Here is a 72,089-nt window from a genome sequence, read left to right on the forward strand (position 1 = left end):
CAAAATGCATCAAATGGAATTAAATTTGACATTAAACTTGCTTACTTGTCTTTAAGATCGTCAGTAAACATGCAGAGGAAAGCAGAAAGGGAGTGGGAGCACCCTGGAGGAGTTGCAAGTTAATTAAAGAGTGAATTAGACAAACACATGTAGGGTTTTTTTTGGAGTTGGCATGGTCAGCCATGTTGAAACAAGGTAAAATAAGTTGTTAACCTGTTAGGTGTGCAGATTTGCAGGAGATGCACCAAGAGCCTGTTGTCTGCCGTTCTTCATCTAATATCTCACTGTGGCTGTTCCTGCTTGTGCTGTTCTTCCCTGCAGTGTTTATAACTACTCTGCTAACCAAATAGCTCCAGATATCTCCATATCGAAGAATAGCACCACTAACAAAGCTCTGCTAATTCAGTGATAAACACATTTCATTTCCTATAACTTCTTCACAATAAAAGCGCCCTGTTAATTTCTCAGTGGAAAGCTTTTAATATTTAGGAAATGTTGGGTTTTAATGAGCGGGTTCTGATATAAACTCTCATTATTCATTTAGAAACAGCAAAAGCACTGAGAGCTTGTTTGGTAAGCAGGACTGCAGCCGAGGTGAAACACAACCCAAGAAAACGTTAAATGCACAGGATATACAATGCAAACACTGAACCCACTATTCTTTAGAATGATAGCCGATATTAGAGAAAAAGTTCAATTCCCACCCCAGATGAATACTGCTGCAATAAAGGTCTCATTAAAACCAGACAAAGATCCTACTCTTCCCTCTAGTTACCGCCCCATATAATTAATCAACACAGATATTAAAATCATCTCTAAGGCACTGGCATCCCGATTAGAAACAATACTTCCATCCATAATCGATAATGATCAAACTGGCTTCATCAAGGGACGACATTTATTTTTTTATTATTATTATTTTATTTTTTGTATGTATTTATTTATTTCTAATTTATTTTCTTCTTCCATGCTTTATTCTTGTCTTATTTCTATGCTTTCTCTCTCCACAAAGGACTTACTGTTTGTTTCCCCTCTTGTTTCGGTCCTGTTCAAGTTCTCCCCGCTGTCCTGTGCTGTGTCTTATGGTCTGTTTGTATGTTTTTTTGGTGAACACTTGTATTGCACTATAAAATTTAATTTAAAAAAATAAAAATAAAATACATTAAAAAAAAATACATAAAGCCCTATAAAGGTAAAAGACAGCATCTTTGATGAAGTTAGTTAAGTTACTGTGTTGTGGTTTTGCTGCTCAGGCTTCAGTAAATACACTTTGTCTCTGTAACCTGTGGACACCTTTACTGACCTCTGTCACACAACTCCATTAGCTAGACAGCTAAATCAACAGATTTATTAAGTGGAAGCTAGCTGCTGAGATAGCGTCAGCTAAAGCTACAACTGTATTGATTTTTTCCCTCACTGTTGACATCTTGGTAACTCAGTTTGTTATCCCACTAAATTAAAGAAACTAAAAGAAAACTATCAGTCATTGTAAAGAATAAAAACACAGCTAAACTCCTGCTTCAGCTAACTAGCCTAGCAGGCTAGCATTAACTGCCATGTCAGCTTTTGACTAGTTGAATTCATGTCATTTGGTAACAGGTAAAATCACACATATAAATGTATTAAATGTTGATTTTAATATAAGCAGATGTGGCACACCCAAACTAGGGTGACCACATTTACAGATGAAGCCACTAGAAATTTCCCCTGTTTCCGTGATGGCTCCTTGACCGCCCCTTGATAGGTCCTTGACTGGCCGATAATGGAAGCAGGGGGGAAATGCGATGACGTGTCAATGAGGCCCCGACTGGAAACGCCCCTAAACTGCCTGAGTGAAAACCAGTTGCAATGCTTCATTTTTCCACGGGGAGGCGCAGGTATTAGTGCAGGAGACCCGAGTTAGTTTTACACACTAATATAACTTGTATTTACTTCTATTCTTCTTCATAAAGTAGCCTTATACTATATGTTGTTGTTATTGTCACTGTATCGTCACTATGTGTCTGTGTAATGCTGCTGCTACACTATAATTTCCCAGCTTGGGATCAATAACGTATATCTATCTATCTATCTATCTATCTATCTATCTATCTATCTATCTATCTATCTATCTATCTATCTATCTATCTATCTAATGAAGGGTGCAATATAGTTCAATCCATTAGAAGGATGCAATTGAAGCTGCTGTGCGCCGGTAAAACACAACACAGCCGATCAATTAACAAAACGCACTATGATTAAAAAGTGCAAGCTTGTTATTCTGAGTCATGCCTGTGTAGTATGCAGTACTAGATACTAGTGTAAAAAAGACTCTAGTAAAAGCAGACGTCCTGATTCAACTCTTTACTCCAGTAAAAGTAAGACTTAGTTTAATGACTTAGAAGTCGCCAAATGACTTACTTTAACGAATTTCGTTAGTTTATATAATGCAGATTTGTAAAATATTACTTTTATGAAGGTCACAGTCACAGACAATAAACTTAGCATTTCATAATTGTGGTAGCAGCGGTGCAGCAGATGTAATGAAGTCCACGCAGCACGCTGGATGCAAACTAATATTAAGCCTTTAGCCTTTTCATTATAATGTCCATGGACATAAACTGAGTTAATTCATTAGAAGGATGCAATTGAAGATACCGTACATTTTACAGGACCTCTGACAAATCATTGTCACTGTCAAACCAAGAAATAGCCCATGTGACATACCCCGTCTAGTGATTCAAAACAGGACGCGCTATTTACTGTAATACATAGTATTTCAATGGACGGTGTAAATAATGTAAATAATGTCACGACTATTTTACTACATATTTCTTACTATTATTGTTCTTATAGTTTTTTGTTTGTTCGTTTGTTTTTTTGTATTTATTATTTATTGTTCTTTATTCTTTTTTTATTGCTGCTATTATATTCTGACACTGATACTGGGTTTCCGTTATCCGGTAATTACAAAGTCAAAAGTCAAAATGAAATGAAATGAAATGAATGACGTTGGCGCACAACGGGTTATGAATGGAGGGGGATCTCCCACTCGAGGCACCCCCCGACACGTCACTTTCTCGTAGCCAATTGTAAGCCCTGTTGAGACCGACTGGTTTACACAATCCTTCTCCTGTCGGATTACCTCCGAAATCATCATCCAGCGTGTCATTGTCAAAAGAAAGTAAAATAGATAAAACTTTGAACTCGCTTGAGAAAACACGTCTCTGTCCGTGCAGCTAACATTAACCTCAGCTCCAGTGAGTCTGTTCAATACTTTTATTTTATTGGCAATATGTTATAAAACATAATTGTTAAAATAATTTGATCATAATGAGAGCAGGCGTAATAGAGCCGTGGGAGGAAAAATTCAAAGGAGGATCACAGTTTGCCAGGAGACATGCACAGGTGTGGGGGGAGGGGGGCATTCGCTTTGAAAGACAATGGAACAGGCTCCCAACCATCCCCCCAAACCCATCATCACCCCGCCAAATCCGCACCCCTTCTCAGAAAGTACTGTAGTTGCAACGGCCATGAACACTCTTGCGTGATTTGTGTGGCAATGGAACCAAATAGTCCATTAAGCCCAAACAAAAAGTTAAGCAATGATAATGCTAATAAAGTGGATGGGCTTACCTGACTTACAGCATGCACTGAATAGACCGGGGTTGGCTTGCACATTTTTCAACAATTCTACAATTCACAAATTAGCAGACGCTGAACTACTCATTCTCAGTTTTAGCACTCTGGCATAATTTGTGTGAGAATATTCAAACCAGCATCAAATGAAAGGTTAATCATCCTGTAAATTCCTTGTTTTTACGTTTGTTTCTAATTTCTCACTGTCAAATGTTTATTTTCATATAAATAAAGCTGCGTTGCCTCGTCTTGCCTTGCCTAAAATCAAATACAGTCGTTTACGTTTTTCCATTTCGTATAATTGATCTGAGCCTAAAATTGAAATATGAAAAGCAATTTGTCTTTCTTTTTTGTGTTAGATTCAAAACAAATAACAAAATAATCAGTCAGTAGGCTATTTAATTTTTTGATTTGAAAATGTGTTCCGATTTTTTGCAGTATGAACTCTTGCCAAATCCTGTCACGCACACTTTGTTTCTCTTTCTAGCACAAACATCCCATTCATTTTCCTTTCTTCACTGCTAAACAATAAAAACACTCTTAAAATACTCTACAGGCAAACACACTTCCTGTTAACCAAGAGAACATCATTAAACACATATTAAACTAATGGCACATAGCAGAGAACCATAGAATTATCGGTCAAGATTTGATTTCCATCATTTAACAACCTGAAGGTTGTAAAGTCAGTTATTTTCGGGTTGTATGCATTTACTTAACAAAGTTATGAAAATGCAGCAGAGTTTTTCCGCTGAAAACATTGTCAATAAGTAACTGCTACTGCAAAGACTCGAACCCAGGTCTCCCGCACTAATGACAGACACGCTGCCCGTTACGCCACCGCTCCGGTCCTACGTAATAACGTGTCTAACTGAGAAACTTACGCTTGTATGCATTCACTGAGGAAAGATTATGAAAATATAATACAACTTTCCCGCCAGAAATGTCTTTAGAACAAACATAAGATATGAAACCTTTCTAAATTCGCCCTTTTCTGTTGGCGTGGAAGATGAATACCCGCCATGTTTTCACGTTGTTATAGGCTACGTCTAGGGTGCAAATAGACACTCCGCATTTTTTATTCAAGATAGTCATGTATCTGTGTCTGCAAATTGTTTGCTCAGTCATGGTCTTCCTTGAAATTTAAAATATTTTTTCTAAGTTGTGGTGCGTGCATATAACAAGTCAGTGGGTTATGTTAGGTAGTAAGTAAGTATACTGGTTCAGATGACCAGTAAAAATTCATAGAATATGTGGGCTATTCTGTGACAGAAGCGCCATCACCTGGTCATACCCTGTATTACAATGAATAGGTGGGTTTACAGGAAAAGATAGACACGCCCAGGAGAAGGAGGGGGTTGCTGAGTCGGCTGGCAGCCGGCTGGGAGTCAGCTGCCATTCAGCTGGCTTTCAGCTTGAACGGGAACTTTCAAGGGGCTTCATCTGTAGATGGTAAGATTCATTTAATGAGTATCATTAGTATTTTTGTTAGTGTATATATTGATGTTTTCAATTAGAAGTCATACATATATTGTCTTGAGGTGCTCCGTTTATGTCTACAGTTTGTCTATCCAGTATTTTCATTAAGAGGCCAACTTTGCAGCAGGAAGTATTGTCCTGCATTCGTGATAAGCTTGACTCTGGGGTGGGCATGATGTGATTGTGTTACCACGGTAATGCTGTAACCGTAGCAGCTCTAATCATGTGACTTTGTCCACGGAAAAAATGAATTTTGAATGAATTTCTATTATTTCTGGCCTTGACAGTTAGAATCTGTCATAACTAATATGAAACCAGTGCTTCTTTACCACAGAGAAATCCTGCTCGGCATTCCAGCATTTTGTGTGTGTCTGTGTGTGTGTGTGTGTGTGTGTGTGTGTGTGTGTGTGTGTGTGTGTTTGTCTGCGCGTGCATGTGTGATATTTACTCTGTTACCTCTCATTACACACTGAGGCAAACATGGATTGCTGTCAAATACTAAAGTAGGAAATGAAAATACTGCACATTTTTTCATGGTTGATGAAATCAAAACCTCAGAAGAAAAAAGCAGACGGAAGCAAGGAGAGCGAGAGAGAGAGAGAGAGATAGAAAGGAAAAGAAAGCACACACACTAAAATGATCTAAAATTCTAAAAAGCCAAATTACACATTTCAGTTGAGCATTTCTTCATTTTGTGTCTGTCCTCTTGATTCATGTGTCTCTTCTAATTTAGTGAATTGAGTAACCTCCATTGTAAACATGATGATTGTAACTAATGAAGGGTGGATAGATGGAATATGGTTTATAACAGACGCCCCTTCAAATGTCAGCTGCTTTGTGCTTCTCCATTAATGAATAGATGAACGGCTGTCCTTTCCACTGTTCATGTGAGCAGATGGCATAATGATGAGTCCAAGGCTTAGTTTTGAATTTAAATGCCTGTCACTGAAAACTCATTTGGTAAATGTTCTGCTTTCACAGTGCGGCAGTCAACTACACATAAAATGTTTGCTAAAATGAGGAGAATAGTAATTACTGTTACTTAAAACTGTTTTTTTCCCTGTTTACCCTGCTATCATTGGGATTAAAGACTTAAAAATAGTTTCTCTGGCTATTATAAAGAGTTCAAGTGCATAAATCTGTTGCTCAAACTTCTTGGATTGCATTCATTCCTCACACGTCACACACAAATGAAGCTCCCTTTATGGTTCTTAGGAATCACTCTCCTGACTAATCATATACTGAGCTGTTGGGTTATTAACGCTTACATACTGTTAATATTCTACACTCTCGTAGTATGTTCCGGGTCAAAATTGACCCGATTGAAGAATCCCCTCATAAAAAGTGTCTATACCAAATTTTGAACCACAGATCTGTTTAGAAAGTATCAATAGTGAATCTGACTGATCAATAAATGTGTGATTAAACCTTGATTCATGTTTCAGAGAGCAGAGAGAGTGTATTTTTTAGCTTTTACACCACTAAACATCTCCTATCACACAATATCATGTCCTATTTTACCTAAGACATGAAAATATAACATATCAATAATGATTTAAATGTATTTTATTTAAACTGAAAATGAGAAGAACTTAATGGAAGTGTGGGGTTTATTGTATAACCATTAGAGCCATCAGTCTTCACTGCTACATCATAAAAATAAATCCTCATAATTACTATGTATTTAAGAAACTGACAAGAGGAAAGTGGGGTTTTAAAGACAAAAGATTACAGTTGTCAGTAGGTTATTAATTGAAAGGGTTTTCAAGAAATAACAAACTGATACCAAGGACATACTCAAGAGTTTGCCTCCTCAACAGAACCACTTTATAGTATGTGGAGAGTCATAGTCCCTTCTAATTCAGATCTGCTTCTAGCAAGAAAAATAGATGGTCATCATCTGAAGGCCATTATCAGTGAAACTGTACAATCATACTGAATGACCACCAAGGTAATAGTTGGAGGCTAAACGCACGCCAGATTCTTAAATAGTGCTCATGCATTATTTTACATCATGTAGAATTGTTCATCACTATGGATCTGTTAGTGCTCCCTACCACAGTTTCTTCTGCAAATTATAGGTTGGCTCGATTTGTTCACTGCTCAAATCCTCATATTGTGATATCAGCACCATTGCACCATGTTGACACATGCAACTGTCCACCCACCACTCACATATGCAACACACGAGTTAAAACAGGCAGGCTGTAAACACTGCAGGGCCTGCTTTCACAAGAGCAGATGATTGAGTCAGAGGAGACATATGACGTGAAACATGCTGCATCAGTCTATTGAACGTAAGATGATGGAGAAAGTAGCTGTTTAGCAGCTTGTTGCTAGTTTTTTTTAATACATTACACATCATTATGCTAATTGCTGTAATTCCTATGCATTTTAAAGTTATGAAAGTTTTGAAACTGAGATTTTTACATTTGTCGAGAATGAGTTATGAGGAGAGATAAGTAATGCAAAAATTGAAGATGGAAACATTAAAGAGCGTACAGAAGGAGCAACTGATTCAAGTTTAAAGACAAATTTAAAGGAGGAAAAGAGACAGCGACTGATCAGAACCAGCCCTGGGATTTAACAAAAATCAGAACTTGCAGATCTTTTCATGAAATGGTAAAAATTGTGGGATAATGTGTGCAAACGCAGCGGTAAATTGGTCCGATAGTTTCAGTTATGATGTACATATGTAAGACACAAAAAAATGCAGATTTTTCATCCAGTAAATCTCTTCATTTATGAATATGATGCTGCTTTGAGCTGAAATTAATGCCCCAGTAGTTTTGTGTAGTGTTCCAAAAATTGATCTATAATTAAGACCATACAGACTCCACATTTCCAGAATGTTTTTGCCATATATACACTTGTAGGTCGATTTATCATCCATCATTTTTTTATTTTGACTGCAAACCTGGTGATAAGTTAGCAACTTGATCTTGATTGAGCTCTATTTCATTGTCAGTTTTCACATCATATTAAAAGGTATAGTGTTTTTAAATCGTCAGTTTATCCAAATGACGCCTATTAGAAAAGTTGCACTGACACTCACTCACACTAACTGTAAATACTCGCCAGATTAGGAGGCCCTAACAGTATCAGCCAGGTTCCGAGGACCTGTGCCAGCAAACTACCTGCAACACCTCTATAACCTGAGCCTGAAACCAGAAGGATACATCAGTGCTATGGAGGATGTCCTGCCTGGTCCCTGTTTGTGGTTGAACTAGATCTTTACACACTTGTCTAATGCACATATTATGTTATCCTATGGTTATATTTAATCATATTTATAATGAATTCTAGTGTTCTCTTTAAATCGTGTTAATGTGTCCTGTTTAGGTTTATAACATGGTGATGCAGTGGACAGGGGTGACTCGTTTTTGACCACCGAGACCAATACGTTTTTGTTCTTCATTAAGCCCTCCCCTGCTTCAGACAATACTGCCAATATACACCGCTACAAAAAAAATCCTCCCATGTATCATCAGCTTTATGAGAGAAAGGAGACAAGCCATCTTTCAATGTGAGATGTGCACAAAGCGGCTGCAGTGCTCGTATCTTGTGTAAGTAAGTGGATATTCATACAGAAAAAAGATCTTGTGGGAAAAGACTGAGAGAGAAAGGGAGTGTGTGTGTGTGAAGGGGGACTTGGTGTGAACCAGAGATAATGTTAGAGTGGAGATGTCGAAGGGAGATTACAGAACAACAGGTAGACGGAGTGGAGGGTTTAGTTTCCCTGTTCACTTCAGTGGGAGAGGGGTGGCTGAGGGAGGGGAGGCAGATTAAGATTTAGACAGCTATTGCAAACAGGGAAGCAAGAGAGAATGATTGGCAGACCCCCAAAGGGATTATGGTTAGGAAGCATGTGGGGGATTGTGGGATAGATAGATTGAGTGGTAAACTGAAACAAAATGAAATAAAAAGCTTAAGTGTACTCCCTGTTCTGAGAGTCCCTTTTTTTTCTTTAGCAAATAATCCCTTTGATCTGCAAAAAAAGCAAGAACTGCTAACTCCTGAGCTCAGTGTATAGTATTTCTTTGTACCATCGTGCTACCATACACCAAAAACTGGAGACACTTAAAACTCTAATGGTACTGCGTTAAATAAAGAAAGAATTCACCACCCACCTCAAATTACCTTTTTTTGTAGTGTTTTTTATTTTCTTTCATTTTTCTGTGACTTAGTGGCCAAGCGCACACAATATGATGTAGAGTTTAAAAGCAGAAAATGGTATGGCAATCTAAAAACTCTTTGCATTCTAGGAAAACCCTCAAAGTGTTGTTACGTGACTGAAATTCTATGTTGTATTTCATGTTTGCTGTACTCATGTCTGTGCCTTCAAAACCCATTACACATCACTGTTGGCACGGTAACAACCTGTGTGTTATGTTTTGACAATGCTATCTTCTGGTTAGGTTTAGTTAAAGAATCATGGTTTATATTAATATTAGTGTTTTGGAAAACATGGCAGTTTAAGAGTTGAGAGCTTTAATCAATGTTGCTGTCTATGTCCAAGATTGGGGCTATTTCCAGTGTGGATCCAGTACATAGTGAACTCAAAAAGGTCTCAGTAGACAACAGTTTGATCATTTTTGGCCAGCACTTCCCTTTAAAGAGGTCATGAAACAAGCATGTTTTGGCACCGCTAGTGACTAAATATATTAGGAGAAACCACCTGGCCTAAAAAAGGTGGTTAAAAACCATAGATACAAAAAATTAATTAATTAAATTACATTAATTATCATGCAATACAACATTCTGCAGGGTTCCTACTACAATAGAAATCCATAGAATTGAAATTTCCCTTTTGAATGTGTAAATGGGGGGCCCTGGTGGTCAAGTGGTTAGAGTGCATGCCATATAATTGCAGCGTCCCTGGTTCAAATCCAGCCAGGGATCTATGCTGCAGGTAATTCCCCTCTCCTCTCCCCGTTTCCTGTTTCCTCTGCCAGATACTATATAAATAAAGGCAGAAAAGCCAAAATAAATCTTTAAAAAAAAGAAGGAAGTGTATAGGAACCCTGTGTGTCACTAACTTTTTAAAGAACTTACCATTTAGTCTTACTTTTTCTGCTCTTCCTCAGTGTGAGGATGCAATCCTGCTCAGATGCTTCTGAGCACACAGTTTTTCTCACACCTTTGTGCTGAGACAGGGTGATAAGAGACCCAGTTTTCAGCTCCTGAAGTGTTTCATGGATGGATGTTGACTTGACAACTATTGATCACTCATGCCACAATGTTCTTCCTGAACATAAAATCCGGCAGGGTGTTCAGTCTTCGTCATTGTCTCACCAGTCACCCAGCGGTGCACACTGGCAATGTGATGAAGGATTGGGATCCACTTCTCTTTTAACTTGGTCACAGTTCCCTCACATGCTTCTCTCACCACTCAACTCAAATTCATCATCAGTGGCATTATCTCGATTCTCGTCCATTAAGCTGTCTTCCTCAGGCTCTTCGCAGCTCTCACTGTTAATGTTGAGATCTTGCTGAGATGATGGTGCTCTAGCCGGGGAGAGGCCATCCATAGATGTACAAAATGAATGTTCGTTGTTTATAACTTGGATGGTAAGTATGTCATCTGTCAAAGTGCCTGTGCACATGTACTGCTTATTGCCTCACTCTTCTGTATCATGTTCAAATGTATCAGTCTGGGGTAGACACTGATGGTCTCCTGCTCCATCTCCTCACTGATGACCACATGTCATTCGAACCTGTAAACACAAATTTACTGTTTTTAAGTACAGAAACAATGATGATAGCCTAACATCCTGACTACTGATCTAAAGCAAAAAAATCACTTATTTTTGTGTTATTATTCTTACAATAAGAAAACAATCCAGTTTTTCCTTTATTTTGTTGTAGCCATGGTTGGGGGTAATAGTTTTTGGTTCAACGTCCATACCAGTTCAAAAATTACTTTTATTATCATAAGATTAATATGTGGAAACACTGGGGATGATTGTGCTTCTGAGGGATGCCAAACAATATTAACATACGCATATAATTATCACATTTCTTGTTGAGGCCAAGTAGCAGAATGTAGCAGCCAGAATCATATCTGTCATAAAGTCCTAATTTCTTTCCTACAGCTCAACTACTACTTATTCTTTTGTAACTAAAAAGCTGAGTATTATCATCACGTAGAGTCGAGCAAATGTCCTCGAGGTCTACGACTCGTTGACTGAGGTCTTCTGTAGCGAGTTCAAGAGACGAAACACGTTGGCCATGGTCCTCCATTGCAAGCCGCGTTTGTTCAAGTTTCGAGTCGAGCCGACTGAATGATGTTTTGAACTCGGTGGCTAACGCTGCACGATGTTTCTCGAGCAGCTCTGTGATGAAAGTTGGAGGGCTGAGTGGTTTAAAAAGTTCAATGTTCAGCTGATCCATCATCAGAAACGTCGCTTCACGTGACGCTTTGGAGGAAAGGTTGTCTCATTTCTCCAAAATCATATCTCCTCGTCTCCTCTCTCCTTGAGTGGAAAAGACGCAGTGAGGGAAACGTGGATGCAATTTAAGAGAATTGAGAAGCATCCATAGCATGGTTGCTAGTGCAACGTCTTCCCGGGGCTAGATAAAATGTGTGGTTCACCTCCTGGTGGTGAAAGCGATTAGTTCTGATTGGATCTCTTCCCAAGTTGTCCTGCCTTTTCCTAACTCGTCTCAACCTTCTGATTGGATTTCGTCTGTGGCAAACACTTTCGTCTCATTTTTATTCGTCTACGAAATTGTCAATACATTTCGTCATAGTTTCTGTCCTCGTGCTTTAGTTTTTATTTTGTTATTGTCTTGTTTTCAGCAGAAAAAATAAGGTTGTTGACAAAAAGTATGACGAAAATTATTCATCAACAAAATAACACTGGTGCCATCTCCAGGTAAAATGGTTATTGTAAAACCAGAATGCGCAACCCATGCGGGTAAGACTATTACAAAAGACTGCTTAAGTGCACCACAACATTTAACATCCTGATGTGGACTTTTTTTACTGATAGGGTTAGATTTTAAAAGATTCTTTTAAGATTTTTGTCAATATTTTAGTTTTACTGGACTTCAGTCACCGGAATGACAGATCACTTTTCCTGTCTTTTGTCTGATGTTTAGATCAGTCTCTGGACACAAAAATATTTATTTGAAAACAAAAATATTTCTACAAAGTAAATATTTATAACCTAATTAGCAAAGTGGAAGAATGATGATATGTAATCTACAGTAGTAGCCACTTCAAAGTTCCCATTCAAGCTGAAAGCCAGCTGAATGGCAGCTGACTCCCAGCCAAGTTCCAGCGGCTGGAGCATCCCCCTCCTTCTCCTGGGCGTGTCTATCTTTTCCTGTAAACCCACCTATTCGTTGTAATACAGGGTATGACCAGGAGATGGCGCTTCTGTCACAAAATAGCCCAAATTCTGATGTTCTATGAATTTTTACTGACCGCCGGTCATCCGAAATTCATCGAATCAAATCAAAAAATTAAATAGCCTACTGACTGATTATTTTGTTATTTGTTTTGAATCAACACAAAAAACGGGGGAAAAAGCCTTTTCATATTTCAATTTTAGGCTTAGATCAATAATACGAAATGGAAAAACGGGCCACAGGACTGTATTTGATTTTAGGCAGAAAAAAACGAACAAAAAAAAAAGTAAAAACATGGAATTTAAAGGGTGATAAACCTTTAATTTGATGCTTGTTTGAATTTTCTCACATAAATTATGCCAGAGTGCTAAAGCTGAGAATGAGGGGTGGGTAGTTCAGAAGACTGTACGTCGCTTTGGATAAAAGCGTCTGCTAATTTGTGAATTGTAGAATTGTTGAAAAGTGTGCAAACCAACCCCGGTCTATTCAGTGCATGCTTTAAACCAGGTAAGCCCATCCACCTTATTAGCATTATCATTGCTCAACTTTTAGTTTGGGCTTAATGAGTAATTTTCTGCTGGAATTAAAGCTACCCTTACCTTTGTTGCATTTTAACACATTTTTTTGTTCAGGTTAAAATGCTATTAATATGGTAATGGCATTCTAAAATCAACCAGGCACAGAAATAAAACATTATTCCATTCTCATAATATTCAGTGAAAACGACCAATCCTATCATTCGGTCCGAATGATAACATTGGCCGAGCGACCTGCTTGTTTTCCCCTTCCGCATTATGTAATCGTGCGCGCACCCCTACCCGGAAGGGAGTCTGTTGCGGCATTATAATACATCCATGATCCACAGAGATAGCTGTAAACAGCCAGTAGTGACTGACAGTGACAGACAAAAGCAGACCACGGCTTCCACCTCCAGCCGCTCCCACGGGGAAAAAGAAAAGTATATTAGAAAAAGCCACCACAAAGAAAGAGCTTGATGCAACAAGAGCTAAAACAAGAATCAACATTGGCTCTGCTTTCGAGTGATGGAGGAGTCTGATGAAGCTTCATCCAGAGCTAAAAAGAGATAAAATGGTCGCAGAGTTTCTGTTTGAAAGGTATTTTTATTTTGCATAATCTAACATACAACATCTGTAGCAGCTCTTCTGCACTTAATACTGTATACTGGTTGAAGTGGCCATATGAACAGGAGACTCCCATTAAAGAGTGAGGGACTGGAGGTTTTCATTTATTGAACATTTAATTATAATTCTTCATCAGCAGATGTTACAGGTGATGGTATAGATGATTGGTGATGTGAGGATATGTTGTTGCTATTTATGGCACTAATAACAGAAAACCGTAATAAACATTATAGAAATGCGCTAGTAAGATGCTAACGAGTGCTATAACTGCTGTTTAAATTCTACAAATGCTGTGAGATTTACATAAATCAATAAACAGGTTATAGTCAAACAAACAATCAGTGAAACATCAATTGACATAACTTACTTATCATTTAAGGACGCACGTTAGGGAAAATAAAGTTAGCCGGCTTCATAGCATGTCACACAATAACCAGGCAGGGAGGAAACCATGGCAACAACAAATTTAGGTTCCGCCTTCAGTCTTTCTAACAACATCATATGTGATAACATTACGTTTTACTGTTTATCAGAATTTAACTTTCCACTGCAACAACTCGTCCAGTCACGTTACTATGTGTGTGTGTGTGTGTGCATGTGCATTGTCTTGGTCATCAATATTGTAGTGCGCGTTCGCGGAGGTGGAGGGGAAAGGAGTGCGGGGGTGGGACATAGGTGGGAGGAGGGGTTGTTGCTGTTCAAGTTTTTTCAATGTGCTGTGTGAAATGCAAGAAAGGTAAGAGTAGTTTTAACTATTTTTTCTTATATTTTAGCTGGCCTGTTTTGCAGTGTACATGTAACATAAAACTGGTCTCATCTCACATTGTCATGCTGTATTTGAAGTGTTTGTTTTCTCTTGTATTTTCATCAGCTCCTCCAGACTGTTTGTATTTTTAAAACTCCTCTGACTCAATCATACCACCACACACTGAGAGAACTGTAGACACTGATGATCATCATGTCTGCTTGTGTAGTCATAATCAGAGCATTCTCCAGAACCTTTTGACTCGATGATGAGCTGGAGGATGAAAGAAACAGAGTTCAAAATCAGAGCTGCCTTGTATGCGGCAGACAGTGAATCTCCATAATTGCCACCCATTTCCAATAAAACCGGCACACAAGTGATTGTAAATCCACTGCTGGTTGTACCATATTAGTGTCAGTGTGTGCCATCCACTCCTGATGCCTCTTCATAGCAGCTTTCTTCTGACTACTTCAATTGGCTGTAATTGTTGTTGGTTGACATGAGGGTCAACATTTTTCTGCTAGCCATGAAATCTGGTAAGCAGCTATTTATTAAAACTGTATATCTGTGTAGTGATTTGTTATTGGAAGATTCTTAAATTAACTTGTTTTAGAGAAACAAGCCCTTCTACCAGTGTAACATACATAACCTAATGTAAGGACCAGTGTGTAGAATTTGTGAAAAAAATTCAAAAGGTCCTCTCTAGAACCAGTGTTTGATTTGTCCGTTCTAGGCTACTGTAGAAACATGGCGGTGAAACATGGTGGCCTCCTTGGAAGAGGACCCGCTTCTTATGTAGGTAAAGGGCTCATTGTAAGTTAATGAAAACACAACTATTATTTTAGTACGATTATATAATAATGGAAACATAGTCGTGAATATTGTATGTTATTTCTGCCAAATCTGTTAAGCTAGATGTCACTAAATTCTACACACTGCACCTCTAAGAAATTTCATGATATCTTATATTTCCCTTTAAGTTCCCATAGATCAGTTATCTCCTGGTTCACCCCAGTTTACTTTTGACTAGGGGTGTAATGGTAAATACAATTAATGGTTTAGTATGTTTTTGGGTTAGGGGGAAAAGAAAAAAAAAGAAGGAAAGGAAATGCAAACATCCAATAATGGCTCATTGGCCAAAACTGTTACACAGTTTAGTTGCTACAGTGGAAAAGGAAAATAACCTTTCTGTCAACTGCAAGGAGTCAGGACAACTGCTGACAGCTGTATGATTTATGGTCTAACTGTATATAAAGTAGTTCAAACTAGCTCCACCTCCAACAGCTACAACAGTAACATGCTGCTTCAGTATTAACAATCTAATCATGTCATAAATAATAATATATCAGTCAGAGGGCAAGACTACTTTTAATTTCATACTTTCAGAACAGTTTTTTTATGATGTGCTGAGTGGCTTCATTAAAAAGTGGAGTGAAAAGCCAATCATCACAGAAATGGGGAAGGGAACAAGGAGATATGGTATGACTGCCGAATATAATTTAATAATAGTGTTGCACTCCGTCAGTGTTATGGTTCTCTCATTTTTCATTCTGACAGTAACCAAAGCTATCTTGGCTAAACCAGCTAGTCTCTATCCATGAGCATTCTACAGCTAAGTGCTGTGCTGCCACAATGTTCAAGTTCCCGCTGTGTAATTACTGTTGAACACCTTGGCGTGAGATTATTAAACTATTTTGAAATTGTTTGGGTCTTCTTTTTGTAGCAGTTGCAGCAGATACTGCAGGTGCAGTACTGGTGCTAGGAAGGACTGGTGCATCAGAGTCTCCATCACCGTTGTCATCACTGCTGCTGCTGCTTTCATCACCTGGTGTAAAAAAAAATTTTAAAAGGGGAAAAAAACACTATGAAAATAGTTTTGATAGTTGACTTACTGTTTCCTAGCAGACTAATATAGACTAGTAGCCAGAGAAGAAGTGTCTACCTCAAAACTGATTCCACTATTGGGAATGATAAAGCAGTGAGAGCGGGTAGACATTCGTACAGTGACAACATTAATAAGCGAGCAGTGTGGAATCAATGAAAATCATGTCAAGCACAACAATGCGTGACCCATGATTTAAACCCTGGGCTTCTTCAACCACCATAAAGCTGCTGAGGCAAAACAATTGGCCGACAGCCAATTGTGCTTCCATAATCAAAGTGTCAAACGGCTCCAACACCATCATAATCCATCATCAATGTGTACATCTCCTAACTCACAAGCTGCAACATCGGCAACTTCCTCATGTCAGCTTTTTTTGTTATTTTTCTTCATCATTCACAGCCCATGTACTTTCCCAACTCAATGTCTGCTTTTCGTGAAGTATGGGTCATGCATTAGAATCTTTTTGCTCTCACATATTTTGGGAGCTAAGCTCTGTGAATTTTGGGTAAAAAAGCATCGAAAGCTTGATTTATGGTCGCTCAACCACTGGTTCTTACGACGTGTTGTCCGTGATTTTTGTGGGTGAGAAATTCAACTATTGACATTTCAAATATGTGGTCTAGCCATCAAAATAATGCCCACTAAAAAAAAATGTGCTCCAGTATTTCAAGTTGTGAAGACTAGGTAGCAAGGGAAATTAACCTTGCTAAGTTACTGAAGTCAGCAAGAATGCCATTTTCCCAATCATGTACCCGCATTCTTAGAAATTGTGACCTCCAACTAACTAAGGATACAAGATCAAACTTTGCATACTGAGTATTTGAGAAAACCCAACAAGATTAACATGTTTTCATTTAGTTACCTTGCAAATGAACAAACATTAAAATATACATGTATATCCCATAATACTGTACGATTCCTATATTCCTATATATCTTAACAAGGCATTGCCTCTCTGTCAGTACTCACTGGGGAACTACATGAATTATGGTCCATCTCAGTATGTATTTTGTATGTAGTAAGTATTTTAAAGAAAGCCAAAATTTAATTTACCTGATGACTTTAACTCTGGAACATCTTCTGCTTTAAGCCTGTTGTCCTTTGTTCTGGCAGATTTTACCGTGAGCCTGCATTTCCTCCTCAGTTGCTATGACCACTTCTCTAAAAATTAATGTGTGCCCATTACACATTCAGTTACTTTTTGCACTGTTGTAGAGAGTTAGTGCTCTTTTACTGCTCCTTTCACTTCAACATGTGAGAGTTTTATACTGTAAAGGTGAACCTGGGAGTTATATAAAACAGCATGTTTATCACTATACTGAGATTACGTGTTCCTGCTTCAAATTAGAGGCTGAAGTGCTTCTTATTATATCTGAAGTCTCACATCTTGTCCCCACTTATAGAAATAACAAAAAAGAAACATTAAAGATATATTTAGCCTATTCGGAGCGACAGAGAAATTACCTCTGGCATTTGAAATTGTTTATCATCATGTTGGCAGTTACCAAGCTATGTGAGCAGTTTGGACTGACATTATCGCCGTGACAAATTCTGCTGCAGACAAAAAGATAGTTGCATTTGAAATTATGAGCACCTTCTTTTTGCTCTCCTGACACAACTGCTTTAATTAATTTACATCCAGTGTCTCCAGCATCTGCTTGCCGTCATCACTTTTAAAAGGGACTGTCTGGCATTCTGAAAAGGTTGTACAAGAGAAAAGTGAGAAAGGGCAAAATATTAAAACTTACTGACTGTGTTGCTGTATGTTAGTCTTCTCAATGGTGGCAAAGACAACGCGATAACTTTTACATTCAGTAGCCATATGGAAGTGGTTTATCAGCATCCACTGATTAATACATGTTGATACTTTTTTATTGATGTATTTGCTAGGGTTGATACTTTTGACAAGAGGACAGTTATATTTCCATGTTGGATAGTCAACACGGGCTGTTTGCCTAGCATAGTGGCGGCTATCCATTCTTAGCATTAGCTAACATACAGCGTTGTTTAAGCAATGCAAAATAGTAGTCAGTCAACCTAGCCAGAAATATTTGTTTCCATGGCTCTTAACCTCGCTATTTTCCATTTCAAAATGTAATGTTGCCTGACTGCTAATTTTACTATGCATGCAAGGTCACCAACCTTAGCAAAGCCAGTTAGCTATTATGTTAGCTAATCAAAAGCAGGTTATACTTATTAAGAACTTAGTGTAGCTACTTAACATATTCATACAGTTACTTTTGCATATTATTTAACTAATAATGTGAACATCAAATGAAAACCTTTACTTACAGGTGGCTCAGAGTCTGACAGCACCCCGATTCCAAACTATTTGACCACACACACACAAACCAAAAACAAAAGAGTTACTAAAACACACAAATATCACATTATTTAATTTCTAAAAATAAAAACATGGAAAAATCAATAAAAAACTAAAGTTATGTCGAGCAGGAAAACTCATAATATACTTGTTCTATAGTTCTCTTACACTTGTAATATTGAAACTTCTGATCAACCCATCTCCATTTCAGACTTAAAAAAAAAAAAAAGTATTTTTAGACCCCACCCAGTCTAAGCGCCGCCTATTCTGAGTACAGATACAGATCATTTAGTTAATCGAACCGATACAGATATTTGCATTCATAGTGTAAGAGTTACGTGAGACTTGGTAACATATACAGTAGTTCAAACTAGTGTGCTTGTACTTCTCAAAAATTAAGATTTCCCAGACATCTCAATACTGGTGGTGTTGCTAAGAGCCTTCATCAGAAAAATCACAGCCAAAGTAATAAAAAATGCAGTTTTATATTTTAGACTCTAGTAGCTTCTAGGACATGTACTACCCAAACAACTGTCAGCTTGGTTTCAGATTATCCAAGATTAAAACACCGCCAGACTTCATATTCAGTGCTGTGTTCCCACTTTGTCTTTCAGTTTGTAGAAACCTTTTGGAACAAACAGATGAGCTTCTTATCATTCCTCATTTGAACAAGCTGCTGGTGTGTTGGGACATATGGATTTTGCCAACTCAACATATGCTATGCAAGTAATCACATATTATATAAACCCACAGCACATGTTTCTCTAACCTTAGCAAAGTCATCCTTTCAACCCGAACCATCATCTTTCTCTGTAGCATTGCCACATCGTCAAACATTATCATTTTTGTACAAGAATAAAACTAAGTTACAAAAAAGTAAATAAAATCCATTGTAAGAAAGTGGAATGCTCAAGTCTTATTGGGCAATAACTATATCTTTAGTCTATATGAAGGTGTTTGTAACTAGTATTTATTTTACGCCTACAACACTACAAGACAGAATCATTTGGCTCGTTTTTGTTACTGAATAAACAAGTCCTGAGGAGAAAACTATAAACCTTTTCAAATCTGGTTAAATGGAGATGAAAAAGAAGAAGAAAAGGGCATCTAATGGAGGATAAGGACCCCAAAGGAAGTAACACGCTTCACTCCGGGGATCCTACTCTTTCGATTAGCTGGTAGACCTGGAGTCCCCAGGTATGTGGTCTGCAGTTAGACTCTTGCATTAACTTAGCTTTTGGCAATTGGTTTCATGAAAATGAGTCACTGTATTCTGACATAGCTGATCTTATGCCTTTTCAATTTTTCAGATGGATGACATAGCTCCACATTCAACAAGCTTGCCTAGTTGCTTCCACATACACAGCTAATAGATGCACATTAATTTATTCTTTATTTTCCATTTCAAAAGTTTGCTCAAAAATGTATCTGACATCTGGATGGCAACATAGCTAATGGCAAAGACAGACAGAGAAGAGACGAAAGGGGGACTAAATGTGAACATCCAAGCACAATAATCACATAAGGAAGCGGGGAATAGACAGAGGATAAAAGAGAAACACCAATGAGGGGTCATGAAGAGAAAAGGAAGAAGACGGAGACAGAGTGAGATAGAACACAACAGAGAGTGAGAGAAACTGAAAAGAAAAAGACGAAAAATAAGGGAGGCAGCTTTGCAGATGCATTGCAGTGTGGAAGAAAAGTATATAATCGCACAGGAGGGGACTCCATCCCTGAGCTGCCTAATAAGGCCCTCTGTTAAAAGACATGTCACTCTGTGAAGAGAGGGAGGCATAAGGCATGCTGAATAATACAGGAGCAGTCACTGAGGGCTGCTGCTAGCAGGGAGGCTATAAGGACATGGAGGAAATGTCTGAGAGAGAAGTTTAAACTCTGACTGCACTAAGATCATTTACTGGTTAAGTTGGTAAGAAGATGCCACTCTGTTTAAGGATGTTAGGCAAAGGATCGAGGACGACAGAGTACATTTGAGGTGAAAGTCTCAGTACCATCTGAATTTAGCAGTGGTATTCAAAAGGCCTGTTAATTCACACACATTATTTTTGTCTGATTAGAACTCACCAACAATGAAATAATGAAATGAAATGGCCAGAAATAAAGATGCTGAAGTTGCTCCATGTCTGCTGGATGTGTAAATTAGCAGCTGTTTGCTCAAATGTTCAACTTGATATGGTAATGATGTGCCATTGTCGTGTTTACAGCTTGTTATGCCAGCTCTAACAGATTAAAAAATTGAATACTGCTTTAAACAGAAACAAAAAAAATACACTGTCTCAAATCACAAACTTAGTTTAGTTAATACACTTCTATGTAGTACACTGTTTACACTATGTACTTTATTGCGTAGTGCGCAAATTTCAACAGGTTAGTGTTATCTCAAATCAAACATGGCTGTTGCGCACTTACTGGAAATTACAATTAGCTAATTAGCTAGCAAGCCAGCGTTAGCAAGCTAGCTTTAGCATGCTAGTTTTAGCATTCGCTGTATCGTTCGTGGTACCAAATCATTACAGACTGCTTAATTAATTAATAAACACATGTATAATGTGGTGATGTTCACTGTAGTTACAATGTCCTCGCCATTTCCTGTTTGAAAAGTCGTCCCTCCCCTTCTGCTACATAGCCAAGATGGCGACTGTTGAGGACGAGAAGTGTCCATAGTTCAAACTTTCTGACTGTTTTGAGTTTACCATCCAAGAACTATCAGTGCACTGCATTTTTCCATAGTTCTCAGTGTGAACACACACTCAACATATTAGGTGTAAATATAGAAGTACACGATTTGAGACACAGCACTGGATTTATTAAGAAATGTTGTTTTTTAATGATAACTACCATGCTTCACTACTGTAGCAAATGTTAATTTCCACTGTCTCCTCTGCTTTTTACAGTAATATTTCAAAGTACTCTGGGACTTTTGAGAAGTCTTACTCATGAGTTTATTCAGGAAAATATTTAATTGCAATCAATAAATATGTAATTTTTGAGTTCTGACTGTGACGTGTCTGTAGAGTAGTCCTACTGAGTGGAGTAGAATATCTCATATACAGTATCTGTTGTGTGGGTGTCTTTCTGTCAGTGTTTAGCTTCAGGAAAATTAAAGCTGACCTGAAAGGGCAGAGAGAAGCTTTCTGAAAGCCACAGGAGCAATACAACACACACAAACAGATAGAAGCACATGGCAAACACATACACACACACCTGCACACACCCACACGTAGGGTATTAAGCACATATTCTTGAATTAATCACACACTTTATAAAAATGAAGCCCACTCAATAAGCAACCTGCTCCTGCTTTGACAACCAGCTCTTTCTGTATATGTGTGTTTCCTCAGAACAGTGTGAAACTGGAAGACACTGTCAGCATCAATCAGAAAATAACTCTTCTTCCTGCCTGCATATAGGCCATGCCATTTGTCCACATGGGTTCAGAAGAATGGCTGGGAAGTGTGTGTGTGTGTGTGTGTGTGTGTGTGTGTGTGTGTGTGTGTGTGTGTGTGTGTGTGTGTGTGTGTGTGTGTGTGTGTGTGTGTGTGTGTGTGTGTGTGTGTGCGCTTGCTTTTGGATGCATGTACATGTGAGAGTGTCAGTGGTGAATGCCAGTAATAGCCCATGGCCTGCTGTCTGCTCACTGACATTTGACAAAGTTTGAAGCAGAGGAGTGATGATTGACAGGAGGAGGCAGAAGATGCAATCATTTGTCAATTTGTTCCCTGAAAGGAAACAGCACATTTCATAGAAACAGAGGTTTCTGTCATTTGAACATTCTTTGTGTGCTAGCTATAATACGGTGGGGATGATACACTATCCAATTACATGGTTGATCTATATTCACAGCTACAGGCAACAAAGACAAATGCCAATAACATTTAAGCTGAACTTCATCATTTGTTTTATGTTAATGGCTCAAATAACGATGTATAATGTGTAAAGAGTAACAATAGAGAATTATAACCCTCCTGTTGTCTTCCCGTTGACCACATAACTTTTGTCCTCCTGGGTCAAAATTGACCCAGTTTGGTTTGACTGAAAACAAAGCATAAAGGTATAACATATTAGACCTTTGTTAGCCAACTTCATTCCAACTTAATACCACAGATTTTTACACATATTGTTTGGAAATTATGGTCAATAGACTTGATTTGAGTAAAGTATACCTAATTTTTGAGTTAACGCCTGTCTTGTCTAAATGTGGACTACGTGGGTACTGAGTGGGCATGGGCTTGAACTGGGCAAATTTTGCAGGTCTTACATGGTTTCAGGGCGTACTCACACTAGGCAATCGTGCCGTGCCCAAGCACGTTTGCCCCCTAAAATCCGGATTATTTGGCTAGTGTGAGTGCAAGTGTACCGTGCTTGATTACGGAACACCTCCCTGGCACGGTACGGTTGGAAGAGAGTGTGCTTGAGCACGTTACACTTGGTCACACATGCGTACTAGGGATTCATATTTTTCTCGAAAATAAGACATTGAGTACACTTGGGTTTGAGTAATGTGAGTGCGGGCCAGCAGGGGACAGGGGAGGGGGGACATCCGTGCTTCAGCACAGTACGGAACAACTGGCCCTAGTATGAGTGCGCCCTCAGTAACATGGGCCCCACATGTGAAGCCCATATGGGCTGACTGTATGAGCCCCATAAGGGATGTAAATGTGCTAAGTGGGCATGGGCATCATATTGTTTCAGAAACATAGGCCCCACATGTGTAACTCACCCAATTGGGCCCCACCTGAAACCCAGTCAGAACTCACTTGAAGCCCATATTAGCAAACAGAGGTGGGGTCACCATGGAAACTGCGGACAAACCCAGGTGGCACTAGGGTTGTGCATCTCTGGTCTGTGGCCGATACAATACGTGTCTCGATACACTGAACGATCCAATACATTAAAGATACATAAGCAACAAGTACCAATGCGATACGATTCATCCCCTTATCACGATGCGGTGCGGTTCAACACAATTTGATCCAACACAATGCGATTCGATGCGATATGACGATGCAAAAGAATGATGCTATGCAATTCAATGAGTTTGATTATTTATTAACCAAAAAATGACCTGTCACAAGTATTCTGTATTTTTGAAGTTAACAGTACAATACACTTTTGTAAACACAATCCTCACAATTAAGGATGGTCAAGATGAGCAACAATGAGGCATAGTGCAAAATGAGAAACTACTGCCAGGCAGCAGTTGTGCTTAACACTCTTTCAGTTTCTATATTAAGACGATACAAAATAAATTAACCTTTCACAAAGGGTTCTGTCATAACTGACCAAATAGAAAAAATGTAAACTCTTGCTATTTCTACTTACATTGTGCTGTAAACAAACACCAGTCTCACTGTCATAATAATAACAGTCATGACAGTAAAATAGCTTGGGCTGTGGCGAGAAACTGAAAACAGAAAAAGATTCAAATACTAAAAAGAAAATGATTTTAAGACACCTTGTGCCCAATCACAATAGTGCACATACAACTGAACATGGTCAGTCACTTTCAGTCCACACTGTCTTCAACCCACATGCCCTACTTTTTAGGTTTTTCTTCAGGAATATTAGTTGATCCACATGATCAGGGTGAAAAAACAAATATAGAATAAAATACTAATTAAATGGATCGGATTTAATCAATGCAAAGACATAAAAACTGATGCATCTCGATTTCATGCACTCGCATCGTTCATTCATGTAACCAAAACAAAACTTAACCAAACCAAACATGAACAGTCTAGCCTGCCATTGTGATTAGGCTGCCTCGTTTGGCTTTCATAATTTACATCTAACTATAGAGCCAGCAGCACCTCTACCTTTAGACTGTGGCTCAGGAGGTACAGTCACTAATTGGAAGACCGGCAGTTCAATCTCTGGCTCCTCCAGTCCGCACATTGATGTGTCCTTGGACAAGATACCAAACCCTGAATTGCTCCTGAAGGCTATGCCATTGGTGTTTGTGTATACCAATGAGCATTAGCATTGAACGTTCTGCCTAGAGTGTATGAATGAGTGTGTGAATGTGGGTTGTCAGAAGTGGTCAGAGGACAATAAAGGTGCCATTTTACCATTTCAGCACCAATGTGTGAATACTTTAAGCTGAAATCCCCTTTTCCCTTTTCAAGCTACATTTTCACTCAGTAATTTGTTTTTGTAAGGAAAGAAAGAAGTTTCAGGTCAAGATTGAGAGTCATTTTGCTATTGGGACCTTACAAAAGCAATTGACTGTGTTGTGATTGGCCAAAGTAAAGTGACAAAAGCAATTATGCTGCCGAGATTTGATTCCTCACTTCTTGTGTGAAGAGTTCCCACCAATAATCACACCATCGCCACAGTGTGATTTGAATTGTGACAAGATGTTGCTATCACTCTGTAGGCATTTTTTGAATTGAAATAATTGTGTTTCCATGTAGCAATTAAAGCATATTATTCAATATTAGTATTATTATTCCAAATGGAGCCAAGATTAGAAAAAGCCATTAGGTAAACCTTTGAGTTGAGATGTTGTTGTTGTGATACCAGGCTTACAGACTTTATTGGCCACTTGATCTTTTAATTTAAAAAAAGGCACAACAGTTGTAGACCAGATGGAGTTGATTGCAGTGGAGTTATCGATGTGGTAACTTCATCAGGAGCCACGGTGGATGTATTTCCGAGGAGGTGGGCGAGCGATGTCAGGGCAGAGATGCTGAAGCAGTGGAGAATCGTACCGGTGGAGCCGAAACTGGAGGAGCTCTGCAGCCGTGTATCGGAGTAGGGCTGACGATGGATTAAATATGATGGACAGGACAATCCAGGCAAGCACAAACCTTACGGCAAGGTTGTGGATCTTTATGTTAAGCCAGAGAGGAGTAACGTACCCAGAAAGCAGTAGGAGTAGGAAGGCGTGGGAGCCCCACAGGTGAGCAGTCCACAGGTGAGCAGACCAGATCAGACAAAACTGACAAGCAGATGGTTTTGATGGGGGAGTCAATGTATAAATCCAACAGCGCCGTGTTTGCCGAAGGTAAAATATCTACTGCAGAGTCCATATATCAATTTAATTCGCAAAAAATCACAGATAAGGGCCAGTGAGCAGCGGCAGCAAAATGCGCCAGCGTGCACTCAACCGGAACCGGATATATATACATACATACATATAAGAAGGGAATACTTAGGGTTTTTTTTTCTACAGTAGCATTGAGCTGTTTTCCCCTTCATTAGCTGTCCTATATGTCTTTTTCTGGATGTAAGACCCATAAATGAAGCCAGCTTTACCGATAGATTCTTCAATACTTGTCATTTATGAACTGAAGTTAAATTTTTTTTTTTTTTTAATTTAAAAAAAGTTGATTATTGCCCAGAAATGTCCACCTAACTGTCCTCCGGGCAATTGCAGTTTTAATAGACATATCCTCAGGGACCCATCTCACCCAGGACACTCGCTGTTTGAGCTGCTGCCCTCAGGCAAACGCTACAGGACATTGAGAGTACACACAAATAGATTACACAACAGCTTTTACACTAAAGCCATAAATGCACTAAACTGCATTAAATAATGGTAATTATTTATTTATTTTTGTTTCTGCACTTTTAAGATGGCATCTCAATTTCGTTGTGCTTTGTACAATGACAATAAAGACTTTCTATTCTATTCTATTATATTGTGACCATATTTGAACATGAAATTAACTTTGAACTACAGCAGATAATACCTTTGACCATCTGTGTCATAAAATCTATGGTCTGAGGTATAGATATCAAGTTTTAATTATCTGCATTGAAGTAAGTGTCATTCCTTTAATGACTGCAGCTCAGTCTTTCTCTCTGTCTCATTTTGTCCTTTTAAATACCGAGGCATAAAGGAAGCAAATGTCTGCCAAGCAATACTTTCTATTTATTACTGCGTCTTTGGTTATAAAGAACAGAATGCACTCTCCATTTACTCCAGCCATCGGTATTGCAAACTTTGCATCCAGTTAAATAGGCTGGAATGTAATTCTTCCTCCTCAGCATGGTGTATCATTAACATGGCCAGACACACAGTCACAATGGGGTTCTTTTCTCTGCATGGTCTCCAAAACACTGCAGCGTGTAAGGTGCGGATATAGGAGGAGTCGAAGTTGCAGGTAAAAAATTAGTTACTTTATTTTCTATACTTTAACAACTATAAAATCAGGGAAAAGGGTAGGGGGAAAAGTTCTGTTTGGCGAGAGTGGCTTTCTCTCAGTGGCGTCTGCCAGGTGACGCACATCAGGTCCTAATAAGCTCTGAGCGCAGACGCACTCAGCGTGCGTCCTCTCCGCGGCTCCTCTGCGGCACTGTCCAGGGTACTGAAGGTGACAGGTTAATGTGACACTCAAACCGCAACACAGCGTTAAGCACACTAACTCATAAAAGCATGCGTAATTGAGATTCCCTGCAATTTTTGTCACGTATAACAAGTTGAACTATTTTTCACTAACTGCTTCTTACACAAAAAAACATAATATGACAACCCTGACATACGGTAAAAAGTTTGGACACACGTTCCCATTCACATCAATGAGAAAGTGTGTCCAAACTTTTGACTGGTAGTGTATGTTGAATATTAAAAATGGAGTTCAACATGTTTTCATACACACAGCGAAAATGTTGAAAAAACGCTCAATCAAAGGAATGTAAAAGAACATGATTGAAAATATATGCATAAACAGTCTGGAGTTCCAAAATGGAACATACAACAACAACAAAACAGCAGCATCAAAGTGTTTTTTAGGGTGAAACAGTGTAAGATTGTCTTTAGGGTAGATTGACATAAAGAAAGACACTAAGTAAGTGTCTCAGCTTTGAAAGGCAGATCCAGTTTCGTCCCTCTGTTATCTGCCGTTATTATTTTATGTTGTAAATTAGATAGAAGAAAATATATCTGTTTGAGTCTATTGGCAGCAGATTTCGGATCCACCCTGTAGCCTACTTTAAATTTTATATGTGCCTTTCTCCTTGAATTTGAGGTAGGTTTCGTGATGATTGGCCCAGCGGTTTGACAAGTTGTCAAAAATAGGACGCCTTTTAATACAGTAATTACAGCAGCTCAATCAAATCTGAACGAGTGGCTTTAGGATACCATAAGTACTGCAGTGGCAGCACAACTAAATGGCCTGATTTTAACTTACTCAAATGTGGTTGATTTGGTCATTTATCTTGATTTTTGTGCTTCTACTGTGCTAAGTAGTTAAATGGTCTCATTATTTGTCTGTTTTATTCATATTTGTGGCTGAAATACGATTGGGAGTCTGCACGGGATGTTTTATTTTGACAATTGACCAGATGCTGTTTCTGTGTCTGACTTCCTGTGGGGCTTGAACTGACTTTGAAGCTTCTTCCATTGAAAATAGACTCCTCGCATATTCATAGCGCACCAGAGCGGCAGCAATAATCCCATTTCCATTAAGGAAGTTCCAGGTCAAATTTGGGAGGCGGGAACTTTACAGGACTGGCCTGTCTCCTTTGCAGAGTAGGGTTAGGGTTATCGTTGTGCGACAGTTTTGGGCGTGACGTCAACGATGCGACGCACCAAAAGCAGAACAACTCAACAAAGAAAACAACAACAAGGAGGTCAACATACGTCTTCTTGTCCATCTCTACTACTACTCATCTTCTGCTGAGTTTTAAAAATAGCGCTTATTTTGGCGTTTTCTGTTGACGCCACATCCCGCTTTGAGTTTACCCGATCAGAACGGAGTCAACCTCAAGGAACAAAGGGGGTGAAGTCAAACCTAGGAGTAAATAGGAGCACAACAACAATCACAGCACATCATTTTAATATAATTAAAATTATATTGATAATTCAACCACCTGCATGTCACACACTGTTTATCTTTGCTTCCAAGGATTGAAAAAACAGGAAAATGCAGGTTTCTTGGTATGATAAATCAGGAGAGCACCTTTTCATATTCAAAGCATGCCATCCAGTATAACTGAACACAATTGGCCACCCCAAAAAAAAAAAAAAGCTGTAAGAATGGGAGAATGGTTCGCAGTGGGCTGCATCGTTATCATGGCTGAGAGAGGACCACTGTGGACTTCTCACTGCTTGATACCAAAACACAACCGCATGAGGCCAACAATGGCAGCACAACCCAGACATGCTGAACTTTTGAACTCTGTAATAATGTATGTGTATTGCATTTTTCTGAAAATTAATACCAATTACACAGGGAGGATGAAGACCAGGAAAAACAACAGAACTGAAATGCTGGAGGGCGAGGGGGGTGGGGGAGTTTGGGAGAAGAAACAAATTAAGACGAGAGAATTTAGAAGGAAGACAGAGCCAACAGAAACAAATAAAAGTTGTTGGTTGTCATGTTGCTGCTGCCGAGAGAGCTAATGCTAATTTATGGTTCATTTTCAAAGTGTGCCGCGCTCGCTAACGAACAGGCTTTACAGTGACAGGTACCGTCTGTGAACATGAGCTACAAGCCAATTTACCCGCTCTCTGCACAGCAACACACACACACAAACCCACTCACCTGCACACACATACACATACTGTACACTAACACACATATACATGTACAAATCCCAGGCAGACGCTCTCCTCAGAGACAGACATCAAAGGGTCGACTAAGCCGAGGGAATAGACAGGAAGTAGTCGGCGTCATAAGTCAATGGGTTTCAAAATTCTAACTTTGAAGGCAACTTGGAGATTTTTACATTCCGTCTTTCCGTCTCATTTTTAAAAAATAATTTCAAGGGTGCTTTCTTTCTCTGTCTGCTGTAACTGCCTCCACCTCACTATTAATATGTTTTCATGCACACAAGATTACTGTGAAAGGTCAGGTGAAGAAAAAAATGTGGTCACTGTTATATCTGCGTTTCCATGCAGGTCAGTGATCTCCACAACTACATATTTAAACCAAGAGGTCTTTAAAATCTAGTTGGAAAAAGTATTTTTCAAACCTTTTCAAGCAGTTGTTCTTTCAAAGAAGTTAAAAGCAGAAAATCATCATTATTTTTTGAGTTTTTCCTCTTTGTTCTAGTCTAGTTTCAGAGTTTACTGAACAGAATGATGTAATTACCTCTTCAGAAAAGCCAGACAACTGTAATTATAAAGAGAAAAAAAATATGCCAAAAAAATATGTTAAAAGTAATATTTATTACAATGTTTGACCAAAACTGAATATTGTCTCAGCAAGGCATCAGACAGACTATCATAGTCTTTAAGGGCCAATGCAGGACAGGCAAAAAAACTACCAACACTTCTATGTGCTGCATTGTGAGAGTAGCACAAATCATAAATAATGGGTTTAGATTGGGTTTATATTGTTTGTTTTTTTAATGTTAAATTTGAGTGCGGTCACAATGCTGGGTTAATTGTTTAAAAAAACTCAACAATCAGGCTGGATGGATTCAGGTCAGTAATTTTGGTCGTCTGTCTGCACAACCTAATCTCCCACATACTCATTCTGGATGTCATAATGGATTCCATTTGCCAGTCTGTAAGCATGTGTGCTTTGAAAATAATGGAAAATATACAACATACATATATGATGAATCACTGAAGTATTGTAATAAGCTCACTCACAAGTAAACAACTAAATTGGCAAAAATGCATCTCCAAATAATACCAGCTAAATATTTATTAGTAGGCTGACTTATTAGCAAATGAAATAGAGTTTTAAATAAAAGTCTCCCACACTGGGAAATTAGCTGTAGTTACTGAAACAGTCCATCTGCTTAGACAACATTAGCCTTTGTGCAGCATGGTAAATAAAGCTGGAGCATGTTCAGAAATAGTAGTTGAGCAAACAACCTTTAACAAACACCAAAATATGGAAATTAACAAGTGAATTCTCTAAATAATAGGTATGAAGGTTAATGATCAGGTACAATTGCACACAGTGAGATAGGGGAGTAAGAGTCTGCACTCATAATTCAGCTGAAGCACAACGTGTGTTAGTCAGTGATTGGCTGGAGCTTAATTATCAATTAAAAGTGATTGCAGCACAGGTTTAATACAGCAGCTTCTTTTAACATGTTGTGACTAACTGTAGTCCTGCTTTATTATAAATAAAACCTGAACTTCCTACAGAACAGACAGGCATACTCTTTTTCCCCCTTTTGTTTTCTATTCAAAGTTTTGAGGACAAGGCCGTCTTGTCTGAATAAGACTTTATTGTAAGTGTACAAGTGTGTAGGCAGCCATATAATGACCATTTGATGCCATAATAACACAAGATTATCAACCAAACTGTAGCAATGAGTACTGTCAAACTGGACAGGCAGCCTGGAGGATTATCTACAAGGTAACAAGCACTGAATCTAATGTCTGACAGAAAGCCCTGACAACCCCAAGCCATATCTTTTTGTTTGGTTTTTTGGCACACTGGTATTAGCTGGACATCTTTTTGTCAGCATCTCACTTAAAGTTTGTTGACGCAGGGGGCATTTCAATCGCATTTTTCAGTTGTCAGTCTCATGCGTGTCAAATGGAAAGATCTCTTCTTTTTTCTTTTTTTCTTTTATCAGTGCAGATGGCACACAGGCTATACACACATTACCACAATTCACTGCTTATTTTTATGCCCCTCTAGTTTATTTTCTCCCATTTTACATGCATAAATACAGTGATTGTGTATCAGGCTGTTAGCACTGTCAAAACACAGGTGACCTAAACTGAATGAACACATTCTGAAGCTGCTGCTTTTGCTGCACAGACTTTGTACACACACTGTCAGAGTACTTACCAATGCACACCCACTATAATATAACACTACAGTAATGAGTTAAGTCTTTTTTTGTCAGCACCATCACAGAAATCCTCTCTTGATGTAATTTAAGGCCGCATCAGCAGCAAAAATGTGCCTTCGCCTGTCATCTGGAAGAGGCCACCTGCTGTCTTGTAAACGGTCTCAAAATAAAGTATTCAAAGCTTGAGCATCATCCGACATTAACTGCATCTCATTTTAAACTAAAACACATTGCAGTCTGCCTTTGGATGCACTTACCGAGAAAGAACACACTTAATCTCCTTAATTTTGTCCAATCAGATAAACTACAGCTTCAAAGTGAGGGTATTCATGAGGATGCCAATGTCCAGACACTGAATTCATTTAGTCAGCAGGTTAATTTAATCTAAACTCCTTAGTGTATCTGAATCTTGACACTAACATTTACAACTTTAACTGGAACACAAGCAGGCCATGATGGGGACAGGTCCTGGCAGGAGACCCATTACTGGTAATATTAAGTTCTGGTTCTCTCTCTCTCTCCCCACCTTGATTTCTTGACACCATCTTTGTGACCTTTTCACAGATTTCCCTCCCCCTATTTATCCGTGAGAGACTATATGTGTGTTTGTGTTTGTGCGTGTCTGTGAGAACAGCTGTTGCCGAAGGAGGAACCCTCTGTCATCATCATAATCATCATCATTACTAACACTTTAAATAGGCCTCTATCGCCTATTTAGACCCTCACACTGAAACAGACACATACACACACGCACAAGCAGACAAGCACTTGAGGGAAATGACACCCAGACAGCGGATAACCAATTTCAGAATGACTCAACACAACTGAGTCATTGAAACAGAAAGAGACAGTTGACAGAATAAACACCCATCAGAGCAAAAAACTGCAAATATACTGCACTGAAAAATGATGTTGTCTCCACACCAGTCTGGTAACTTTCTAGACCAACTCCCAGGCACTGATGCAAGAATAGTATGTGCTTGCATTTGCAGGGTATTTTGGACTATAATATGCCAGGCAACTTTCATAAGGATGATTTCTTTCGCAGGTAACTGAAATCTGTGAATTATCCAATCACTTTCACTGTATTTGGCGCTGACTGTAGAAAGAGTCGCATGAATGTATTGTACTGGTGTGGATGGAGAAATCCCTCAGACACATGCAGAGTAATAAAACAGACAGTTGGACACATGAATCCCAAAGTATCTGCATGAATAAAAAGAGACAATGCACTTCATTTTTAGTAACTTGGGTGAGATAACTTAATGTATCCGAGGAACAGAAGAGTCAATTCCATGAAACACCCTGAAGTCCCGAAGCACAATAACACCCCAAAATATGCTGACGCTGGAAGACAATATCCTTTTCACTAACAAAGTACACGCCAACTTGGATATAAGTTTAAAGATTTATTGCGACAAAAGTAGAGGGGTTGAGGCATGAAGGGTTAGGGATGAGAGTTGAAGGGATAGGTATGGCGTGTTTAGGAATGAAGGGTTAGGGATGGAGGAATGAGGGTTGAAGGGTTAGGAATGGAGAGTTGAGGGATGAAGGGATGGACGGTAAGGGGTCAGGGATGACGGGATGGGGTGAGAATCAGGGTGGCGTTAGATGGAGGAAGGCACAGGACGATGTACCAGGCTTGTAATGGGAATAAATCGGGAACCAGTAGGGGGTTCTTACCAAATCTCCTATGTCCTATAAACGCATCACAGCTCCTTTCCTCTGCTGGGGCCAGCAGTAGTTGCATTGCTAACCTCTGATCGAGCTGGACGCTGCTATTGGGTGCGTAACGTTGAGTGACCGTATCATCAGCCAATCAAATTTTGATGTGTTATTGACAGAACGCCCTAAGTCCAGCAGAGCTTCTAGTGCTGGCCTGGGCGTCGTCATTCAAATGAGGTTGGCTGATTGGCCCATGGGCAGGTGCGTGATGACGCACTGTCTGTTATTCTGGAAAGGTGATGGCGGTTGATTTAACAGCAAGATCGGTAGATAAAGATATGATTGCGGACCTGCTTCGGGTGCCTTTTTCATCATGAAGGATCGCAGGATGGATTTCATCTACAAGTCATCGTTGAGTGATAATTTTTTTAAAATTTTCTCTGGACCAGATTGGCACGGCTGTTGGGCTAATATCTCTCTCTCTTTGTGAAGTAAATTTAGAACCGTTTTTGGAGCATGTTTGTGTCTGTTATAGAAATTGATTTTATTTTTGAAGTGATTTAGAAGTTTCCTCTAAGGGTGCAGAGCAGTCGGGCAGTATGTGCTGTTATTGATGTTGTGTCACATGGTATGTCCATTGTAAAGTGGGCAGTGACCTAAGGGAAGATGATCTGATGGCGATGCTGCACAGTGGTGTCTTGATGCGTTGTGGATGTTGATCAGCTGTCATGTTGTTGATTAAGTACTGTTGCATAATAGTGGCCTTATATTGGATTCACAATGTGTATGTACTGTAGGACATAGGCCTATATGTGTGCGGCTGCTCTGTTGGCTGTATCGGCATACAATACTTTCTTTTGGGGCGGGGGCGGAGTTGGATTTTGGTGCTGGCCCTGACTGAAACACCACTGCACGCTACTGCCCTGAAGTATGTTCAAACTCATATCACCAAAGTTTGCAGTCACTGAAACAGAGTAAACAACCATTGATGCACTCACGCAAAATATTTCTGCTCTCATCTTTCCTTTTAGGGGCCTTTGCTCACTCACAGCTCCTCAAACTGTGCATCTTTGCTTGACGTTTGGCAATAAGCCTGAAAAACAAACTTAACTAGATATCTGATGCAAGAAGGAGTCTGAACTCCCCACTTGCCTCATTATGCACTACCTGGGTTTCTGCCTCACAAAGAAATACCTTCAACTTCAGCAAGTTATAACAGCTTACCTCAGCACTTGAAGTTGTTGGTTGGACTGCAACAACAGAGCCAGGCCTACTTACTGACTGATTTACACCATTAGTTTAGTGTTGGAAGTTCCCCATTGGCCATTGCTCTTTCAAAATGAATCAGAACAAACTATTTTCTATAACAGCCTCAGGGGGGCGTTTACAGCGGTGCCACTCATTGACTGCATCCCATTCTAAAAGCACCCTGCAGCTGAGCCAGCAGACAACTTACCTCGGTCTTCACCTCGACTCCTACGCCATGATTGCACGACTGTCGGAGGAGCGTGTGTAGGCGTTATTGTGGCTGACCCAGCCTGTGAGGTCGGCGGCCTCAGTGCCGGCAGGGAGCGTTGTGTTGCTCCTCGGGATGTTGTTGGCAGCTCACCCAGTGGTGCTGCTGGGGCTGTGCTGATGCATCGAAGCTGAGACAAACACTCAAAACAGAGTGAGTCTTAGAAAAATAATAGACGACCACAGATAGAAACAAATGAAACAAATCAAACATTCTGAGATTTGGGTGGAACGTGTTGTTCTCGCAACTTCATTTATAACCTTTTTTGTTTTTACATAAATGTTCCTTAACAATGCCATGTGATATGCCATATACTAGTTATAGTCTTGTTAGCTTGCTTACAGTGATTAGGAGTTTGGGAATTGATAATAATTGTATTGATTATATCGCCATTATTGAGTTGACTTATCGGTCTGATTCTTTACCAATTCCCCATTTTTTGTGTTAGAAAAAAGGTAGGCATACTCAGGTTTTGTCACCTCAACACGTTTTATTACCTCCACTACAAGTGCTGTTAAATTTTCCTCAGTAACCCAATACTGACCTCTACTGTCTATGCTGTGCTCTAGAAGTAGGAGGACATTCAGGCCACACAGCACACACACTGAAAGCCCAAACAGAATCCTACCCACAGGTCAGTACCTTCACTGTAGGTTACAGCAAGACCAGCAACTACACACAATCTCAGCGTGTAACCACCATGCCTGTCTAATAACCTTTGAACATGTTCAAATAAATTGCAATACTTTTTCTATAGTTTTCAATAGTTTTCTTCAAAGAATAGAACTTGAAAAACATAAAACTGACTAATAACTGCCTGGTAACATCTGAATAAGTTACAATACTCTGGTACATAAAATGAGCTTGTCTGCGTTCTCTTGGAGGATCCTAGATCTTTCTGGGCTAATGGTGTCTCCAGCTGTGGAGAACACCCTCTTAGATGAGGTGGAGAATGCCTGAACACACAAATAGGCTTGGGCAAGATTTCTTGTCTGCCACCAGCAGACAGCAGGATCTGTTAATACAGTGATGAGAAGCAGGTTTCTGTAGAGCAGGACTTCTTGCTCCTCTCTCTCTATCTGTTGGACTGTCTGCTGCAGGTTGAGTCCTCTGCTGAAACCAGCTCCTCCAAGGGTGTCTTGTGTTTCTTTTAGAGGGGATTCTGAAACTAAATGGACCATAACCGAATGGTTTAGTTAAATGGTTAGATTTGAACCTTCGTATATTAATCAATGTCATATCATCATAAGAGTTTATATAATATTCGTCTTCCTCCTCCTTCTCCTTGCCATGTAAGTACCATGTATGGAACCAGAGGAAGGTATCATGACTGACCACAAGTGCCACAATGATTGTCATAATACCTCTTGTGCCATTGTAGTATTCGCTGCTTTTGCTGTTGCTGTCAACCTGTCCCAAATGGCATCTCTATCCAATTTGAACTTTAATCTTGGGTCCATCACTGTGGCATCATCTAGGAAGGTTTGGACCTCATTATGCTCAATTTAAAAAAGGAAAAAAGAAGACATTTCCATGTTCAACAATGTAGGAAAATATGACTGAATGTGAATTTATAGTGTTTGTGATATATCTGCAATATTCATGGTGAATTAATAAATGTCAGTCATGGTACCTGGTCACATGTGGAGAGATTGGACCAAATCTCCTCCTTGATGTTCCTCACTAATAGAATCCTCCAGCTGAAATTTCTGTAGGATGGGAAGAATCTGACCACAGGTTGGATTTGTGTCAATCAAGACATGGGGTATACATGTACTGCAGACATATTAGTTGAACAAACCCCTCGGCCTTCCTGAAGTCATCAGGCGCTCCATTTGGAAATCCCGGGTAAGACCTCAGATGATGTCTGTTGTTGGCATTCTCTTTGCCTTTTCGGTTGTTGTGGTACAGCTGCACATGCTAACTTCTTCTATTTATTCAAAATAAACATAGACAAAATATAACAACACATAAAACATATCTCCTCTTGTTTACCATGATAATTTGTTCAAGTAAGATCCAATTATATTTGGTCAATTTAGTTGTGCTGTTAGTGTGTGCTGGATTCCCAGCTTGCATCTAACAGATGAAAACTGACTTTGAGGACATTTTCAAGCAGTAGCCTTTTATCTACCCATTCTCCTTTGTGACATGAATGCAGCTGTAGCCTGAATTACTGTTTCAACTGAGTGGACAGAAAACACAAAGTCAGCAGAGGCCTTAATGTTAGAGAATTCTGCTTATGATTGAAATGTGAGCCACTTTGAAAGTCTGTACTAAAAATCGGAGCTGGATGAATTCAAGAGCCGCACTCTTGTCTTGCTCCACAATTAACATAAAGGCATTTATCTCACCACTGCTCCACTGGAAATGTTTAGAGGCAGAAGACAGAGGGACATTGCTTACACTTGCCTTTATTTGGACTTCATTAGCATGGCAAGGCAGCTGTTCCCCAGGTATCTACATGAAAAGTACCAGCTATTACACTTTATCTGCCTTGTCCCCAAATAACCAAATGTGAGCAATACACTTTTAGTTCATCATTTTCAGAGTTATGACCACTATTTGTATCATGGGAATGACCTGTGGATATGCAATTTGCTTACAATGCATTTTCTTTAACCTGTCCTTCTTTCCATAGCATACCTGTATGTGAGTTTTTTTTCAGGGAGGAAGCACATACTAATCCCTTTAAAGGCATGGATGGGGATTGAACCCATGATCTTTGGTTTACGAGACCAACGCCTTACCACTTGGCCACCATGCCTTCTTTGACCTTGGCAGACCATGACTTTTGTTGTCCAAAATTAAGTTTAAATGGCTCCTTTTACCAAAAGCGGAAATTTTGGCTGCTTGATCACGAGGTACTGAACATTCTTGTTTCCGATATGTCACTGGCCTGCCCCCCTAACGTCATGGCAAACTTATCTTTTATGGTAGAACCATGTTTTTGAGCAAAAGGTGGCCTCAACACCTCCCTCTGCCACAAATAACTAAGTTATAGTACAGGTTTCATAGTGTGCACCAAACTCATACAGTTCCCATCATGTCATCTCATAGGCGCAGGGAGAGATGCACATCTCAGAACGAACCTTTCAGAGGCATGGATGGGGATTGAATCCATGATCTTTGGTTTACAAGACCAACGCCTTACCACTCGGCCACCATGCCTTCATGGATGCAGGCAAACCATTGTTTCTTATGCAAAATTAACTATCTGTGTATCCCTTTGACCAAGAGCAGTTCACAAACATAGCACACTAGGCTGCTTCTCTGAGAGGACATGTCCACCAAGCCTGGTGCAGTAAGACTAGAATAGATCTTTATTGTCATTGTCACAAGTACAACTAAATTTTAAAGTGCTCGCCAGTCAGTGCATCATTCATAAATAAAAAAATAAAAATAGAAATAAATAAAAATGAAAGAAAAGATAATCAATAAATACTATACATAAAAACAGCCCAAGTATACCCACATACGGTTACATCCTGTCATTGCACAGCCCTATTTCAGTCAGTTGTAAACAGTATTAATTAGCAGTGTTGAGTGTAGTAATAGCTGTAGGATAAACCCTGTATTTGAATCTGTTTGTTCTTGTTTTAGCTGATCTGAATCGTCTGCCTGATGGCAACAGTTCAAACAGAGAGTGTCCAGGGTGAGAAGAGTCCTTTATAATGTTCTGCGTAGTTTTTCCAGTGTGGGGAGAGGGTAGCCGGCGATCTTTTGGGCCTTGTTGATGACCCTCTGGCGCGCTTTCCTCTGAGCCACTGTGCAGCTGGTTAACCATACACAGATGCAGTATGTAAGAATGCTCTCGATGGAGGCTCGGTAGAAGGACACCAGCAGTTTAGGTGTGATGTTATTCTTCCTGAGTATTCTCAGGAAGTAAAGTCTCTGCTGGGCCTTTTTCGGCAGCTCAGAGGTGTTCGCGCTCCAGGTTAGGCCCTCCCCAATGTGGACTCCCAGGAAGCGGAAGACTGCCACCCTCTCCACACACCCTCTTAACAAAGTTGAGCTTTCTCCAAACCTAACACATACTACAATGTGGCCTTCTGGAGCATTGACTCTTGTTCCTATCATCACGCTGCAAGTAATTGGAGGTGGATATTTTTTCAGTTTTTTTTCTTGAATTCCAATTTCAATCAAGTTAGTATGAGTAGATTTTAGCCTAAATAATTTAGATAATTCATAACTGTTATACACAGTGGCGGCTGGTCAATGCGGGGCGCTGGGGCGCCGCCCCATCCAATAATCTAGAGAAAGTCTACTTAAACATATTAAATATAAATTAATTAGATAATGCTAAATCATTATGAAATAAAAAGTATTTGTTTGTAAAATGCACCTGTTAGTCTCTCAGCACCTGTCAGCATTCATTATAAATCGATTCCAAATGGTATTTTATTAATTTCTATATGTACTTCCTGTATGCGGGGCTCCGGCCTAATGGGAGTCAATGCAAGCCCTCAAACTTTTGACAAGCACATGACCTGAGGCCGCTCTCTCATTGGCCTGTGTCACGTTTCCCATGGGGCGCAGCTCAGTGCAGCCCGGACACGCCCACTTTTATTGGCAGCGAATTGTTGTTGTTTCATTGTTGTGATTGGACAGTTCTGGCTGTCATTCACGCCCTCCCGTCAGCTGCTGTCACCCAAACTCCTGCTGACGGTAGATTCAGGAGATGACGTTAAAGTGGAGCCGCGGAAATTAAAGAAGATTATTTGATTATTTCTCTATAAAAACATAATTTCACAAGACTTTCACTAGAAGAGGAGAAAAAGAGGATAAAGCAGTTTGGACCGGACCGGCTTCAGCAGCAGCAGGTGATGAAGGACGAGCTGAGACCCAGAGCTTCTCCCGCTGCTGTTATGATAAACGGAGCTGGCTAGCTGGATGCAGTGTGAGTTATTCCTTTTATTGCTTTATCTGTTTGCTGTTTCAAAGTGTCAGCACTGAAACGTTGTGGACAACGACAGGGGAACGAGACCTAAAAAATGCAAACAGAAAGCTGCAGCCATAGAGACAATAGCATGGAGCTAAGTTGTTTTTAGCAGACTTAGCATTGCTGAGCCCTTTCTGCAGCTGTTTCACCACATCAGGCCACATATGGACCTCCGCTATGCCAAGCTCCAGAAGAGGAACATAGATTCAGTCAGTGGCTGCATCCAGCAGCTCCAACAGGACATATAAAAGATCAGATAGTAGTTGCATTCCTGTTATTAATATTGTAAAGTGTTAAAAATACTTTATAAAAGACATAACTATGAAGTGTAAAAAACTAAAATGCATAAATGCAGGATAAGAAATGATGGAAGTAATTTTGACTATTACAGTTGATTTGGGGTACATTTCATTATTAAAATAAGTTAAATAAGTTATGCTTAATCACAGCAGTGTATAGTGCTTAAAGCGCCATCCATTGTCATGTTTAGGTATTGCAACAACTATCAGATTACAGTGAAATCAGGACTGAAGACACAATAACTAAAATATAGGTGGTGTCTCTTTTTAAGCATATTCCCTTATTGGTAACTCTGCTTTAACTGCTGGTATCTTTAGCTGACATGAGCGAAATGGGCATTTTATCATGTCTAATTTATAATTATTTATTCCTGTCTCTGTGGGTCTGAGATACCATACTGAGACAAACCAGGGGACATTATAGTGTGTTGTGTTGTTTTTAGATTGTTTTTTCTTCGTTATTTTTATTTTTTTGCTGCGGTATGAAGTGGTGCTACGGCTTATTTGACACTAACCCTAGGACCACCAACCATCAAACTAGGTCCCCCAAAAATTTTTGTCACCAGCCGCCACTGGTTATACAGTGATATTTCCGCCACTTTCCCACAACTGAGAGATAATCACTGGGATTTTCAAAGTAAACACCGTGTTTGAGACGGAGACTGAGCTGCTGCTTATAACTTATTGTTATACATTTAAATGACTATAGATCATACTTCTGAGACTGCCTCAACTACCCGGATGTTTGTCACAGAAAATTGAATTGTGAGAACTGAATTTGAATTGTGAGAACTGAATGTTCAGTTCCAAACTAATAAATTCAATTTCAAATTATACAATTCAGATTCAGTTTTTCAATGCAATGATTCAAATTGAACAATACAAATTCAAATTATGTGATTCAAATTCAGTTTTTTAATGCAATTATTCAAGTTAAGCAATTCAAATTCAAATATGAATGATTCAAATTCAGTTTCTGGTGGCACATATTTCAGCCAATAATACTGACCATTCTCGTTTCCAACATGTCACCGGCATGCCCCCACTTTAATGGTAGTGTCAATACTGGACTATGTTTATCTACTATTGTGTCCATTCAGTTGTTCTTTCACATATAGAATTACTACTTTATGAAGTGAAAGGCTTAGCCACAGAACAACCTCTTGTAATGTCTGTGTATTCATGTCACACTGGGAAAGGATTCTATGTTTATCCCTTTAAAGGCATGGATGGGGATTGAACCCATGATCTTTGGTTTACGAGACCAACGCCTTACCACTTGGCCACCATGCCTTGGTTAAGGTCAGTACCATGACTTTTCTTCTCCAAAATTAAGTGTATAGGGCTCGTGACTAAAAGCAGAAATTTTGGCGGCTCTATCACGAGGTACTGACCATTCTTGTTTCCAATATGTCACTGGCATGCCCCCTAACTTCACAGCAAACCAATCTTCTATTGTTGAAACATGTTTTTGAGCAGAGGGCACCCTCAACATCTCCTTTGGCCACAAAGTCTAAGTCGAACTTAGTGTACAGATTTATAGCATGCAGCCAACTCTTATGATTTCAGTCAGTTCATCTAATCCCTTCAAAGGCATGGATGGGGATTGAACCCATGATCTTTGGTTTACGAGACCAACGCCTTACCACTTGGCCACCATGCCTTGGTTGAGGTCAGTACCATGACTTTTTTTTTCCAAAATTAAGTGTATAGGGATCGTGACTAAAAGCAGAAATTTTGGCGGCTCTATCACAAGGTACTGACCATTCTTGTTTCCAATATGTCACTGGCATGCCCCCTAACTTCACAGCAAACCAATCTTCTATTGTTGAAACATGTTTTTGAGCAGAGGGCACCCTCAACATCTCCTTTGGCCACAAAGTCTAAATTGAACTTAGTGTACAGATTTATAGCATGCAGCCAACGCTTATGATTTCAGTCAGTTCATCTAATCCCTTCATAGGCATGGATGGGGATTGAACCCATGATCTTTGGTTTACGAGACCAACGCCTTACCACTTGGCCACCATGCCTTGGTTGAGGTCAGTACCATGACTTTTCTTTTCCAAAATTAAGTGTATAGGGATCGTGACTAAAAGCAGAAATTTTGGCGGCTCTATCACAAGGTACTGACCATTCTTGTTTGTGAAGTACTTAGTGTACAGATTTATAGCATGCAGCCAACTCTTATGATTTCAGTCAGTTCATCTAATCCCTTCAAAGGCATGGATGGGGATTGAACCCATGATTTTTGGTTTACGAGACCAACGCCTTACCACTTGGCCACCATGCCTTGGTTGAGGTCAGTACCATGACTTTTATTCTCCAAAATTAAGTGTATAGGGATCGTGACTAAAAGCAGAAATTTTGGCGGCTCTATCACGAGGTACTGACCATTCTTGTTTCCAATATGTCACTGGCATGCCCCCTAACTTCACAGCAAACCAATCTTCTATTGTTGAAACGTGTTTTTGAGCAGAGGGCACCCTCAACATCTCCTTCGGCCACAAAGTCTAAATCGAACTTAGTGTACAGATTTATAGCATGCAGCCAACTCTAATGATTTCAGTCAGTTAATCTAATCCCTTTAAAGGCATGGATGGGGATTGAACCCATGATCTTTGGTTTACGAGACCAACGCCTTACCACTTGGCCACCATGCCTTGGTTGAGGTCAGTACCATGACTTTTATTCTCCAAAATTAAGTGTATAGGGATCGTGACTAAAAGCAGACATTTTGGCGGCTCTATCATGAGGTACTGACCATTCTTGTTTCCAATATGTCACTGGCATGCCCCCTAACTTCACAGCAAACCAATCTTCTATTGTTGAACCATGTTTTTGAGCAGAGGGCACCCTCAACATCTCCTTCGGCCACAAAGTCTAAATCGAACTTAGTGTACAGATTTATAGCATGCAGCCAACTCTTATGATTTCAGTCAGTTCATCTAATCCCTTCAAAGGCATGGATGGGGATTGAACCCATGATCTTTGGTTTACGAGACCAACGCCTTACCACTTGGCCACCATGCCTTGGTTGAGGTCAGTACCATGACTTTTCTTCTCCAAAATTAAGTGTATAGGGATCGTGACTAAAAGCAGACATTTTGGCGGCTCTATCACGAGCTACTGACCATTCTTGTTTCCAATATGTCACTGGCATGCCCCCTAACTTCACAGCAAACCAATCCTCTATTGTTGAACCATGTTTTTGAGCAGAGGGCACCCTCAACATCTCCTTCGGCCACAAAGTCTAAATCGAACTTAGTGTACAGATTTATAGCATGCAGCCAACTCTTATGATTTCAGTCAGTTCATCTAATCCCTTCAAAGGCATGGATGGGGATTGAACCCATGATCTTTGGTTTACGAGACCAACGCCTTACCACTTGGCCACCATGCCTTGGTTGAGGTCAGTACCATGACTTTTATTCTCCAAAATTAAGTGTATAGGGATCGTGACTAAAAGCAGAAATTTTGGCGGCTCTATCATGAGGTACTGACCATTCTTGTTTCCAATATGTCACTGGCATGCCCCCTAACTTCACAGCAAACCAATCTTCTATTGTTGAACCATGTTTTTGAGCAGAGGGCACCCTCAACATCTCCTTCGGCCACAAAGTCTAAATCGAACTTAGTATACAGATTTATAGCATGCAGCCAACTCTTATGATTTCAGTCAGTTCATCTAATCCCTTCAAAGGCATGGATGGGGATTGAACCCATGATCTTTGGTTTACGAGACCAACGCCTTACCACTTGGCCACCACGCCTTAGTTGTTGTAGGCAGAGCAACATTATTTGTTCTGCATAGCATGTGCCAAACACTATGATTTCAGTCAGTTTATCTCACTGGAGTAGGGAAAGATCCATGTTGATGAGCGCATACAAATCCCTGTAAAGGCATGGAAAGGGATTCAATATATGAACTTCAGTATTGGTGACCAATGCCTTACCAATGGGCCGCAATGCCATAGTTATTACAGCTAGGACAGCATTCTTGTTCCTTTTTAAAATACAATGTGTAAATTTATAGAATGTAAAATGTATAGTTAGTTGTATATAGTTAGTTTTTTCTTTTGTCTCAGTGTGGACAGTAAAGTGTAAATTCAATAGATCAAAATCATTTATGGGTTTTTTATAATGGTTGACTGAGGTGGAACAGTGTATTCATTAAAAGAAAATGCGACAAACTGCAGTGTAAATAGACTCAGTGAATATATCATAACATACATGAAGCATGTGACTTAAATATCACCCAAACTTCCTTTGAGGAGCATCATATCTGTGTGGAGCAATCAAGAGACTGTAACTTTGTTTAAAAAATTTACATAATTTGATAGTTCCACCACATGGTGAATTATGTAATATTGTTGTGTCCTCTTTTTCTACAATGGTTTAATGGAACTCATCTGAAAAATTAGTGCCACCAACTGTTTATCTTGATAAACTGCTAATATTGGAATAACAGCAATGGATGGAAACACACTTTAATTAGTGTTATCTTTCCCCAAAGTCCAGGAAATTTGGTTGATATTTGAGATACATTTGGATGTAAATGTGGCTACCTGATTGAACTTTACTTCATTAAGAGATGAATAATGCCTTTTAGGTAACTACTTAAAACAATACTGAAAGTCAAGTAAGGCAGATAAATGTCTTCATTATAAATTGTATAATTCAAATGATTAATCATATGAACTGACATGTTACGAGTGCTTCAGACTTGGTGTCAGACTAGGAGGCAACCAGTTAGGGGGTAGTAGAGGAAAGCGTCTAACCACTGAAGAGGCAGACAGCAGCTCAATACTGGAGATTGTTTTTTCAGCAAGTAGTGAGCAGCGCCATGTCAGAATGCATAAAAGCTTCAGTTCATCCAGGGTCTCTTTAAAAGATGGATTGCTGCTGACTGAGATAACTGCATACACCTACACAGGATGTATATTAACACATGTTGACGTGTGGTGACAAGGTGAGTAACATTTCACAACATCATAGTCAGTACACAGCTTTTGTCTTAAGAGACAAATAAACCCAAGCACTGTGTCTAGTTATAAAATGAGTACTGTGACTCAATCACCCAATAAGGCTTGTGACTGTATAAAACACATTTTAGGAGATCCATTAAGTGATTCATTCAGCTCTCCACAAAACTGTTTCATTTGTCTCTGCCAGGCAACTCTCTGATGGGTACTGAATAAGCATACAGGAGGATGCTGCCAAAATGATGAAAATGTGCTGAGTCAATGCAAATGGAAAAAAATAATAAATAACAACAGAGAAGGGGAGAAAAGGGAATGCAGATATGTGAAGTCCAGATCCTATCAAGTCCAATGACCTTAAGGTGGAATTCTCAGAAGACCAATAGGTAAACCACTGATTCTATGTGGATTTGTGGATTGAATGACAGACATCCATATAAAGGGGTTAGGTACAGTACCATACAGAGAGATAACCATAGTAGAAAATATATTTGAGTAACCTTAGGTACCCTTTACTTCTCTTCTCCAACATTTAAGGCTATATTTGAAGGGAAACTACAGACTTTACAAGCTAAATGTCTGGGTCACTTTTAATCAGCAGATAATTGTGGCTGGAAGAGCTATGGGGGAGCTTAATTAGTGATAGCAGGTGCTAAAAAAATCAAATGATCAGTGTATTTAGACCAGTTATACTGATCTAAAAGTACAGACTGTAGCACTGCAGCATTCCTTTTGGAAGATGCATGTAAATCTAATGTTTGTTGCTTCCACACACATAATTTGAAGGTAAAATGAATCCTTGTGTTTTTATTCGACAGAAGGACAGCACTGCCTCTGTGGACTTAAGGACATCTGAGCTGATGATGCCAGCAAAAGTATTGCTGTTCCAATTGCAAATGGGCATACTGTGTCATCCCATCCGCAAGGAATTTCACACTAAAATGCTGCCTACACAGTAGTCCCATATGTGACCTTAGCACTCAGGCTATGACTCCTGAGTTGAATTTCAAACTAAGTACACAAACCCAAACTTGGTATATTCCCTATTGAGAAAGGCCTCATGTTTATGATATAAGCTTCCCCAACTTGCACATAAGCAGTGTGTGTGATGCATGATGGCTGTATCTACACCTGCTGCAGTTTCAGGTGGAGGCACAAGTCATGATTGACACCAAAAAGGCACTTCACATCATCGCACACCCTGCGCATTACAGCCCAGGCGGAGTCACAGCAACCCACAAAAATTATCAAATTGGTCCAGATGGTAAAAAATATGCTTGCACCCAAATTTACCAGTTCAGCAGAATGAGGTCATTGCACTTGACGCTTGCTGGCAGTAAAATAGTATCTCCTTGGGACATATTCAAATCTTGAATCAAATTTAAATGTGCTGCTTGTCTGAATTTCAGTGCCAGCCATTGTCAGGCTTAAGGCTCTGTCAGGTTTAAGGTCCCCAGATCACTTTCAAAATCAAATGTAATATCAGTAATGTCTTGAATGCAAGGAGGGTGACGTATGCCTTAGTGACAATCACATTTTCCATTTGGAAGATGGTTTAAATTGGCTTGAATTAAGGTCCATGCGTAATGTCTCTGACTTTTCGGACAGTTTTAGTCGCATTAGTGTTCATATCTGTAGTTTTGGTAATTATTACAAACTTAAAATGCATGAAGGAACAATGAGAGCTTATCAACAATAAATTACTAACATTTCTCAATTTGCAGAGCAGCTGAATAATGAAGCCCAATTTTATGGAAATAGATTTTATTTCCCCATTAAACAAAATAATGATGAGTGCACTGCCATTTTTAACTACTGTCATGAATTCTTTAGGAATGCTTCTGCATCATATAGCACAGAGTGTGTTGTTATGAATGTGTATGATCGTAATAGCTGAGCGCTGTGAGCAGTTTTGTTGCTGGCTGTTGTCCCTGTTGTGTCTGCAGAGAAAGCTCACAAAGCTCGCCCTTGGTTTGGCTTGAGCTGATGACAGACAGCTTTGTTAGGATTTAGGGTGTGATGAGTCATGTAAAATCTGACCATATTTGTTCATCACAACACAGAGCGAACTGAAATCCTTGTCTCAAGAGTTCTGAACTTTCATTCCCCTCCTGTTGCTGTTATGTCTTTGCAACTTAGTTCCAAAGCGTTACATTAAACATTTTTAATGTCCTGTCTTAAAGCTATGAGAAAAGATTACCATTGTAAAGCAGAGGAGGCTAAGTATCCACTTTAATAAGCATGCTTCAGTTTATCCAAAGAGCTTGCCGCTTCAACCAATTTGTAACAGTAGTTGGGACCTTGACCTCCAGGTGTTAACACCCCAGTTTTTCCACATATAAAGGATTACGAAGGTTGTTAGTCATTACTAAAACCACCAGGATTTCATCAGTATGTCAGTGTCTGTATGTAAACCTTACCAGTGAATACACTAACATCTGAATTTAGTTTGGATGTAAAGGATTCACATTGGATTATCTACTCTGTGGAATCCGGTATCCCTACGAATTACATCTATATTGGACGGTTCAGTCCGGTGCTAACTGATACATTTGTTACAACACCATACACTGTGATATGATTTCATTCAGCTACAATCAGGATTTGATCACTATACCTTCTTTCATAATAAAATATTTTGTTCTTCAATCAGTGAATCAGAAGATGTTCCTGAAAAGCACATTATAATCCTGCCAGACATGCACAGTGGACAACCTGTTACCTATTTCCTGAGGAAGAATTCTACAGCACCCTAATGTACATATAATAAATGTGTGTGGTGCAAGATGCCTGCATCTACACCTGCTGCAGTTTCAGGTTAAAGCACAAGTCATGTTTGAGACCTGCGCATTACATTGCTCATTACTTTACCTCATGAGGAAAATACAAAATATATACAAAATACAAACATTATTCTTTTATCCTTTTTAACCAGCAGTGGTTTGTATCTTGTGCGATTACAGAGCTATTTACTGTCTGCACAGGATGATAACATCTTTGCCCAGAGTGAAACAACATTTAAATCCAATATTTCCACCGACTGTTCCCAGCTTTTCAGAACACAGATCGACAAATACAGCCCCACTTTGTCACTGTAGGATCTGTACATGTACATACATACATGCTCTGTGGCAGTGTACAAAGTGCCAAGGTTACATATGGTGCTACCCTGGGGTTCCTGGATCAGTTTAAATTTGAGCTTACAATTACACTGTATAATCCTGTCCTTGTAAATAAAACAACACATCTTCAGTAACTGAGAGGAGTTGGGGCCAGATAGCTTAGGCTGCTAATGCTAATAATAATTACCTTGTGTCGACTGCTACTTTAACTGTCAAAATAGGCCCTCTATATGAGGAGCAAGGTTTGAATTGCCGCTGCAAAATTTGGTGATGCAATGTAAATGTCAGTCGGTGCTGAACAGTGTACCCAAATGTGGGAACATTGTGTGGATGGCTTGAAGCAGGTGTGTGATTGGAGAAGCAAGCCAGAAGCACAGGTGTACTTTAATTGGGTTTGATGTTTTGCTGTGGAAAGTCATATTTTTCTTCTTACGTTAGGTGTTGTTTATTTCAGGCAAGACAGGGCACGTCAGCTAGCCTATATGTTGGAAAACCCTAGTTTGTTTACCATAACCACAATAACTACAAGTAGAAGAGGCAAGAATTTAAAAAAAAACATTTCCTGTAGATTGAAAATAACAAAGTTGTCATTGAACATGATCTAGACTTATTCAATATGCGCTCTTGGTGGGTGTCCTAGTAATGCTCCAGGCCATTCACCCATTCTTCCCTTTCATCCAATCACTGTAGGCATAGAAAACGTTTGGAAGTCAAATTGTATAAGGTCTCCCCTTCTGTCTCCTCTTATCTCTCTTCACACACTCATATTTCTCTGTCTAGAGGTCTCTCATTGTGCAACAAGTGTTTGACTAATGCTTGAGATGGCATCTAGAGGACTGTTGTGTTAAGAAGATATCATTTACGGCTAAGTTGCCCAGAGAGCCTTGAGACTTGTGACAAAGCACCGCTGCAATGAGAAGCTTTTTGAATTTGGATTAGTCTAATGCCTCACCAGCCATATTACAGTAGTACTACTGTATTACTGTATTTTAATATAATTAATATTGACTAAAAGTTAAAATGTCGAATGAATTTGAACTCTGTGCACAAGGAGATGTAAAATGATGGTCTCAGCATCTACTCATATCTATTACTTATATTTCTCATTCTACTTACGGGACTTGCCAAAATGTGACAAACACAAAGATATAAATAAGCCACATGTGTTCAGAGTAAAGTTTTTTAGGGTGTTAGTTCAACATATCCATTAGAAACAATGCAACAGTGGAGCTCCTCCCTGGTGACTGAAAACACAGTTATTAACAGTATATTATATTGCAACTCCACTGTTGGCAACACAAAAATCTTTGAGTTCACCAAATGCATCATAGCTCTGTCTTGGCATTTGTGCAAGTGTTCCATATCTTCATGGTAATGCGCTCATTTGTTGGTGAATTACATGACTTGAATGACAATAAACCGTACCCCTTCATTTCACCTTTTTTGTATCAGCCATGTCTCATGTTGCTAAAGTAATCTAGCCACAACTCCTCTCATACAGCAGAGTAGATGAGTGGTGTAAAACGTTGAAAAGCTTTGTCAGTAAAAACTCTTGCAAGTATGGAGCCAAATTTGGTCTATTTGTTTTTTTATTTGAAAAAGAGATTTGAAAATGAAAGTCCAAATACTGATATTGAATTTTGAAAAAATAATTTAACTAGGTAATATTAAGTAAGATTTTACAGTTTAAATAAACATGGGCAGAGTATTCAGTGTTATCAATGTTAACATTAGGTTAATGTGAACGGAATCCTTACGATCGACTTGTATGCTGCTTGATATATTTGTCTGCAATTTAAACCATTGAATTAAGCCAGTACAATAATGTAAAATTATGTCTGTTTATTTGTTCTAGGAGCAGCTCAAAAGAAGCTTTCTCCAGAGACTACTAACTAAAGTTTCCCATGTCACACAGCGACTGCCTTTAGACGTGGACTAATTGCTGTTTGTAGTGAACCAGGATATAGCTCTGTTCAGGTCGTTGTTGGGCCAAGTTGAGATGTCACAGGATGTTGTCAATGCCTTGACTGAGTTGTCAACACTTGTCAATGTAAAGGGACAATTGTAATCTGACCCGTAGTCAGGCGCCACTATTGCAAGGAGCAATGGGCGGGCCAAATTATGTTGTCTCCTCAGCAACTACAAAACCTAATGGAGATGTAATGCATGCAGGAGAATGGTCCTTCCATAATGCAGACCTACAGTAACCTAACTGATGAGCAACTAGACAGGTTGGTGAGGTTAGTTCAGGCCAGGACACATCACATCGGATACAGAATGATGAAGGGAATCCTTAGTGCTTAAACCATGGGTAGCACATACCATCAGGCAGGAAATATCTATCAAAAGACCTACTACCCATTATATTGTGCTAAAACCATGGATAGCACATCCTGTCAGGCAGGAAATATCTATCAAAATGACCTACTACCCATTACATTGTGCTAAAACCATGGGTAGCACACCCTGTCAGGCAGGAAATATCTATCAGTAATGACTTAGCCTTGCCAAAATATCTGACTGGACCTCTCATCTATTCATTCAGGTAAGGTAGCTCATTGTCAGGTAGGAAATATTAATCTGAACGGACAAATATAGTTACAAGTAGAGCAGTTCGTTCATAATTAGCACTTGACACACAGTATATATATTTTGTTATCTAAAAAATTGTAATTGTAAATGTATCGAAAGTCACTCGGTACCTCAAATTTTGCAGTTTATAAATACTTTTGGCCAATTATTTGACTACAAAGTTAATTACAATAAAAGTGAAGCTATTCAACTGAACCATTTAAATTATCAATCTCATTTAGGGAATTAACGGAATGAAGTACTTTGCTATTAAAATCCGATCTCCCATCGATAAAATAGTTGAGTTTAATGCCCCAGATATATTAAAAATCATAAAAGAGGACATCAAGAGATGGACAGTGATACTTCTGTCCCTTTGGGGCAGATCAGAGATTATTAAAAAGAACATTATTATAAAATGAACATATTATTAAACCTTGCACTGATATCCAATAAAAAAAACAATGAGAGTGTGACATGAGAAGGACCATAACTGACACTCAATGGAATGCAGCATTCAGGAATTGTACAAATGTCTCAAAATGTGTGTGTGTGTGTGTGTGTGTGTGTGTGTGTGTGTGTGTGTGTGTGTGTGTGTGTGTGTGTGTGTGTGTGTGTGTGTGAGAACAAAGCCCCTATCACTTGACGGTTTACCCTTACTGATTCCTGTCAAAATCTTTAAAATAATATTATAATATATACAAGAGCTATTTACAAAATAGTAATACCAAGCAGACAGCATGTTTCTTATTTTAAAGACCCCACTGTGGCCTCCTCAGGGGGGTGCTGTGGAACTCCTTGAACAAGGCACGGCAGTTCTCTTTTTTCTTGACAGCCTTCCGGAGCCTTCTGGGCCTGTTCCTACCATCATTGCAACTCATCCACCACCAAGCGCGGCACAAAGTCAATGACGATCACCTTGAAAAAATAAAATAAAAAATGTCATTACAAAAGTACATTTCTGATAAGAAGAACCAACTGAAACAACACACAAAAATGTTTTTTTTTAATGTCAGAAGTTCTGTTTTAGGAAATATTCACTCTTCAGATCAAATCTTTTGAATTATGAAAAAGAACTATACCTTCTTGCTGGGAGCCACAGCTGGAACGACCAGCTTGTGCTGACTGCCTGTCAGCAGAGACACTGCAACATCAGCAACATCCTGACTACATACATGTCAATTCTTAAAGCTCTCAGAGCTTGTGTTATTAAGCTACATCAGTTTATGTGTGTTAACCCCCATACAGACAAGCTTTATTTTAGCTCTTTTTTAGTTTTGGAGTGTATAACAATATCTTTAAATTTAACCATCTTGGCAATGAAATATTTTTGTCCAAGAATCCATTTCATAAATGGGAGACCTTAGAGATGAGGAAAAACTTGGTTGGGTTTAGTTCTATCTCCGGTTGGGGTATCTCGAAAACTAAAGCCCTTTTTGGCCATTTGTCACTGTACTATATAGGGGGAGTGGCATAACGGTTCCGGTGGAGGAGAGGAGGAGGTGGCTCACATGCACTAACATGAACGCGCTGCCGGCCCAGCTTCCAAAACACAGGCTCCACAACAACACACACAGAGGGCGTGTGACGTAATTCTCTACTCCAGAGGTCAATACACCATGAGTTGTTAACATAGCCAAAATAAAATTCCTGAAAGTTAATAAAGCTGTATTTCGCATATAGCCCCTTTAAGCAATAACATCAGCTTGAGAATTCATTTGGGTTTTGTTGGAATATTGAGACATAAACACAGAGTTTGACTCTTTGAATGTAAAAAGTTGAAATTTTGACTTGTGTTTGCTGTTGGACTAACGTGAGCTGGGTAGTGTAGTTTTAGCAATGCTTGCTATCAATGGAAAGAGTATGGTCTGTAGTTTCATAGGACTAGAAATATGGCGGATGGATTCGTGTTTATCTGTTCGCTTGCAACGTTTCTTTCTGACGACATTTAATTTTTAAAAGGCTGATATTTTGCGAATATAACATTAACGTCATTGATAATCAAACATAATGTGGACAAAATACACTGGGACTGCTGTGTTGGTACTGCAAGGATCTTCACTCTTGACTACATTTGAAATAAACCATGCCATTACATATTAGGAACTCTTTACAGTGGAATCCTGTCGGCGATCTTTTTTCAACCCAGTACCACTCTGGTCGGGCTTAAGAGGTTAAGTATACTTCAATAGACTAAAATGTGGACTAGAAGTATATACCTAGTACACTAGTAGTATATAGATGAGTGTACTTGTTGTATACTTGAAAGTGTTCTTTTGTAAACTTAAAATTACCTTATAAAGTATACTTACAGTATACTTTTATAACTGAAAAAATGTTCCAATTTAGTCTGAAGAGGTATTAAATTAGTATACTATCTAGTACACTACAAGTACATGGTCCATAGTATACTTGCTATACTTATACTTACACTCAAGCATACTTAATGAAAAGAACTTCAAGTATACAAATACCGTTCATCGCTGCTTGCAGCTTTAATTATTTTCGTAGCTGTAGCTATGTAGAGAAAACATCTCCCATGTTGCCCATGAAGTAATATTCACTAACACTAGCTAACGTTTACAGCATGAAGCTAACATAGTGAATGCTAGTCATAGGCTTCTAACGTAAGCTTAACTTAGACAAATCTTCCACCTAAACACATCTTTTACCTTGATGTATGTCCCATCACCTATCAATATAGTACATTATAGGATCATCTCTGAACCAGGCAGTGTTTCTTAGCTGCTCGCTGGCGCCAGCAGCAGCTCCTGAGGGAGCAGAACCTATTGCCGACCAAAAATAATTCCTGTTGCTGAAGTGGTTCCTTCGTTAGCCATGAAGCTAGCTAATGTCAGGGCATGTAGCGTTATTTCTAGTAGAAGGGTTAAAACAAACAAACAAACAACATACTCCACATTTAATTTTTGTACTGGACTGAACAAAACTGTCTGCATTACTGTTGGCTTTATCATACTCCACGCCTTCATATTTATGATGTGTTCAAACCAAACATGAAGCAAAATTTTTTGCATGTCACTGGCATAGTCGCAGGAGTTGAAAATATGACTTCTGTGAAAAATGTGTGCATATCACAGGGCTGACCCAACAGTCACACCAGTCACCCCAATACTGCTCTAATATGGGGCCACTTAAAGATGGGAGGAGTTTACTTTTTAAACTGTCGTGATTAAAAAATGATGAATCTTCACTTTCGCTTCTCAACCTAATTTAGCCAATGCTAACACCGGAGTCACATACCACCTCAGCTGCTGTCATCAACAATGATAAATGATATTAAGTGCTGGTGACTTTATATAAATGTAAAGTTACACAGTATGCGTATAATAGTATCTGTCTTTATAAACAATAATGTCACTCATATTTACACACAGGTAATGCAAGAGGAAAATTAACTTTGCTCATCTGAACTGCTCATCTTCTTTGTTTTACTTTTCTTTGTTCCTTTCTTCTACCACTGTAGTTCAAAAAGAAACATGTCTCTCTTTTCTCTCCACTGGAGGATTGTTTTATTGTGGGACCTGACATCTGGCAGGTAGTTAAATAGCCAATCTGTTCTTCAGACAGTGTCAGGAGCTATTCCGTAGAAGATATGTTTCTGGTTATAATTAAATATGAGATCTTGCTCATGTCAGTCAGCAACAACTAAGATATAATAAATGATTATATGAGTGATATAATGAAAGGCTTTAATACATATTTCATGGAACTATAATGATTAGATTTTACCTGAGAATGCATTAATATTCTAACGGCATGAATATTTAAATATGAGTGTTACAAATTGTATTGTATAAGTTTCATCAGAGAGGTTCAGAGGTCTGTGATTGGTTTTTGGGAATACAGATTTGAACACTTTAAATACACACTGCAGTTTCACATACAAACAATTACACAAACACTACAGTACAATCTGACAGCAGATATGCACACACAGGAGACACATATAAACATACAATTATTTTATACAGTCACATACACACACTACTATTATGTTCTGCTTTGCACGCAGCTGTTTTCACTCATTCTACTGCACCTGGTTATGTGTTCTCATTATTTTTGCATGAGGTCTACAATGTAATCTATGTAATTACTTGCTTATGATATACACATTATACTATGTCCACAGGCGCTACTCATTTCTTATTCCCAAAACTAAATGCAACAAACAGTATTTAGGGACAGATGTATTTACATTGAGAAGTAATTGAAAGTTAGTGTCAGAGAGGTTTTTTTGTCTTTTACCACAGACTAACATACAAACATGTGCAGAGTCAGAACATTTGTATTTCACCTCCAAAGCCTTCATTACAACATACTTGATTGGTTGGTTGAGCAATGAAAACTATCAGGATCCTTCACTCTACATGTGATCCATCAAACTGCCAGATATCTCTAAAATGAGCCATAGGAAACCATGCAAGGACAAAGCATCATCTAAATACTGTATGACACTTGAAATATAACATATTTAAAGGGTTTTAATGGTTTGGCGAACATTATGCTATATAAGAAATACAATCTGTATGAGATGGACAGTATTGGACAGTGCTGGAAACCAATGGTACTGAATGTCACAATTCAAAATCTACATATGGCACTTTTTAAGACAATAATTGAGGTGTAATTCCAATAATTTTCCATGCAGTGAGGATGAACATTGTCAAACCCATTTGAGAGTGGTGGGTTAAACTTTCAAGAAGTACTGTGTTCAATTCCCAGCAGCAGTCCTTCTACTGCAGAGTTTGACTTGGTTGATCTTACCTTGTTGAACTGCCATGGAACTGGTACAGCCATTCATGTTCCGTACTGGATAAATAGTAATCGCATCAGGTAATCATCAAGTTAAAACTGTCCTTATTGCATTTGATATATAACCCAATAAATACATTATCCATGAGCCCTCAACTGTACATTTTGTGTAGTGCTAACTGGTGAATGCTAATGTACTATACTGAGATGGTGAAATGATAATCATTACCTGCTAGACATCAACTTGTTAATATTGTTAGAATGCTAACATTAGCATTTAGCTCAATTACAGCACCACTCTGTAGTAGTAGTGTGGAACAACTGAATACAGGCTCACGATGCTAGCTTGTATTTTTAATGTTTGCATCAAAATCCTAGAATTCCACTTCCAGGGCAGTAACATATTTTGGCTTGTATCCATTCCAGTAGATCACCATCACAAAAATAATAGCCCCTGTGCCCTCCACTCTGGCCCATCCATCATTTATAACCTGCAGCTCTGGACCTTTCAAAGTGACAGAGTGCTAACAGGGGATGGCAGTGAAAGCTCTATTTCTTTCTGCACCCGACTGATTTATTCATTTATTTATTTATTTGACAAATCCATAATTTTAGCAGTCAGTCTTTCTCCTATGTGCCACCCCAGTTTCCAGTTTGAGGAACTTCACAGACAACACTACAAAACTGTTAGCATGTATGTGTTTAAAGATGGGCCTGTTCCCTGAGTGACTTACTGAAATTAGGTTTTAGATTAAAGTTTACAAAATGATTTCAATTTGAGGATTACAGCTCCTATAAGTACACCAATTATGGACATTATGGTTTTTCTTTTTACCTCACTTTACAGGTGATGGGTTGGCATAAATGAGCACTTTGACTTAAATCAATTCTCTGTGACAGGGAGTGTCTTTAAGGTTAAATAGCTTGATGATGAACACAGAATGACTATTTAACTTATAACTAGCTTTTAAGTGGAGGTGAGAGGTTTGGAGCTCATGCAGCATCAAAGTTCTATTGCTTAACAGCGCTCTGGGGCTGCAAATTATCAATTATGTCAACTGTTCCTCTTAGTTTTTTCCTCAGTAATAACACCAAGGTTGTGTTTCTTGTATTTTATTAATAAAGAAAATCTCTGTCAGTGTCTATTGATACACTTTGAACATCATGTGATGAATAGGAAAACTTGCATGCACACAGCAGAATTTTGATTCCATAGTTAACAATAGACAATTAAAAACAAATGCCTTGATCAAAAACATTATGCATGATTATGTCTGCACAAATCCCCATGGTGTTTGCCATAAGTGCACGCATATAGCTATGAATATGTATATAATGGCTGAATACAATACAATCTATTGCAAATGAATGCAGAAATAAAGCACGTTCTCTGTGATATTCAGTTGTGAGAATGAATCCTGGAGACGTTTAGTTTAATGGAATTCGTAGTGTTTTTATACTGTATTTACCACTGCACACATGCATGAAAGGGCACAGTGTACTTACTAATATGAGTATGAAAGATTGACCAGGTATTGATGGTCTAACAGAACGATGATACTGAGTTGCATTATGGGAAGTGTAGGATCCAGGTTTTTTTTTCAAGTTTGACCCCTATAATGGATTGAAAGTCAGAGTATCTGCTGATTTGAGCACTATATGCAGGTTTTTATTGAATCACTGAAGCGCCCTCGAAGTAATATACTGGGGAGCTTTTTATAAACTTGCACTTACACAAGTGCAAGTGTTTTTACACAAAAAACACAAAATGCTGACAGAGTGGTGGATTTGTATCTCTGTAGTCACTAAAAAAATGAATAAAACAAATATGTTAAAAGTAGTTTTCAAAATATGCAGTCCAGACAAAATGTGAATCATGTGCTTTTACAGACACAGTGCTTTCATGTACTTATTCTGAGGTTCCAACCTTGTTATCCTAGCGTACTGGATGGCATCAAGAATATTTTTTAATGAAAGAAGTAGTGCACATATACCATTTTTTAGTGCAGTGTTATTATTAGGGGTGTGACGATACACTCAGCTCAAGAGACGAGACGAGATATTTGGTTCACGAGATCGAGACGAGACGAGATTTTAACTATATTTTTAAGAAAACTTCAATAAGGAAATAAATGACTGTTCTTTTATTTAAAATTCACAAAATGGAAATTGAATTGAAATGTTTGAACTAATCAGCTTGTAATGAATCTCCACAGGTAAAAAACCAGCTGCACCCATCTGAAACCGGCTTTGCTTGACTTACTTTGCGTTGTTTCAGGTTTTGCTTTGTCCATTTTTTCTTTTCTTCACCTCACACATTCTTACCTTAGTCACCTTACCTTATTTTAATCTTTAGTTATTCTTTATCTAAGTTTCCTTAAGTTTTTGTAATCTTGTAACTTTTGCAGGCAAACGTACAGAGAAAAGGCCCTTTAAGTAAACACGTCATTAAGTTTTGCATTCAGCCTGTTTTGACATTTTTAAGGATTTTGACGTGTGGCCAACGCTGAGATCTCTCCACAAAGTTATTAAACAGTGAACTAGTTAAATTGGACTCTTCCTCCATCTTTCATCAACCTGCGAGAGCTTTTTGGGCAGACAAACGTCTGTCAATCCTATGACAGACAACCACCGGACCAGGCAGTCAGAGAAACGGCCAGCCGAACCGGACCATCCTCACAGCACCCCGCCCGGACCTGCAACGCTCTCTGAGATCTTCCACTTGGTGTGCGTACACGTGGTTCTGAAGGACGGACAGCTGAGGCCCTCCATGGATGAAAGTAAGATCCAAATATTGCTTTAATCAAGGGTTGATGTCAGATCGAGTAATTCAAATTTTCTTTAAAAGTAAAACTCAGTAAAACTTACAAGTTTTCATAGTTTCTACATAATTACATATCGTTCATTTAAATTCATCATTCACTATCGTCTTTCATTCATGTCGCTATATCGAGTAACCATCTGTTGAATTCATATTGTATTGCAAACTCATCATTACCTTTATTTATACATCATTTATTAGTAGTGTGTAGTTAATAAAATCCATAAAACTCAATTAATTGTGTATGTCTATTCTTTGAAGTGATACAGGGGATCTATTGAACCGTAGATCCATGAACTTTAGATATTTGACTGATTCAGAAACGTATTGATTTATTACTTATTATGATTTATTAATTGGTTAATCAAACAAACAACCAATTAAGTAAAATATTTTCCTTCTTAGGTGAAGGATGGTGCCCCTGATTACGAGAGCTATTTTTAATATCTTATCATTTCCATAATTCGCTACACAGTCATTGCTGAAAACCCAGCCTTACATAAGTTTATGGATGGAAAAGGTGACAGAGACTTTAATGCTGTTGTAGAAAGTTCAGTGTTCTGTCTTAACTACAAAAAGTGATGTGAATTAAGCCCTCATTGAGTTTGAACTCCAGTAGTTCGTCCTCTTTAAGTTTAAGTTTAAGTGAGAGAGATGATGGTTCTGAAATAAAAGGATACAGTATTCATTCCCTCTCAATTTGTGGGTCTTTAGCAGAGGGGAAATACTTCTCAAACTCAACCTGCAAAGATGGACATTCTATTTCTCTGGTGGACTCTGTGTATGTTTGAAACATGTCAAGTTCAACGTTCAACTCTTTTTGCTCTAGAATCCAGTATTCCTTTAACCCTCCTGTTGTCCTCAAGTCAAGGAAGGAAGGGAGGAAGTAGGAAGGAAGGGAGGGAGGAAGGAAGGAAGGACAGAAGGAAGGATGGAAGGAAGGAAGGAAGGAAGGAAAGGAGGGAGGAAGGAAAGGAGGGAGGAATGAAGGGAGGAAAGGAAAGAAGGAAGGGAGGAAGGAAAGGAAGGAAGAACTGATGAAAGAAGGAAGGAAGTTAGGAGGGAGGGAGGAAAGAAGGAAGGAGGAAGGGCGGGGAAGGTAGGAGGGAGGAAAGAAAGAGAGAAAGAGGGAGCGAGGAAAGAAAGAAGGGAGGAAGGGAAGGAAGGAAGGAAGGGAGGAGGGAAGGAAGGAACGAACAAACGAAGGAGGGAAGGAAAGAAGGAGGGAGGGAGGAAGGAAGGAAAGAAAGAGAGAAGTAAGGGAGGAAAGAAGGAACAGTTAAGATAGACGGGGTCAGTTTGACCCGGGAGGACGACACAAAGGTTAAAAGCAGACATTTTATCTTCCTATACAACATATAAACACCATTGTCATTTTCCCGCAAAGTGAGAGATTGAGCTTGTGTGTAAATATATGTCACAAGTAAGATCATTTAGAAATCCAATCTTCGTCCGTAAAGTGGACCGCCAGAAGAAAGAAATGCTGTTAGCAGCTTGGATCACACAGCGGGTGGCCCCGACAATTCAGCTTAACCTTCTTCACTATGTTGCTGATGCCAGATAACCAGCCCATCATTGCAGCAAAGAAGTCCCAGCTCAATTTACCAGAGAAGTATTCATCCAGAGTCTGAAATGTTTCCTCTCCAGCAGTTTTTGTTGGCAGGATTAATGCGCAAAAGAAAATCTTGATAAATGTATCACAAATAGACAAGTAAACTTTCAAACCACTACTACTCAGCATCTTCCACCATTTCATCAATTCTCCTTTAAACAGCAATTGTGACATGCCCAACTTTAGCTTCCCCGAAAGGTTATAGGCATATGTCCTTCTCTGATGAGAGAATTAACATCTCACTGATGTCAAAAGGCTTCTTTGCCTTGACGATATGATTTGTCACCAGATATGACGCCTTGAAGGTAGCTCCATTAACTGAGGTTGTGGATTTGAACACTTGCCTCTGACTGTCTTATTAGGGCCCGAGCCCGCCAACGGGCGAGGCCCTATTGTATCTGTAAGGATTGTTATTATTCATCTTTCGTCTGGAGTGCAACCATTTAACATCCTTTATACTTCAATGGGATGGGCGTGACTAAACAGCTCAATAGCGCCCCCTTGAATATTTCAAAATTGAACCTCAGCCTTCCCGATTGACATAGAAGAATGAAACTTGATAGGTTTATGTATCATCTCCAGACGCACAAAAACGCCATTTGGACCCATACCCTAAGTCCAACAGGAAGTCGGCCATCTTGGGAAAAATGCTCAATTTTGGCTTTTTTTTTGTAATTTCCAGGCCTCATATTTTAACGAACTCCTAGTAGGGATTTTATCCGACCAACTTCAAATTCACTCAGAAACATCTTGAGATATTGGAGATGAAAATTTATCAAAATCGTTCTTATGACATATTCCTGTTGGGCGTGGCTGTGCGGACAATTTCAATGCTTCGCCATAAAGCAGGAAATCCTTATAACTCCTACAGACATCGTCCGATCTACACCAAATTAATCACACATGTAGAGGGTCCCACCATGAACACGTCTATGCATCAATACTGTGTCATATACACAGCGCCACCTACTGGCCACAGGTAGTCAGCCTCATATGACAAACATTGTCCGATTTATATGAAATTTACAGGATGTGTTCTCGACATCATACACTACAACATGACATATAATTGGTGGGTGATCTCTAGCGCAACATAGTGAACACACGCAGTGATATTTCACCACATCATGCGACGTCAAATAAAAGCCTGCGTATGAAGACGTCTACCTGCGCCACAGCCCCACATGCATGGGGGGGGGGGGGGGGGGGGGGGCGAGGGCCCGTTCATCGCTGCTTGCAGCTTTAATTTAGCAGGTTTCCTCTCAAAATAATCCACTGGCTTGTCCTTGATAGTAGAATGTTCCGTGTCTAAATACCTTCAATGGATTCACATGCTTTTTCGGTAGGGTTTGAAGCATTGGCATCTCTGGCATCTGGCAATGAATCCATATTTAATCCAGATCTGCCAACAGTTTACTCCTCCGGGCCCACAATACTAAGCTCCACACCATACAGGATCGAGCCTTCTGCTCTGCTGCTACAACCAATCTGATGGACCCTTGACACTTGCAAAAGGCTTAAAAACCTTTATATTTGAGATGCTGATATACAAGTGAACTTATAAAACCAAATCTTGCTTAAGTTGTTTGAAATGTTATCATTATTAATGCAGTTGCTCAGTTCATTGAAAGAGGAAACAATAACAAGAGGAATATGCTGAGATTGAAAATGCTCATTAAAGTTGACAACGTTATTCATTTGTGCCTACGCTTAGTTATTACTTAGCAGCTAGTTGAAAGCTGTAGCCGGTTTTTTGGTAATGTTGGGATGCCCTCTAGTGGACAGAACATAACATAACCACATGTTGACAGTGGCATTGGCAACGCATAAGCCTGTGTACATCATAAATATTATTATAGACTGTTTTAGTATAATTTGAATATTAAAAATAATAATGAATGAAATTCAAATGGGAATTATAGAGGAGGATTGACAGCCTTGCATTGTACTGTCAGTTGAAGAGTGTTTTTTTCCTCATGGTGGGGTTACTGTCCTCATCTTAAGTAGTTCCGGCTGTTTTTCAGCAGCAGTAAAAAACAAAACAAAATTAAACTTTAGTCTTTCTTCATCTTTAATCATGCTGATTATCAAAAGCAAGTTGCTTGGAGATGCTGCACTCACACACACTGCACACACGTAACAATAACCCCTATGCTTTATGACCACTTCATAGTTTATTTTAATTAGATTATAAAAACACTTTTTGAATTAATTTCTCTCTGTGCTAAACAATGGAAAAATAAGTGGAGATTTCCAGGAAATTAATAACAAAGCATACTGCTCCCAGTTGTTTTCACCACCTAGGGGGTTTGTAACCTCGGCTCTAATTAATGGTTTACTGATTGCTTTGCAATGCAAAATAAAATGTTGGTCTATATTTATTACTCATGTGCTGTTTGTTTAGCGCTGTCAATAAAATTCAACACTTCTTGCACATTTCAGTTGAAAGGATGGATTGAGAGGTTCCAAGGTTTTATTGGGAACTACTTCAACTGAAATTCATTCCAGTCTAAATCCAGATATATAAGAATTTTATCTGTATAGTTTAGTTGTAAGATGACTATCACACGTCCCACAAAATGGAATAGATAATAAAATAAATAAGGTTCTAAACTGACTTTTCCTAGCATTTACTATATGTTTTTTATGACTAAATGCATGCAGTATTCCTCCCATTTATGCGTCTCTGTGTGTGTAATTCCTTTTTCTTTATCTCCAGTCACACCAACAAACAGTGACAAAGGGTAGATTTTCTGTTAAAGATAAGAAGGTGCAATTTTCTAAAAGAGATATCATTTTCTGTTATTTGTACAATGGTTTCACCTCAAAGAGCAGACTTTAGCTTTGCTTCTATTATTCTTGTAATTAACTTGCGATCACAGCACATGTCAAGGAAATCTTTCAGAAAAATTAAAGAATCAATCCTAATTGTCTTGTTTTGTTTTACAAAAGCTAATCTGCTGATTAATATAAAATCAGAGTAAAACAAAAGCAGTGTTTGCCATTGCGCCTGATGTGTTATTCATGAGGGGATCATTGTTATCTGTGTGCTTAATTGTGTGCTTTCACGATTGCATCACAGAGAAAATGAGTGATGGTAGAGAGGAAAGTTACTATTTCTTTCTCTGTACTCCACCCGCAAACACACATTCCGATCCGTTCTTTTTGTGTTGTTGGTTCACATTCAGTCTGTAAGTGACATGTGTGCAGCAATGGTATGAATACAGCTGAGGCCTTCAACTGCCACCCCTGTTGCTGTTATTATCACTGTTTTCCCACAATGCATCTGTGTAGTTTTAGCGCTATTATGGAGTTACAAATGGTGACACCATGACTGAGTTTAGTAGGTATAATGTTTGTATTTTACCTAGAAGAATGAAATAAGCAAACTGCCAGAAAGGGACACATTATTGCATTCTGACCATGTGCCTAGCAGTCTGCTCAAGAATGATGTGTCTGAACGTACTGATATTTGGTATATCACTTGATTTGATGGGAATCAATACTTGGTAGTACTGACATATTTTGGTCAGGTTATTGCAGACTTTTCTGTTGTTATTGGAGACTTTTCTGGTGTTTTGCAGACTCTGAAGTGAAAGCACGTATCCCTCTGCAGTTACTGTCCTCAACGAGCAGCGGGTGCTGCCATGAGCCCCTCCCCTGTCCCAAAGCACTCACAGGCAGGTTCACAGTAGCCTCGCGCAGCAGACCCAGCTGCAGTCATAGCAGATAGGAGATCCACACCACTCTGCGTCCAGACTGCAAATGAATTGCACATGCGCAATTCCACCCCGCATAACAGTCTTTTGATTGAATTTGATATTCTAACATTTAACAATACAGAACAAAATTGATTTAAATTTTAAAAAAACAAACCAAGAATCAACATTAGAAAGTTCATTTGTAGTTCTAAACATAGTTAGGGTTTTTTAACTCACTTTTTGTCTCTCCCAAAACGTTATTCCTCTCTCCTACAGCGTCTATTACAATTACATGCAAATGGCCAATTATAAAATAGACAGACAGACAAAAGGAAACTAAAAGAAAAAAGGAGACAAGTGTAGGAAATGCCTGTTTAAGGATAGTATCAAACAAAACGGCACCAGATGGCAGCCTGATTAAAAAGATTCCTTACATGATGGGGTTTTTACATTATTCCCTGCTATTCCCTATTATACTTTCACAGCTCTCTTGGCACACATACTGCATTTTAGCTGTGTGACTTGGGACACATAAAACACAATTAAAGCCACTTCTGTGACACTGTGCTACATATAGAGGATTTAATATACTGTACATTTTTATATCATTATTAATTTTGCAAGGCTTTCTGAAATATGCAACTCACTTAGTGAGTGAACGTCTGTGGTTTGTTTTACGGACTTGTCTCTGACATTATTATTCTTAAGGGATTTAAATGGTTTTATGCTGAAGAAATGATCAAATAGAGCAAAACTGTTAAGGCCTTACTTGAACGCTTGCTTCAAAAGGAGGCAGATTCCATCCAGTTACAGACAAAGGTGGGGTGCTGGCCTTAGTTCATTATAAACAGGCTTCAACAAAATACTTTTTTGTTGTTATTCTTTTAATCTACTAACCTGTTAACAAAACATAACCTTCCACATGACTCACATGTGCCACTTCTATGGTTAAGATTTGGTTAAGTTTAGGCAATTATAGCCTATTGGTTAAAGATGTGGTCATAGTCATAGAAAGCATGGACATTTTGTGTGCCCAACCTTCCACCCTGTCTGTTAAGTTGGAGGTTGAATGAGGTTAGGGGTTGTCCTCCAACCTTTATAGAATGTTGTGTTCTTGACATAATGTAGACTGCAGTGTTTACCCAAATGTCCCAAATGTGTAGTCAGTCAAACATCCACAAAACATTTATGTCAAAAACTCATAAACCTTTAATTAAGAAATCAGCTAAATATCAGCATTGTCTGACGTAGAGACCAGATATTAATGAAGAAATGCTGAAAAAGAAAAGATCTATGGTGTGTGCCATTTGCACTCTAGGCCATTAGGGGGCAGCAACTGGGTTATGTTGGTGACCCTCTTTATTAGTTGAGATAAGCGATAAGACTAAATTGCATAATGCTGCCTGAATTATGTTTTCTCACAATTTACATGTCTCAGTACAATGAGAATATTTTGTTCTTTAATGTATTTGGCAAGTTGCAAACCCCGTACTCTGGGGCTGGAGTCCTGCCAACATTTATAAAATAAATGTATCACCAGATTTGTTGGAAAACACATTGCCTATGAGCATAATGCAAGCAGTGATTACATTTGCAATTTAGTTGTATATTAAAATAATTTCTAGGAGACAGGGATGCAGTTAGAGATGTTTATATACGGCCAAAGACAAAAGACAAGAGAAGTAACATGGACTTCCACATAGTTTTAAGGGGCTTACTTTGTGTTTACCTATTTCTTTCTAGCTGTCATAACACATCACACACTCTGCATTAGATGTTCTATAGAAGTGCACATAGACAACTTATTGATACATCGTGCCACAGCTCGCTGAAGTTGCTTCTGATCCAATTAAAGGCAGGGATGGGGATCGAACCCACAATCTTTGGTTTACGAGACCAACGCCACGTTTGTGCTGTTTACTGTTAATCATTTCCTTGTTCACCAAAATTAGGGAGGGGGTTGCAGTGTAAAGCATTTGTAGATTCCAATCTCCAAACATAGGAACCACATGTTCAATATAATAATATAGAGTAACACATACCTGCATGTATTGCAAATATGCATTTTGAAACCAGATTTAAACAGGGTCTTAATTATCTGTAACACACTAATCAGCTGATCTCCTTTTGACTTGGCTTATTGTTTAGGAAGCTAGTTAGCTGAGTTATGTTGCTTGGCTAGTTAACTCAGACAATGGTAGTTAATGCTGATTCCTTTAAAGGTGTGGATGGGGGTTGAACCCATGATCTTTGGTTTACGAGACCAACGCCTTACCACTTGGCCACCACGCCGTTCTCACTCATAGTATATTCAGTTCAAAAGCCACCTCCTTAAAATTCTCTCAGTTTGTATAATTTTGAATGAGAGTCCCAGATTCATTGACTACAATGATTTGCTCAGCTAGTTTCCAACTTTGTCTCCTGTTTGTTTTTGGGTAGGAAGGCTGGGTAGAATGGGTTTATCAGAGCTTTACTGGAATCAGTGTGACTGAATCAAAAGAGTAAAGTTTTGGCCTTTAGAGGGAAATGTCTGAGAGGAACTGCACCGTTGGGAAATACAGTAGTGACACCTTTCACATTACTCACAGTCATCTGATCCATTGTTATAATACAAAAATAGATTGGTGCAGCTTTAACATGGGACAACATTTTTTTAATTTTTACATTAAAAAGACATAATGTTATATATGATTAACAGTAGCTGCATAGCATATGCTTATTTATTTGTCCACTTTCATCTTTCTTTTTCCTTTAGTGCCGTTTCCATGAAGGCAGTTCCGGGTGAAATTTAGGAATTTTACAGGAATGTCCTCTCACTCAGTCCTCTCCGCCATTGTGTCTCCATTGCAGAGGACATTGAAAGGACCCACCGGACTCTGGAGGTGATTCTGCAACAGTTTCGATCGTTGCATAATAGTATAGCGACAGTTTTGACCGTGACGTCACAGAGGCAACGCACCAAAAGCATAACAACTCAACAAAGAAAACAACAACGAAGAGGTCAACATGGAAGGAGCTTGCGCCTCTTCGTCGGTCCACATATCATACGTCTTCTTGTCCATCTCCATCTTTTACTACTACTCTTCTTCTGCTGGATTTTACAAATGCTGCTTATTTTGGCGCTCTCTGTTGATGTCACATCCCGCTGTGAGTATACCCAATCAGCAACGAGTCAACCTAAAGTCGCATGAAGTACATACCCAGTAGCAGGGACTGGTTTTTCCCCCGTAAAAGTTCCAGGAGATTGTCATTCAGGGGCGTACCTGCTATGGAGACACGATAACGTAGACTCTAAAAGTCCCTTTTCAGTTTGAACAATTCTGTTGAATTCTGTTACATATCATGACACACACACACACACATTAACACTCATATGCCCTGTTAGCAAGTCCCTCTTTCATGCTTTTTCCATCTGGTCACCTTGTATTATTTTCAGGGTCTTGGTGGAGGTTAATTGTAAAAGAAAAGAAGAAATGCACACACTCACTGAATTCCAGTTACACTGAGTTTTAACACAAACACTGCCAGAAACCAGGCAAAGACTCTCACCTCTACACACACCTCCAACACAATGCTTATTTCTCTAACTTATTGTCTTTCTCTGTCTCTCTGTCTCTCTCTCTCTCTCTCTCCCTCTCTATATCACTCACACACACACGTTTTCTTTACCTCCTTGTGTTACTGTTATCAGGCCACAGTGACCTCTTGCCTCCCTCGTTGTCAGGGTCTCAGCAGGGGTTAATTGTCTAATAACTGAACATGTCCAGGCATCACCTCATTTCTGCTGAGACACTGGATTTCTATAATACCTGAGAAAAAAAGAGATTTCCCCGGGCAGAGACTCTGTACGTGTATGCATGTGTGTGTATGCATGTGTCTGTGTGTGCTTGTGTGTGTGTATATATATGTGTATGTGTGGAGGAATAGCCTAGACTTTAAAAGGGTGGAAAAGAGGCTTACTGGACACATGCATATCCCCTTCAGCCACATACTCAAACACATCAGGAATCCCTGTTTATCAAGCCAACCCTCCTTGCATTTGTCTCTGTACATTCATTGAGTCTTCAACTCTGTAAAGAATTTTAAAACTGGAGGAGACACAACAGAGTGAGCTAACAAAAATTCACAACTGCAGTCATCAAACTCAGCTGTCACATGGACTCAGCTGGGATCAAACTGAATTATTTGCCTCTTTTGTACAAACTTTGAATTGGATATTAGTTTCACACTTCTGATCAAGCTTAAACCAGCAATTATTGTTCATGAAGAGAAAGATATATGAAAATGTGATCATCTTGAAGGCGTGGATGGGGATTGAACCCATGATCTTTGGTTTACGAGACCAACGCCTTACCACTTGGCCACCACGCCAGTGTTTAATGATCTGTATAAAAAGGTTTTGTTCTGAAATGGTCAGTATTTATGGAGAACAGCCAGTTTTAATAACATTAAAAGGAGCTTCACTGTTTACTCTGAAGATGTGCATATAAGAGTGTTGTCATGTCATTGTAGGATGGTGGCTTGAGCTACATAGAACGTGTAATGATTATACCAATGACTGCACTTCAGGAGACTCATCTGTTAAATTTGCATACAACACAACAGTCATTGGCCTCATCCAAGATGGTGATGAGTCTGCATACAGATGGGAGGTTGAACAGCTGGCCCTCTTGTGCAATCACAACTACCTGGTAGTGAAACTTGTTCAACCTCCCTGCATAAGCTGGCGCAGGAGCTGCTGATCCTGTTCTACACTGTAGTCATCTAGTCTGTTCTCTGCACATCCATTACTGTGTGGTTTGGGTCAGCCACCAAACAGGACTGGAGCAGACTACAACAGGCAGTCAGGCCTGTAGAAAATATCATTAGTGCTAACCTGCATCGGAAATCACCACAGACCCCTCAGACCCACTCATCAGGAATATAACCTCCTCCAACTTCTCCCATATGGCAGGCGCTACAGCACATTGTACACCTAAACAACCAGACACAGGAAGTTTCTTTTTGCAAGCTCTAAGTCTGATGAATAATTAAATCAGTTACTGTGCAATGACACCAAAATATCCACTGTACCTACAAATAAATATATGCATTAGTTTAAAATTCAAAATGTACAATAGCATGTATACATCATCCATTTACTGTTAAAAATAAATTTGAGCAATATACTACACATAGCCACCTGTTTGTATATAAGGTGACATATTGCATTATTCATACAATATTTCAGCACTCCTTACACTATTTGTACTCTGTTTACAATTTACAGGAATGGTTGTTTCCATATGTATGCATCTATTTTTGACTTGTAAATAATAATGATATGTAAATGGTATGGCAAATGGACTGTACTTATATAGCGGCTTTCTAGTCTTTGCGACCACTCAAAGCGCTTGAGCACACATTCATGCACTGATGGCAGGAGCTACCACGCAGGGTGACAACCTGCTCATCAGTGCATCAGCTGAAGCTTGTCAGATTAAGAGGAATCTAATCATTCATACACATTATGACAAAACGAGAGCAATTTGGGGTTAAGTATCTTGCCCAAGGACACATCGACATGTGGACTGGAGGAGCTGGGAATCGAACAACCAATCTTCCAATTGGAGGACGACCGCTCTACCTCGCCACGGCCTTTATTTGTGTTTTATAACCTTCTTATAATAATGAACTCATTATCCAGCAGCTGAAGCTTGTCACCGGGCTGGATAACAAGTCAATTATTAGAATCAAGTGTGTTAGAGTGGGGAGATACCTAAAACATGCAGAGCAATAGCTCTCAAGGAGTAGGGTTGGAGACCACTGGTGTATAGTATCCAGATTTTTAAGCTCGTCAGATTTAAATGATACATAAAGCCTAGTGTCATCTGCATAACAATGGTAGGCAACAAACTTAAACTGATGAATAATATGACCAAGGGGAAGCACAAGCTGAACAAGATGCAACCAAGGATTGAACCATGTGGAACCCCACACAAATATGAGCAGACGATGAGACAAAATCATCAGTAGTCACCTTGAAAGATCTCTCTGTAAGATATAAGGAAAACCATTTAAAGGCAGTTCCATCTATGTCGACCCAGTACTTTAGTCCATATATTAAGATGATGTGATTAATGGTGTCAACGGCAGCAGACAAGTCTAACATTACTCAAATGTAGTGATGATCGGAATCTGCATTCATGAGCATATCATAAGCAGATTTCAGCAGAGCAGTTTCAGAACAGTTTTGGTACAAAGCATAATTTAGATATTGGTCTATAATTACTAGGGCGTGTTGGATCAAGGTAATGTTTCTTTAAAAGTGGCTGACTTGTTTGAAATAGTCTTGGAACAGCCTGGAGGACAGAGAGTCATTTACAATAAAGAAAAGACAAAGGGCAATGATTGAATACCTATTTGAAACATTTGGAGGATATAGTGCCACAGGGGGATAAGTGAATGTGTGACACAATATAAAGCAGATTATTTAGGGAAATGGGTATAAATTAACTCAACATTGTGGGGGAGGTTATACATGAGGTGGAGGGTGTTATAGATGCTTTGATACCCTTACCCTTTTCAACAAAATAAGCTAAAAACATATCAAAATTTTCAACAGAGGAGGCTGAAACACTTGGAGAAGCATACGCAAGAAGTGCAGCTTTTCTACATTCTCTTCTTAATTGGCGAGTATCATCACTTCCCCCTCTCACTTAGGTGATGGATTTGACTGGCGCATTGACCTTGCCCTAATGAGAGCAATGTAATCTAAAAGTGATGAGCATAAAACATTAAACTTATCGACCAGGTCATTGAGCCTAAATCATGAAACTTAGTTAAGCTGCTATACTGGGCAGAGCAAGCAGATGAAAAATTATCAGCAAATCTCTCATTAAGGATGTGAGAGTGAACTGATTTTGGGGAAGGAGCAGCTACTTGATGGGGAATATCAAACAAGACTGTTTTTGATCAGAGACAAAATCTTTCAAGGTGAGGTAGTTAACATAAATTACATAACATAATAATTCACGTGTGGGATGTTATACATGTTGTTTAAGGTTAAGAGATTCACATCTTCTTAAATTTTCTGAAGCAAGGCTATTAGTGGGGCTGTCTACATGAATATTAAAATCTCCAACCAATAAAGTTTTGTAACAGCTAAGAACAACAGACAAAATAAGATTAGAGAAAACAGATGAGAAGCTACTATTGGGTTTGGGGGGGGGGGTGATAGATAAAATTACAGCAGCAGACGCTAGCTGCTCTTGTAGCTTAGACTGTCACTGTAGAAGGTGATCGATGAGGCTTTCAATGAATGAAAGTTCTGACTTAATGCTGGAGATCACTTAGGCAGACGCAATTGTTGTTCACACTGACCTACAAGTGGTCACACTGCAATCAGTTGGGTTTCTCAAGCCCTCAGCTTGGAGAGCTGATGTTTTTAGCCTGGAGACTTTTAACTAACTGACAGCTAGCAGCATCTCCACTGAATAAAAGACAATGACATATCATGTGAAGGGATGAAAGAGATGAAAGATCCAAAAACATCCAACACATGGTAAGTAAAATCGACTGTAAAATGAATACAGTTGGAAGGCTGGTCTTGTTAAAATAGTAAAATATGTGGAGACATCAGAAGAGTATCAGGGCAATATGATGGAGGAGGAAGGCAGAGCTGTTCCAGTCACATCACCTACAGCTCAAAGGCCGGCTTCCATCAGGGTAAATACGTTGAGAGATGATAGACACTAGAGTCAAATTCCAAAGAAAGAACACAGATGGTAGGAAATATTGGAGGCATGGATGGGGATTGAACCCATGATCTTTGGTTTACGAGACCAACACCTTACCACTTGGCCACCATGCCATACTTGTACATTTATTGTATTTTGGCATCCAGTCACTGACATAACAGCAGTTTATGATGGATTATTTCCTGTGGTATAATTTAACACAAACACACACAGAGTCACACAAACATCAGGCGTTTGTTTGGTGAGATAAGAAAAAAAGAAGAAATATCCAAATACAAACATGAGATTTTATGAAGCTCTACAATTCTGTGCTGCTTCTCCCTTCAGGTGTAATAGCTTGGAGCTTTTTCCTTTTTGCCCAAACATGATCATGACTGACAGGACACACATTCAAGCAGTAAAGCATGGGTGTGTATTCACAGAGAAAACACATGCTGTGACACTCCATATGTCACATATGAGGAAATACACATGTCAGCAGGAACTCACACAAATGCACACTCGAGTATGTTTGAGATCATTGTTATTAGTCTTGAGTCTGTATGCAGTGGCATCCATTTTCTTACACTGTAATTCAAATGACACTGGAAAATTACAGAGAATCTCAGAGAAAAATCACAGAACATTGTTTGTGTGTGTGGGTGTGTGCGTGCGTGCGTGTGTGTGTGTGTGTGCGTGACTTGTCTTGTGACAACAGATCACTCACCTAAATTACTAACCTAAGGTAGCTGTTATATTGTCTTACTTTGGGCCTGAATTTGGCCTATATTTCAACACTGATATATTGATATATACCGATATTCCTTTCCTTCATTTTTCGAACAAATGCTATTGTCTGACAAATCTAACAAACATTATATTTACACATATTTACATGTATAATACAGATAAAACTCACAGAATTGTATGAGAATGTAAAATGTGAGATTCTAAAATACTGTACTGCAATTTTGGAAGTGTTTGGTCACTGGGAGGCACTACGAGTGCTCTGCTTTTGACAAAATGAATTATGTTGCTGTAAAGCTTTCAGTTATAAAGGTTGCAAGCAGCTGGGTAGCAATAATTAAAC

At 39.1% G+C, this 72,089-nt stretch overlaps 13 non-coding genes across 13 annotated transcripts; all 13 read right to left on the reverse strand.

The window, feature by feature from the left end:
• Window positions 1-37,153: 37,153 nt before the first annotated feature.
• trnat-cgu (transfer RNA threonine (anticodon CGU)) lies at window positions 37,154-37,225 on the reverse strand. The gene has a single exon. It is a non-coding gene; the product is annotated as a tRNA-Thr (tRNA).
• Window positions 37,226-37,557: 332 nt separating this feature from the next.
• On the reverse strand, window positions 37,558-37,629 carry trnat-ugu (transfer RNA threonine (anticodon UGU)). The gene has a single exon. It is a non-coding gene; the product is annotated as a tRNA-Thr (tRNA).
• Window positions 37,630-40,920: 3,291 nt separating this feature from the next.
• trnat-cgu (transfer RNA threonine (anticodon CGU)) lies at window positions 40,921-40,992 on the reverse strand. Its single transcript has one exon. It is a non-coding gene; the product is annotated as a tRNA-Thr (tRNA).
• A 298-nt stretch (window positions 40,993-41,290) lies between these two features.
• trnat-cgu (transfer RNA threonine (anticodon CGU)) lies at window positions 41,291-41,362 on the reverse strand. The gene has a single exon. It is a non-coding gene; the product is annotated as a tRNA-Thr (tRNA).
• A 298-nt stretch (window positions 41,363-41,660) lies between these two features.
• On the reverse strand, window positions 41,661-41,732 carry trnat-cgu (transfer RNA threonine (anticodon CGU)). The gene has a single exon. It is a non-coding gene; the product is annotated as a tRNA-Thr (tRNA).
• A 188-nt stretch (window positions 41,733-41,920) lies between these two features.
• Window positions 41,921-41,992, reverse strand: trnat-cgu (transfer RNA threonine (anticodon CGU)). Its single transcript has one exon. It is a non-coding gene; the product is annotated as a tRNA-Thr (tRNA).
• A 298-nt stretch (window positions 41,993-42,290) lies between these two features.
• Window positions 42,291-42,362, reverse strand: trnat-cgu (transfer RNA threonine (anticodon CGU)). Its single transcript has one exon. It is a non-coding gene; the product is annotated as a tRNA-Thr (tRNA).
• A 298-nt stretch (window positions 42,363-42,660) lies between these two features.
• trnat-cgu (transfer RNA threonine (anticodon CGU)) lies at window positions 42,661-42,732 on the reverse strand. The gene has a single exon. It is a non-coding gene; the product is annotated as a tRNA-Thr (tRNA).
• Window positions 42,733-43,030: 298 nt separating this feature from the next.
• Window positions 43,031-43,102, reverse strand: trnat-cgu (transfer RNA threonine (anticodon CGU)). The gene has a single exon. It is a non-coding gene; the product is annotated as a tRNA-Thr (tRNA).
• A 298-nt stretch (window positions 43,103-43,400) lies between these two features.
• On the reverse strand, window positions 43,401-43,472 carry trnat-cgu (transfer RNA threonine (anticodon CGU)). The gene has a single exon. It is a non-coding gene; the product is annotated as a tRNA-Thr (tRNA).
• Window positions 43,473-65,501: 22,029 nt separating this feature from the next.
• Window positions 65,502-65,573, reverse strand: trnat-cgu (transfer RNA threonine (anticodon CGU)). The gene has a single exon. It is a non-coding gene; the product is annotated as a tRNA-Thr (tRNA).
• A 2,007-nt stretch (window positions 65,574-67,580) lies between these two features.
• Window positions 67,581-67,652, reverse strand: trnat-cgu (transfer RNA threonine (anticodon CGU)). Its single transcript has one exon. It is a non-coding gene; the product is annotated as a tRNA-Thr (tRNA).
• A 3,409-nt stretch (window positions 67,653-71,061) lies between these two features.
• Window positions 71,062-71,133, reverse strand: trnat-cgu (transfer RNA threonine (anticodon CGU)). Its single transcript has one exon. It is a non-coding gene; the product is annotated as a tRNA-Thr (tRNA).
• Between the last annotated feature and the right edge of the window lie 956 nt (window positions 71,134-72,089).

The sequence above is a fragment of the Scomber scombrus genome, chromosome 9, assembly GCF_963691925.1.
Source record: "Scomber scombrus chromosome 9, fScoSco1.1, whole genome shotgun sequence".
Classification (NCBI taxonomy): Eukaryota; Metazoa; Chordata; class Actinopteri; order Scombriformes; family Scombridae; genus Scomber; species Scomber scombrus.